At 39.0% G+C, this 72089-nt stretch overlaps 3 protein-coding genes across 3 annotated transcripts; all 3 read left to right on the plus strand.

Moving 5' to 3' along the window:
- Nucleotides 1–39928: 39928 nt before the first annotated feature.
- Nucleotides 39929–40876, plus strand: LOC125125424 (olfactory receptor 2V2). Its single transcript, XM_047776417.1, has one exon. The coding sequence runs from the start codon at nucleotides 39929–39931 to the stop codon at nucleotides 40874–40876; it is 948 nt and encodes a 315-aa protein (XP_047632373.1).
- A 17404-nt stretch (nucleotides 40877–58280) lies between these two features.
- On the plus strand, nucleotides 58281–59228 carry LOC125125425 (olfactory receptor 56-like). The gene has a single exon (XM_047776418.1). The coding sequence runs from the start codon at nucleotides 58281–58283 to the stop codon at nucleotides 59226–59228; it is 948 nt and encodes a 315-aa protein (XP_047632374.1).
- An 11289-nt stretch (nucleotides 59229–70517) lies between these two features.
- Nucleotides 70518–71465, plus strand: LOC125125423 (olfactory receptor 56). The gene has a single exon (XM_047776416.1). It carries the CDS (start codon nucleotides 70518–70520, stop codon nucleotides 71463–71465), a length of 948 nt encoding a protein of 315 aa, XP_047632372.1.
- The last annotated feature ends 624 nt before the right edge of the window (nucleotides 71466–72089 follow it).

Here is a 72089-nt window from a genome sequence, read left to right on the forward strand (position 1 = left end):
CAAAGAAGTAGATTTCAAAGGAACAAGACAAAAACACACAAAAACCACTAAATGATGAGGAGATAGGCAATCAACTGAAAAAGAATTCAGAATGATAATATTAAAGATGATTCGAGCTCTTGGAAAAATAATGGAGATACAGATTGAGAACTTATAAGAAGTATTTAATAAAGAGCTAGAGGATTTAAAGAGCAAGATAAATACCACAACATCTGAAATTAAATGAGGGGGAAGACATAGTGGAAATCAGTGCCACAGAAAATAATTTTTAAAAAGTGAAAATAACTGAGCAAAGTCCAAGAGACTTCTGGGACAAAGTTAAACATACCAACATTTGCATCATAGGGGTTTCAGAGGGAGAAGAGAGAGGGAAAAGGCCAGAAAAGGTATCTGAAGAGATTATAGCTAAAAATTTCCCTAATATGTTAAAGGAAACACTCACTCAAGTGGAGGAAGCACAGAGAATTCCATACAAGATAAACCCAAGGAGAAACACAGCAAGACACATACTAATCAAAGTGACAAAAATTAAATACAAAGAAAAAATTGTAAAAGTGAAAAGGGAAAAGCAACAAATCACATACAAAGGAACCCCCACAAGGATATCAGCTAATTTTTCAGCAGAAACTACAAGCCAGAAAGGAGTGGAAAGATATATTTGAGGTGATGAAGAGGAGGAATCAAGAACCAAGTATATTCTACCCAGTGAGACTCTCATTCAAATTTGATGGAGAGATCAAAAGATTTCAGACAAGTAAAAGTTAAGAGAATTCAGCACCTCCAAACCAGCTCTATAACAACTATTAAAGAAACTTCTCTAGGTAGAAAATAAAAAGCCATGATTAGAAACAAGAAAATTGCAAATGAGAAAGCTCACTTGAAAGGCAAAGATATATAAAATTAGGAAATCACCCATTGACAAATATATCAAAACCAGCAACATGAGGAGAGGATAAATGCAGAACATTGTAAATGCACTTGGAATTAAGGAACCAGCAACCAGAAACAATTCTTCACACATGTAGATGGTTATATCAAAATATAATGTGAACCTCAAATCAAATAATAATAATTGACACACACAGAAAAAAAGAAAAAGCAAGCCAAACATAACACTAAAGCTGGTCAGCAAGTCACCATAGAAGACAACAAAAGAAGAAGAAAAAATGCCCCAAATAACAATCTAAAAAAAAAAATTTAAGAAAGTGGCAATAAGTACATACTTAGCCATAATGACTTTGAATGTAAATGCATTAAATGCTCTAACTATAAGACAGAGACCTGCTGGCTGAATGGATACAAAAACAAGACCCATATATATGCTGTTTTAAATATACCCACTTCAGATCTAAGGACACATACAGACTTAAACTGAGGGAATGGAAGAAAATATTACATGCAAATGGAAATCACAGGAAAGCAGGAGTAGCAATACTCATATCAGACAAAATAGATTTTATTTTACTTTTTATGTTTTATTTTTTGTAATTTAAAATCAAATATAAACTTTTAATATTTTAAAATTACTTAATGAATTTTATTACATTTATAGGTGTACAACAACCACCACAACCAAATTTTTACAGCATTTCCATCCCAAACCCTCAGTGCACCCCCCAACCCCCCAACCTGTCTCCTTTGGAAAACATACATTTTTCGAAGTCTGGGAGTCAGTATCTGTTCTGCAAAGAAGTTCATTATGTCCCTTTTTCAGATTCCACATGTCAGTGAAAGTATTTGATGTTGGGGTCTCATTGTCTGACTGACTTCACTCAGCATGATAATTTCTAGGACCACCTATGTTGTTAAAAATGCTGGTATTTTGTTTCTTTTAATGGCTGAGTAATATTCCATTGTATGTATGTACCGCATCTTCTTGATCCACTCCTCTGTCGATGGACGTTTAGGTTGTTGCCATGTCTTGGCTATTGCAAATAGTGCTGCTATGAACATTGGAGTACATCTGGCTTTGCGAGTCATGGTTTTCTCTGGATAGATGCCCAGGAGTGGGATTGCTGGATCAAATGGTAGTTTTATTTTTAGTTTTCTGAGGCATCGCCATACTGCTTTCCACAGTGGTTGCACCAGTTTACAATCCCACTAACAGTGTGATAGGGTTCCTTTTTCTCCACACCCTCTCCAGCACTTGTTTGTAGATTTTGGATGATGGCCATTCTGGCTGGTATAAGATGGCACCTCATAGTGGTTTTGATTTGCCTTTCTCTAATAATGAGTGGTGTTGAACAACTTTTCATGTGTTTCTCGGCCATCTGTATGTCTTCTTTGGAGAACTATCTGTTTAGATCTTCTGCCCACTTTTCGATGATATTGTTTGGTGGTTTTTTTTTTTGGTATTGAGCTGTAGGAGGTATTCATAAATTTTGGCAGTTAATCCCTTGCCAGTGGATTCATTTGCAAAGATTTTCTCCCATTCTGTGGGTTGTCTTTTTGTGTTGTTTAGGGTTTCCTTTGTTGTGCATAAAATTTTAAGTTTAATTAAGTCTCATGTGTTTATTTTTGTTTTTACTGTCATTATTCTAAAAGGTGGATCTGAGAAGATGTTGCTGTGGTTTATGTAGGAGAGTGGCCTATGTCTTCCTCTAAGAGTTTTATAGTGTCTGGTCTTATATCTAGGTCTTTAATCCATTTGGAGTTTATTTTTGTGTATGGTGTTAGGAAGTTTTCTAATTTCATTCTTTTCCATGTGGCTGGCCAGTTTTCCCAGCACCACTTATTAAACAGGCTGTCTTTTCTCCATTGTATATTCTTACCTCTTTTGTCATAAATGAGATGGCTATAGGTGTGTGTGTTTAATTGTGGGCTTTCTATCCTGTTCCACGGATCTATATTTCTGTCTTTGTGCCAGTACCATATGGTTTTGATGACTGTTGCTTTGTAGTATAGTCTGAAGTCCGGGAGCCTGATTCTTCCAGCTCCATTTTTCTTTTTCAGAATGTCTTTGGGTATTCTGGGTCTTTCATGCTTCCAAACAAATTTTAAAATATTTTGTTCGAGTTCTGTGAAAAATGTCCTTGGTAATTTGATAGGGATTGCATTCAATCTGTAGATTGCCTTGGGTAGTATAGTCATTTTAATAATATTGACTCTTCCAATCCATGAGCATGGTATATCTTTCCATCTCTTTGTGTCATCTTTGATTTCTTTCATCAGTGTCTTATAATTTTCAGAGTACAGGTCTTTTGTCTCTTTAGGTAGGTTTACTCCTAGGTATTTTATTCTTTTGGATATAATGGTAAATGGGATTGCTTCCCTAATTTCTCTTTCTGAGCTTTCACTTTTTAATATATAGAAATGCTGTAGATTTCTGTGTATTAATTTTGTATCCTGCGACGTTGCCAAATTCCTGAATGAGCTCTAACAGTTTTCTGGTAGAGTCTTTAGGATTCTCTAGGTATAGTTTATCATGTCATCTGCAAATAGTAATAGTTTTATTTCTTCCTTTCCAGGTTGGATTCCTTTTATTTCTTTTACTTCTCTGATTGCTGGGGATAGGACTTCCAAAACTATGTGGAAGAGTAGTGGTGAGAGCAGCCATCCTTGTCTTATTTTTGATTTCAGTGGGAATTCTTTCAACTTTTCACCACTGAGAATGATGTTAGCTGTGGGTTTGTCACATATGGCCTTTATTATGTTGAGGTAAGTTTGCTCTATGCCTACTTTCTGAAGGGTTTTTATCAGAAATGGGTGTTGGATTTTGTGAAAGGCTGTTTCTGCATCTATTGAGAGGATAGTATGGTTTTTATTCTTCAGTTTGTTAATGTGGTGTATCACACTGATGGATTCGTGGATATCAAAGAACCCTCGCATCCCTGGGATAAATCCCACCTGATCATGATGTACAATCCTTTTAGTGTATCATTGGATTGGGGTTTGCTAGTATTTTGTTGAGGATTTTTGCATTGACGTTCATCAGTGAAATTGGCCTGTAGTTTTCTTTTTTGTGGTATCTTTGCCTGGTTTTGGTATCAGGGTGATGGTGGCCCCATGGAATGAGTTTTGGAGTATCCCTTCCTCTGCAATTTTTTGAAATAGTTTCAGAAGGATAGGTGTTAGCTCTTCTCTAAGTGTTTGATAGAATTCACCTGTGAAGCCATCTGGTCCTGGACTTTTGTTTGTTGGAAGTTTTTAAATCACAGTACTTGAGATTGGTCTGTTCAGTACTTGAGATTGGTCTGTTCATTTTTTCTATTTCATCTTGGTTTAGTCTTGGAAGATTGTACTTTTCTAAGAATTTGTCCATTTCTTCTAAGTTTCCCATTTTATTGGCATATAGTTGCTTGTAGTAGTCTCCTATGGTCCTCTGTATTTCTGTGATGGCTGTTGTTAGTTCTCCTTTTTCATTTCTAATTTTAATGATTTGTGTCCTTTCTCTTTTTTTGCTTGATAAGTCTGGCTAAGGGTTTATCAATTTTGTTGATCTTTTCAAAGAACCATCTTTTTGTTTCATTGATCTTTTCAATGGTTTTCTTTGTTTCTATTTCATTGATTTCTGCTCTGATGTTTATGATTTCTTTCCTTCTACTAACTTTAGGTCTTGTCTGTTCTCTCTTGAGCTGCTTTAGATGTAAAGTTAGCTTGTTTATTTGGGCTTTTTCTTGTTTCCTGAGGTGAGCTTGTATTGCTATAGACTTTCCTCTTAGAATGGCTTTTTCTGCATCCCGTAGGTTTTGGAGTGTTGTATCTTTGTTGTCATTTGCTTCTAGGTATTTTTTAATTTCTTCTTTGATTTCTTCAGTGGTCCATAGGTTGTTTAGTAGCATGTTGTTGAGTCTCCACATGTTTGTTTTTCGCAGTTTTTTCTTGTTGTTGATTTCCAGTTGTTTAGTGTTGTGGTCATAAAAAATGCTTGATATGATTTCAATTTTCTTAAAGTTACCAAGGTTGGATTTGTGGCCCAGGATGTGATCCATCTTAGAGAATGTTCCATGTGCACTTGAGAAGAATGTGTATTTTGCTGCTTTTGGATGGAATGTCCTATAAATATCTATTAAGTCCATCTGGTTTAATGTTTCATTCAGGGCTTGTGTTTCCTCATGGATTTTCCATCTAGTGTTAAAGTCCCCCACTATGATTGTGTTATTGTTGATTTCTCCTTTTAAGGTTGTTAGCAGTTGCCTTATATATTGTGGTGAACCTATGTTGAGTGCGTAGATATTTGCAATTGTTATATCTTCTTCTTGGATTGATCCTTTGATCATTATGTAGTTTCCTTCTTTGCCCCTTAAAATAGTCTTCATTTTAAAGTCTATTTTGTCTGATATGAGTATTGCTACACCAGCTTTCTTTTGATTCCCATTTGCATGGAATGTTTTCTTCCATCCTCTCACTTTCAATTTGTATGTGTCCCTAGAAGTGAAGTGGATGTCTTGACAACAGCATATATATGGGTCTTGTTTTTGTATCCATTCAGCCAGTCTATGTCTTTTGGTTGGGGAATTTAGTCCATTCACCTTTAAGGTAATTATTGATATGTATGTTCTTATTGCCATTTTATTAATTGCTTTGGATTTGTTTTTGCTGCTCTTTTTTCTTTCCTTCTTCTCCTGTTCTCCCCTCTTGTGGTTTGATGACTATCTTTAGTGTTGTATTTGAGTTGATTTTTCTTATTTTCTTGTGTGTCAATGTAGGCTTTTGGTTTGCAGTTGCCCTGAAGTTTTGATATAGGAGTCTATATATATATATATGATTGTTTTAAGTTGTTGGTCTCTTAATTTTAAGTTCATTTCTAGTGTCCTGCATTTGTACCTTCCTCTTCTCACAACTTCTGACTTTGGTAGCATAATTGTGCATGGATGATTTCATATCTACTGAATATATACCTTTACTGGTGAGCCTTGTCATTTGTGGTATTTTTGTTTCCTGTTGCTGTCTTTTCTTTTCTGCCTAAAGAAGTTCCTTTAGTATTTGTTGTAAAGTTGGTTTAGTGTTGCTGAATTCTCTTAGCAACTATTTGCTTATCTGTAAAACTTTTGATTTCTCCTTCAAATCTGAATAAGAGCCTTGCTGGGTAAAATAATCTTTGTTGCAGGTTTATTCCATTCTTCACATTAAGAATATCATGTCACTCCCTTTGCCTCCAATGCCCTTTGCCCACAACAAGCCATAGTCACCCCCTGTTTTCCCAGGAGGTCCTCCAAAAACTGCATTCATGTTTGACCCATATTCCTACAGAGATTTTGCTTTGCCCTGGGAACAAGTGCATGTGAAAGTATGTGTGTGCCTTTCAAGAATTGGGTCTCTGTTTTTCCCAGTCTCATGGAGCTCCTGCACACAAGCCCCACTGACCTTCAATGCCAGATGTTCCAGATCCGTAGGCATGGGGATTTGACATGGGGCTGAGAACTCTCACTCCTGTAGGTGAGTCTCTGTGATACCATTACTTTCCATTCTGTGGGGCTTCCACCCTGGAGGTATGGTGTTGCTTATATTGTGTAATCACCCCTCCTACCTCTTGATGTAGCCTCCTCTTTGTCTTTTGGAGTAGGATATCATTTTGAAAGTTTCCAGTCCATTTGGTTGAATGTTGCTCAGCATTTGGTTGTATTTTTGTTGTTCTTAGGAGAGAAGTTGAGCTCCTGAACTTCTATTCCTCCATCTTAATCCCTTCTCTAAAATAAAATTTGAATTGATGATGGAGGCTAAGTTCTTATACAACCTGGAGGGTCATGAAAGCCAGAGGTATAGTTACAGTCCAAGACCCAAGTCCAACCATCTGAGAACAGGTCTAATGGCAGGAAAGGATAGCTGTTCTAGTTCAAGCAGAGAGTAAATTTGCCTTTCTTCTACTATTTTGTTCTTGAAAAAATAGATTTTAAAATGAAGAAAGTCTTACTTATTAATACCAACTTGTTGAGCACTGGAAAGTCCACACAGGCGAAAGTCCTTATGATGAATGGAGTCATTGTGGGAAAATCTCCAGCTGTGAAGACAAATTTGTTCAGCACCAGAGAGCCCACAATGGAGAGAGACCTTATGAGTGTTGTCAATGTGGCAAATACTTTAGGCAAAGCTTCAGCCTATTAACCAACAGAAAATTGACACTGGAGCAAAGTCTTATGAATGTAGTGAATATTGGAAATCCTTTTGCTGGAAGTCCTCCCTCAATCAACACCAGATTTCATACTGGAACAAGGCCTTATAAATGCAGTAGAAGTGGAAAATTATTTTCTTCCCACACTCATTTAATTAAACACTTGTGAAACCACACTGGGATTAGTCATTATGAGTGTAGTGAAGGTGGGAAATCCCTTAATCGAAGTCCCACCCTCATTAGACATCAGTGAATTGACACTGGTGAAAGGTCATATGAATGTACTGAATGTGTAGAATTCTTTAGCCAGAGATCGCAGCTTAATCAACAATGAAAATTTCACATCGGAGAAAGGCCTCATAAGTGAAGCAAATGTGGAAATGTCTTCTTCAAAAGTTTTGCTCTGATTGAGCACCAGAAATGTCACTGCCTGAATAAACCTTATTAGTGTAGCAAAAGGAGGAAGGGTTTCAGCTGAAGGTCTAACCTCCTTGGTCACCATAAACTTTATATCGAAGAAAGGCCTTCAAAGGAGGTGAATAGAGCACTGAATGATAATAATAAATAGATAATACTAAGTAAGTTTTGTGCAGGAGTTATCAAATTGAGGTTGAACTCCATATACCTGAACATCCCTAGTGTGGAGATGGCTTCTGACATCTGGGTTCATAGGAAGCTTCTAGGAAGCTATGTTATACATTCTAACCTGCCCATGGTCCTTGCCAGACTTGTGTCACTGTGAGTGTCTCATTTCCACAAAGTGTCAGATTCCCATACTGGGCATCACCCCTCATTATGACCAGGCTATGTAGCCCTTTGTGCTCTGGTATACTGTGGAGGGAAGCATGTGTAGCCTGAGCACATGGGTATTGTCATTCTTTTGTGTCTAACTGACTAGGCCTTGGGCCTAACCATCTTTGATCAGGGGGATCTTATTTGGGTTCTGCTGATTGCTTACAGAGGTTTACCTTGTTCAGTGGCATTGTCTCATGTCATGCTCAGGTTGGATTTTTCTAGCTCAAAGGCACCATGCATGGGAATTATCTCCCTCAATTTTCCATGCTCTGTGCCATAACAAAGATTATTGTTTAAGCTATGTTTCATTTTGGGTATTGTTCACTGGTTTTGAGAACCATATTGAATTGTCAAGATGAAGAGAAACAGGTTTGTGGTCATTCCAAACTTAGTATACCTTAGTGAGAATAGCATCATGGCAGAGAGTAGTTTGTACTCCAGTTTTGGTTTAATTTGCATGGTTGTCCAAAGCCTCCTGGGAAAGACTTCATGGATTTATGTGACTAGTCTTGTTACCTACACAATGTCAGAATTTTTGGTGTGTCTAGAAGTCACCCAAACAACCACCAGTGTTTTTTGGAGCAGCATCATTGTTCTCTTTTTCACATGGGAAGTTTCACAATACCTCCAATACTGTTGAAAAGAAGATATATTCTAGATCCACATGGAAAAGAGCTTTGTTCTCTAATGTCCAAACTTGGTAATCTAGTGTTACTGAGTGTTAGGGTACAGACATTAGGTTGGAACCATACTGTGTATAGAAACATGCAGGGAATTAATATGAGGTTTAGCAAATAAAGGGGGATGAACCTATTCTTAAGTTGCATCCAGGAGTTCTAGTTGTGGTTCATTGGGTTAAGAACACTAGTGTCTGTGAGGTTGCAAGTTTGATTCCAGGCCTCACTCAGTGGTTTAAGGATCCTGTGTTGCTCACAAATACCTATCCCTCCCATATATACTTTCTGATATCTCTCCTGGGCAACTACTTTTTTCACATCTCAGTTATTGTTTTCTATAATTTATTCTTTTTTTCATAATGCCTAATTATGTTAAGAATCATCTATGTTGTAGATGTCAGTGTTCAATAATATCTGAAAAATATACTGTTGGGATATACTACCAGAAATTAATTAATTAATTAATTAATTAAAAGTCACCAGAGACAAAGAAGGACATTATATAATTATTAATAATGTACTAATTACATAAAGATTAATCCAAGAAGATATAACAATTGTAAATATATACGGACCCAACATAGGAGCACCACAATATACAACATTACTAACAGCTATAAAAAGAGAAAACTACAGTAACACAATAATAGTGGGGGATTTTAATACACTATTTACAGTAATGGACAGATCATCCAGACAGAATATCAACAAGGAAACACAGGCCTTAAATGGTACACTAGCCCAAAGAGGCTGAACTGATGCCTATAGATCTTTTCACTCCAAAGCAGCAAAATACACTGTCTTCTCAAGAGCATGTGGAATATTCTCTAGTATAGATCACATCTTGGGCCACAGATCAAGTCTTGGTAAGTTTTTTAAAAGTTGAAATTATTTCAAGTATTTTCTCTGACCACAATGCTATGAGACTAGAAATCAACTATAAGAACAAAACGGGAGTTCCAGTCATAGCTCAGTGGAAACAAATCTGACTAGCTTCTGTGAGGATACAGGTTTGATCCCTGGCCTCACTCAGTGGGTTGAGGATCCGGTGTTGCTATGAGCTGTGGTGTAGGTTGCAGATGTGGCTAAGATCTGGTATTGATGTGGCTGTGGTGTAGACCAGCAGCTACAGCTCCAACTGGACCCCTAGCTAGGGAACCTCCATATGCCACATGTAGCCCTAAAACAAAAGACAAAAAAAGAAAGAGCAAAAGAAAAAAACACAAACTCCTGGAAGATAAACAATATGCTGCTAAACAACCAATGGATCATTGAAGAAATCAAAGAGGAAATTAAAAGATACTTAGGAACAAATGACAATGAAGACAAAACAATCCAAAACCTATGGGACACAGCAAAAGCAGTTCTGAGAGGGAAGTTTATTGTAATACAATCTTATCTCAGTAAAGAAGAAAAACTCAAATAACAACCAACCATACACCTTAAACAGCAAGAGAAGAACAGACAAATCCCAAAATTAGTAGAAGAAAAGAAATCTTAAAGACTAAAACAGACATCAATAACATAGAGACAAAGAAAACAAAAGAGAACATCAAGGAAACCAAAAGTTAGTTATTTGAAAAGATCAATAAAAGTGAAAAGATCAATAAAAGTGATACTCTTAGTCAGACTTGGCAAGAAAAAAAGGGAGAAAGTTCAAATCAATAAAATTAGAAATGAAAAAGGACAAGTTACAACTGACACCAGCGAAATACAAAGGGTTATAAGTGAATACTATAAGCAACTATATGCCAATAAAATGGACAACCTAGAAGAAATAGACAGATTCTTACAAAGTACAACCTACCATGATCGAACCAAGAAGAAATCAAAAATATTAATAGACCAATCACGAGCACTGAAATTGAAAATGTGATTTAAAAACTTCCAAAAAACAAAAGCCCAGAATGTGATAGCTTCACAGCTGAATTCAATCAAAACACAGAGAAGAGTAACACCTGTTCTTCTGAAACACTTCCCAAAAAATTGCAGAGAAAGGAACACTTCCAAGCTCATATGCCCTGATACAAAAAGCAGACAAAGATATCACAAAAAATAGAAGATTATAGACCAATATCACTAATGAATATATATGCAAAAATCCTCAATGACTATTAGCAAATTGCATAAAAATATATATTAAAAAGATCATACATCATGATCAAGTAGGATTTATCCCAGGGATCCAAGGATTCTTGAGGATCCACAAATCTAGCAATGTGACACACCACATCAACAAACTGAAAAATAAAAACAATACGATCATCTCAGTAGATGCAGAAAGAGCTTTTGATAAAATTGAACACACATTCCTGATAAAAACTCTTCAGAGAGTGGGCATAGAAGGGAACTACCTCAATATGATAAAAGCCATTTATGACAAACATCATTAGCTAACAGCTAACATTCTCAAAGGTGAAAAACTGAAAGCATTTCCACTAAGATCAGGAACAAGACAAGGATGCCCACTTTCACCAATGTTATTCATCATAGTTTTGGAAGTCCTAGCCATGGCAATCAGAGAAGAAAAAGAAATAAAAGGAATCCAATTTGGAAAAGAAGAAATAAAACAATCACTGAAGATGACATGATACTATACCTAGAAAATCCTCAAGACACAACTAGAAAACTGTTAGAACTAATTGATGAATTTGGTAAAGTTGCAGGATAAAATTTAATACCCAGAAATCAATTGCATTTCTATATACTAACAATGAATAATCAGAAAGAGGAATTATGGAAATAATCCCATTTACCATTGCATCAAACAGAACAAAATACTTAGGAATAAACCTACCTAAAGAGAAAAGAGTCCTGTACTATGAAAACTATAAAATACTGATGAAAGAAATCAAAGATGGCACAAATAGATTGAAAGATATACCATGCTTTTGGATTGGAAGAATCAATACAGCCAAAATGAAAATACTACCTAAGGCAATCTACCAATTCAATGCAATCCCTATCAATACAAAGGATATCCTTCACATAACTAGAACAAAATATTTTAAAATTTGTATGGAAACACAAAAGACCTCAAATTGCGAAAGCAATGTTGAAAAGAAAAAACAGAACTGGAGGAATCATGCTCCCTGACTTCAGGCTACACTACAAAGCTACAGTCATCAAAACAGTATGGTACTGGCACAAAAACCGAAATATAGCTCAATAGAACAGGATAGAAATTCCAGAAATAAACCCAAATAAGCATCTATGGTCAACTAATCTATGAAAAAGGAGGGAAGAATATACTGTGGAGGAATGATAATTTCTTCAATAAGCAGTGCTAGGACAATTGGACAGCTGCATGTAAAAGAATGAAATTAGAACATTCTCTAACACCATAGACAAAAATAAACTCAAAATGGATTAAAGACCTAAATGTAAAGCCAGATAATATAAAGCTCCTAGAGGAAAACATATGTAAAACACACTTTGACATAAATCACAGCAACATCTTGTTTGATCCACCTCCTAGAATAATGATGATAAAGCCAAAAAATAAACAAATGGGACCTAATTAAACTCACAAGCTTTTAATTAGAAAAGGAAACCATTAAAAAAAATGAAGACAACCCACAGAATGTGAGAAAATCTTTGCAAATGATGCAACTGACAAAGGCCTAATCACCAAAATATAAAAAGAATTCACAAAACTCAACAACAAAAAACCCAAACAACCCAACCAAAAAATGGGCAGAAGACCTGAACAGACATTTCTTCAAAGAAGACACAGAAACGGCCAATAGGCACGTGAAAAAATGCTCAACATCACTAATTGTAAGAGAAATGCAAATCAAAATTACAATGAGGGAGTTCCTGTTGTGATTCAGCATTAATAAAACTGAGTGGTTTTCAGGAGGATATGGGTTGGATCCATGGCCCCACTCAGTGGGTTAAGGATCTGGCATTGTCATGAGGTATGGTGTAGGTCACAGATGTGGCTCTGATCAGGCTGCTGTGACTGTGGTGTAGGCTGGTAGCTGCAAATTCAACCCCTAGCTTGAGAAATTCCATATGCCATGGGTACAGACCTAAAAAAACAAAAAATAAAATAAAATAAAATAAAATAAAATAAAATAAAATAAAATAAATAAACCAATGGAACCTAATCAACAACAACAAAAAAATTCAATGAGGTACCACCTCACACTAGTTAGAGTGGCCATCGTTAACAAGTCAACAAACCACAAATGCTGGAGAGGATGTGAAGAAAGGGAACTCTCCTTCACTATTGGTGGAAATATAAATTGGTAAATCCACTATGGAAAACCATACTGAAATACCTCAGAAAGCTAAATATAGAACTACCATATGATCCAGAAAACCCACTCCTGGGCATATGTCTGGACAAAACTTTCATTGAAAAAGTTATATGCACACCTATATTCATTGCAGCACTATTCACAGTAACCAAGACATGGAAACAACCTAAATGACCATTGAAAGGTGAGTGGATTAAGATGTGGTACATATATATGATGTAATACTATTCAGCCATAAAAAAGACAAAAATATTGCCATTTGCAGCAACATGGATGGAACTAGAGATTCTCAAACTAAGTGACATAAATCAGAAAGAGAAAGACAAATACCATGTGATATCAATTATATGTGCAGTCTAAAATATGGCACAAATGATCTATCTACAAAACAGAAACAGATCATGGACATGGAGGGCAGACTTGTGTTTGCCAGGGAAGGGGGGAGAGAGAGGGGGGACTTATAGGAAGTTGGGGGTTGATAGATTTAGAATGGATTTTAAATTTAGAATGGATGGATGATGGGTTCTGCTGTATAGCACATGGAACTCTGTCCAGTCTCTTGGGTTAGAACATGATGGAAAATGAAAAAAAGAAAAAGAATGTGTGTGTATGAGTGGCTGGGTCACTTTGCTGTATAGCAGAAATTGAAGGAACGTTGTATGTTAACTATAATTTAAAAATTTTAAAGAAATTTTTAATAATAAGTAGAATAGATAATAATTATATGAAAATATAAATAGCAAGTTAAGATGGTTTTGAAGAAAATAAAAATTACCAGATAATAAGATTTTTTTTTGTCTTTTTGCTATTTCTTTGGGCCGCTTCCGCGGCATGTGGAGGTTCCCAGGCTAGGGGTCTAATCGGAGCTGCAGCCACTGGCCTACGCCAGAGCCACAGCAACGCGTATTTTTAAACATAGTAATTAAGACAGTTGGTATTGATACAAAGATAGGAAATAGGCCAATAGGAGGGAGGATTCAGAATTAAAGCTAGTATGAACACAAACAAGTTAGAAATAGTAATAACCATATCCAACAGTATTTTGAGTATGAGGCTATTTAGTCTTCAGGACAATCTTGACACTGCTATTATTATTCTCTTTTGACAGATGTAGAATAGATACACAGAAAGCTAAGCTAAAGTAACTTGCTTGGAGTCACACAGTTAGTAAGATGATTTTGTGGAGCCGTGCTTCAAATCCAGATAATCTGACTTTAGACAGTTAGTAATTAACCATATTATAAAGAGAATAAGATAGTTTCAGAGACTGACAGTCACAATGAAGAAAATAAAGCAAGGAAGTTAATGTGATAGGTACCACTGGAGAACTGTAAAGTAAGAACATTCCCAAGGGTAAAGCATCAGTTCAACATCCAGTGGGTCTGAGGACACCTGCATCAAGAATCATCTCAAAGAGATAGATCGACAGCAAGAGAATACCTGTGCGAGTTATATTTACATTTAAGAAAGGAGAGGATTGGTTGGTTAAGTATAAGGCTCACTTCTGCTGCTCATAACTTCTGTTTCAGGGCCCTTCAGGTTTGTACATAGCAGGAAGGAGAATAATTAGAGGGAAGTGGTGAAATCTTATGGGACTGGCACCCTGGAGGAGTCTTTTGAATCAGCCAATCTAATGCTGACCCTCTCCTGAGGGCTGTGTGTGTGATTTCCTGAGCCTTCATCCCCTCACCCACTGACACCTTCCCTTACCCCATCCCCAGGTGATGAATTTCCAGTTTTGTGATGGCCTTTGGACTTTTGGACCTCCACTCCCAAATTGTTTATCGGTTATACCTGTATCATCTACTAAGAAATTCTACCATTGCATATAAAATCTAAAAGCCAGTTTCACCACATGCCAAATTACTATCTGGATTCTAAATTCTGTGGCCTCAATAAATGTTAGGGCCAGGTTTCCTTTCATGACTCAAGTCCAGCCAACAATTAAGGTAGTCAATTAACTCTCAGGAAATATTGCCCACTTCCCTCCAGAGGCCCTTTCTTCTTTCCACCATCATAAGCAGCTCTAATCACTCTCTCACACTCAAACTTCCCTGGGCAAGAGTCATAGAAGTCACAGTTCCTGTGGCCCTCCAAATTCCAGAAGTCCCTGCACAGGCATGACAGTATGTGGGGTGCTCTGATCCAAGAAATCCCTGTCTCTCCATTTGATCAGTCAACCCCTATGGGATACAGGCTGAAGGAATTGTTGTTAATTTGTTAGCTGTGGTAGAGCCTGTTTGGAACTACATCCTGGGTAAGTCCTGCACCTAGAGTCTGGTTCTTTTTGTTTGAATGTTGGAAATTTATCACCCATTTTTCTCAGCTTTTTTGCTTCAACTAAAAGTCTGAGGCAGAAAGAACATCATTAACCACCCAGTTGCATCTGGATTTATTTTACTCTTTAACTTATTTTTCTTGAATAGATAGTAATGTGTTTCAAAATTCAAAAGTTAAAAAGTTGGTACAGTGAAATTCTCTCCCAAGTATCCCATGTATCTTTTTAGGAATATTTTGTGCATTTCAAAGCCAATGTGAGGAGTTCCTATTGTGTCTCAGTGGAAGTGAATCCAACTAGTATCCATGCAGATGTGGGATCAATCCCTGGCTTCACTCAGTGAGTCAAGGATCCGGTATTGCCATGAGCTGTGGTGTAGGTCACAGATGTAGCTCAGATCCCACATTGCTGAGGCTGTGGTGGATGCCAGAAGCTGTAGCTCTGATTTGACCCCTATCCTGGGAACTTACATATGCAATGGGTGCAGCCCTAAAAACAAACAAATAAAAAAAGCCAACATGTACATGTATTCCTCCCCCACGTTTACATAAAAGTTAGAACACTATAAACCCTGTTTTACACTTTTATTTTCTTTTAGTTTTTAATTTTAAAATGCAAACAAGTGATAGTTTTACTTCTTCTTTTCCAATTTGGATTCCTTTATTTCTTTTTCTCCTCTGATTTTCATGGCTATGATTTCCAAAACTATGTTAAAGTGGCAAGAATGTGCATCCTTGTTTTGTTCCTAATCTTAGAGTAAATGCTTTTAGCTTTTCATCATTGAGTATGACGTTAGCTATGGGTTTGTAATATATAGCCTTTATAATATTGAGGTAGGTTCCCTCTGTGCCCACTTTCTGAACAGCTTTTTTTTCTTTTTTACAAATGGATGTTAAACTTTATCAAAATATTTTCCTGTATCATTGAGATGGTCATTGTTTTTTCTTTCATTGATGTGTGGTATCACATTGATTGATTTTTGTATGTTGGACCATCCTTGTGACCCTGGGATAAATCAAACTTGATAATGTGCATGATCCTTTTTATATATTGTTGGATTTGGTTTGCCAATACTTCGTTAAGAATTTTCCCATCGATATTTGTCAAAGATATTGGCCTGTAGGAAGTTCTTGTTGTGGTGCAGCAGAAATGAATCCAACTAGGAAACATGAGGTTTCAGGTTGAATTCCTGGCCTCACTAAGTGGGTTAAGGTTCTGGCATTGCCATGAACTGTGGTATAGGATGCAGATGAGGCTCAGATCCTACATTGCTGTGGCTGTCACATAGGCCAGCAGCTGTAGCTCCAATTCGACCTCTAGCATGGGAATTTCCATATGCCTTGAGTGTGGGCTTATAAAGTAGAAAAAAAAGATATTGGCTTGTAATTTTCTTTTTTTGGAACTGTACTCTGAAAACCATAATATGCTAATGAAAGAAATTGAAGATGACACAAGTAGATGGAAAGAGATACCATATTTTTGGATTGGAAGAATCAATATTGCCAAAATGAATATACTACCCAAGGCAATCTACAGGTTCAATGCAATCCCTATCAAATGACCAGTGACATTCTTCACAGAACTAGAACAAAATATTTTAAAATTTCTATGGAAATATAAAAGACCCTGAATAGCCAAGGCAATATTGAAAAGAAAATCAGAACTTGAGGAATCATGCTCCCTAACTTCAGACTACACTAAAAAGATAGTCATCAAAATGGTATTATTATACTGGCACAAAAAACAGAAATATAGATCAATGGAACAAGGTAGAAATCCCAGATAAACCTATGCATTTATGGTCAATTAATCTATGACAAAGAGGCAAGAATATCCAATAGGGAAAGACTAAGTATCTCTGAGAAAACTGGACAGCTGTATGTAAAAGAATAAAATTAGAACATTCATTTCTACAAAACAATAAACTCAAAATGGATTAAAGACCTAAATATAAGACTGGAAACTATAAAAACTCCTAGAGGAAAACACAGGCCAAACACTCTCTGACATAAATCTCAGCGATATCTTTTTGGATGTATATTTTACAGTAATGAATGGAAATAACCAAAATAAACAAATGTGACCTAATTAAACTTAAAAGCTTTTGCACAGCTAAAAAAACCATAAACAAAATGAAAGGACAAGCTTTGGACTGGAAGAAAATATTTGCAAGTGATGTGACAGACAAGGAGTTTACCTCCAAAATATACAAACAACTCATGCAGCTCAATTTCAAAAAATAAATAAGTAAACCCAGTCAAAAATTAAGCAGAGGATCTAGTTGAAATTTCTCCAAAGAAGACATACATACGGATGGCCAAATAGGACAAGAGAAGATGCTCAATACTGCTAATTATTAGAGAATGTAGCTGTGGCTGTGGCTGTGGCATAGGCCAGCATCTGAAGCTCCAATTCAGCCCTAGCCTGAGAATTTCCACATGCTACTGGTGTGGCCCTAAAAAACTAAAAAAAAGCTTAAAAGGTCTATAAATAATAAATGGTGCATAAAATGCGGAGAAAAAAGAACCCTCCTACACTCTTGGTGGGAATAGAAATTGGTACAGCCGCTTTGGAGACCAGTATGGAGGTTCCTTAAAATACTAATTTAGAGCTACCATTTGATCCATTGATCCCACTCTTGGGCATATATCCACAGAAAACCATAAATCAAAAATATACATGCACCCCGATTTTCATTGCAGCACTATTTACAGTAGCCAAGACATGGAAGCAACCTAAATGTCCACTGACAGATGAATGAATAAAGATATGCTGTGTACACACACACACACACACACACACACACACACACAAATATACACTATGGAATATTACTCAGCCATAAGGAAGAATAAAATAATGCCATTTGTAGCAACATGGATTGACCTAGAGAATATCATAATAGGTGAAGTAAGTCATCCAGGAAAAGACAAATATCATATGATACCACTTACATGTAGAATATAAAAGAAATGATATAAATGAACTTATGTATGAAATAGAAATAAAGCCACAATCATAGAAAACACACTTATGGTTACCAAAGAGGAAAGAGGGAGTGAGGGATGAGTTAGGAGTTTGGGATTAACATACACACACTACTACGTATGAAATAGATAACCAACAAAGACCTACTGTATAGCAGAGGAAACTATACTCAATATTTTGTAACAACCTGTTAGGGATTGTTACAAAATATTGAGTATATTAAATATATATATATATATATACACATTTATATATATGTTTATATGTGTTTAATATAACTGAATCATATTGCTGTATACCTGAAACTAGCACGACATTGTAAATCAACTATACTTCATTTAAAAATTAAATTTTTGGAGTTCCTGTTGTGGCTCAGTGGGTTAAGAGCCTTAATATCCATGAGGATGCAGGTTCGATCCCTGGCCTTGCTCAATGGGTTAAGGATCTGATGTTGTGGCAAGCTGCAGTGTAGGTCACATATGTGTCTCAGATCCACTGTTGCTGAAAAGTTTTAAAAATTAAAAATAAAAAATATATAAATGCATACAAGAGGTTTATATATGTAGTGTTTCTTTGCTAAATCCCTAAGATGGAAATTAAACAATTGATTTTCCACCTTTTCCTTTTTTTAAATATATCCTTTTATAGTTATTAATTTCCCTCCAAGTATGGTTTTACCTATATTCCAGAAGTTTTAAATATTTCAAAATATTTAAAAATATCCTAATTTAACTCATGGGTTATTTAGGAACTTAACTCTTAATTTCCATATATACATATATACTGTTGACCTGAAACAAATAGACTCCAGATATTTTTCCAGAAAAGAAAGATTTATTCAAGATTAGCAGAAAATTGCAATTCAAGGCCTGCAATCATGGAGAGCCATGTGCAAGTGCCCTAACAGCAAGGGAAGGAAAACACATTTACAGAGAAGAAGAGGAGTTTGGGAGGAGTAGAGCAAACAGAATCCATAGATTCTTAATGGCTGAGTCTTGTTCAGGAAAGAAGAGAAGTCTTTTTCCTCTTTCTGTTGGGCTCTGCTATCCTGGCAGGACATGAGACCTCCCTCTTCTGGTCTCCCAACTCTATTTAATTGAGGTTTCTGTTTATTGATTTTTTATAATATATATAAATGAATTTTATAGTTTTGTTGTTTTTTTAAATTAACTTCTAGCTTAATACTAGAAAAATATGAAACTCTGATTTCAATGCTCTGAAATATGTCAAGACTTGCTTTATGGACCAGCATGTGATTAATTTTGACAACTGTTGGGTGTACACTTGAAAAGAATGTGTATTTTGTGGTAGCTGGGTGCAATTTTCTACATATGTCCACTAATTCAAGTTGCTTCTCTTGTTCAAATCATCTAAATCTTTACTGATATTTTTGTTACTGTATTCTAAAGTTATGAATAGATGTGTGCAAAAATCTCACATTATGTTGTCTATTTCTACTTTTAGTGCTTTCAAGTTTCCCTTTATATATTTCAGGCCATATATATGTTAGGTACCTATAAATTTTAAATTGTTATATCTTCCTGCTGGATTGAATCTTTTATAAAATATCCCTCTTTTTCTCTAAGTTTGCTTATTACTTTAATGTCTTTTTTGCCTGGTATTAACACAGTCTCAACAATATTTTTTATATTGCTGGCATGGCATGTATTTGTCCATTCTTTTGCTTTAGTTTTAAACTGTAATGTTAATATCTTTAGTTTTAAGGGCATTTTTTTTGATGCAGCCTATACTTAAAAAAATTAAGCCTGACAATCTTCATCATTTTTCTTATTTAGTCCACTTATTTTTAATATAATATTTATAATAGTTTGCTGGGGTGGCCATAACAAAGTAACACAGACTGGATAAATGGATTTAGAAGTAGTTTAGACACAAATGAAGAGAAGATTTATCTATTGACCTATTGCTCAGTTCACTAATCTTCTCTTCATTTGTGTCTAAACTGTTCATAAATCTATCCATTTAACCTTTTTTTTTGTCTTTTGTCTTTACAGTGCCACACCCACGGCATATGGAGGTTCCCAGGCTAGGGGTCTAATCAGAGCTGTTGCTGCAAGCCTAGGCCACATCCACAGCAACACATATCCAAGCTGCATCTGTGACCTACACCACAGCTGATGGCAAAGCTGGATCATTAACCCACTGAGTAAGGCCAGGGATCGAACCTGCAACCTCATGGTTCCTAGTCAGATTTGTTTCTGCTGCACCACGACAGGAACTCCAAATTCTTAATTAATTTTAAAATTTTTTTTCTGTTCTAGAGTTTCATTTGATTTATTTCATAGATTACAGCTATCTAGTAAAATTATCGACCTTCTATTCTTTTATCTTGAAGATAGTAATAATTGTTATTTTAAAGTCTACAAATAATAATATCAATATCTGGATCTCCTTTGAGTTTCTTTTTCTTATCTCTTGAATTTTGGTCACTTTATCCTGTTCCTAGAATCCCTGGTTATTTTTTCTTGATTGGATAAAATGGTGAATCAAAAATTATAGAGATAATTTGAAGCTCTGAATGATAATCTTTTTCTTCTGTCATGCAGCAGATTACATTAATCTAACCTATGACTGATCTATAGGAAACTGGGTTCAGTCTTTATGAAAATTTATTTCTGATTAATAATTACTCCTCTGGTGTAGTCTTTCTGTGGTCTTAGTTGGAAGTGTGGGGTGTTTTCGAGGGTTATGAACTCAATTTTTGTCTCACAGATCTATGAGGTTACCAAAAGTTCTGTTCAGCTTTCCAGCTATTAGGCCCTTTGTCATTTAAATCAACAAATTCCTTTAAAGGAAAAGCACCATGAAACATCCAGCTCATCTAAAATTACATCCCTTCTCTCTGGAATCTTAGCTCCTCAAGTCATGGCTATTTTAGTATTGTTATTTTTCCTCAGTTTTTTTTTGTTTTCTACTATTTTATCCAGCTTCTATAACTGCTCTCATTGTGAATGTTGTTCTTTTACAAATTAGTCCACATTGGCTAGCATTTTTTAATTTTTTAATTTTAATTTTTGATTGTGTGAAAACTTTGACAAAGCCCAAAAGATAAACAAAAATACATCCATAGATATCCAGTTTCTATCTCTGTCTTCTCTCAAAAAAAAAAAACCTTCTTCCTATATGAAACATTTTATTAGTTTTTGGTTATCAATTCATAGTTTGATTTTGAAAATATAAACAAACGTGTGTAGATAGATAGATATATATATAATTATCCTCCTTTCTTACATGAGATAGCACACTACATACACTGTTTTGTATTCAACATTATATCTAGAAGATCACTTCAGTGTAGCAGATAGAAATACTCTGTGTTCCTTTTTACAGTGGTATAGTACTCCATCATGTATATTATATAATATATAGATATATATAGATGATATATAGATATCACTTAGACCAACTTTAGTAAGCTTTAGATTTTTGTTATTATGAAAAATCTCAGACATATTTTGAAGTTAGAGATAATAGTTTAATAAACTTCCATTTACCCATCACCTAGCTTTGACAGTAATCAACTATGGCCAATATTGTTTCATCTACTCGCCTACCCAATTCTCCCTTTCCCCTCCTCATCTGTGTATTATTTGGAAAAAGCAAGAATCATATAACTTCATCAGTAAATATATTAGTGTTTTTTTCTCTAAAAGATGAGGAAATTAATAATAGAATGAATTAATAATAGAATGAATAATAGAATGAATTTCTAACAGAAAAGTACTAATATTGACATCTCATGGACATTTATGTGACAGTTACTGCATTCATTATAGTGATTAAAGTTTTGGGAAGTAATTTGAATGCACTCAGCCACTTGAAAAATTATTTCTAGAAAATTAGACTTATGCATTAAAGTAAAACAGAACTCCTCTATTCAAAGTAGTTTTCAAAATAAAAAAAAAGACAGTATCAGTTCAGACTTCCTAGTAATTTAAGAAAACTAGGTGTACTTTCATTTTAATAAATTTGTAAAATATAAAAAATGAAAAATAGGCATTTCAAAGACCACCTCTTCAGCCTTTAGAGTTTAAAAGATAGGCAATAATTGCTACTAACAGATTCTTCTTCCTTCCTGACCATGGGTCTCCAAGTCGCAAATTGTCTTGAGTCGAGAAGAAAAACAGAATCTGAATGTGAGATTCAAGTTTTAATTTTCAGTGGACTTGACTTTATTTTTTAATTCTTCTTTTTAATTGTTATGTCCCAATATAATTTTTTTTCTACTTTACAGCATGGTGATCCAGTTACATATACATGTACACATTATATTTTCTCACATTATCATGCTCCATCATAAGTGACTAGACAGAGTTCCCAGCACTACACAGAAGGATCTCATTGCTAATCCATTCAAAAGGCAATAGTTTGTATCTATTAACCCCAAGCTCCACAACCACCCCCCCCTTGGAAACCACAAGTCTGTTCTCTGAGTCCATGATTTTCTTTTCTGTGGAAAGGTTCATTTGTGCTGTATTGGATTCCAGATGTAAGTGGTATCATGTGGTATGTGTCTTTCTCTTTCTGACTTACTTCATTCAGGATGAGAGTCTCCAGTGCAGGGAGCCAAGAAGATACTAGAAGCCGAGGAAGGGAGCTTGCCTGAATGGTGCAATTCCGAGGGCAGTCTCCTAGTCAGAAAAAGAGGCCTGCCTGAACGGTGCAGTTCTGAGGACAAGCTCCTAATCAGGAAAAGGGGCCTGTCTGAACAGTACAATTCTGAGGACAGGCCCCAGAAGACAATAAGTCTCGCCTGCTGACATAGGTGGAAAACTAAATTTCCCAGGAAATAATTTCCATTTTGTGTTGCTGAGTGGAGATTGTTCCATGGATGATTTAGTCTTTTCTGTTATTCACTTACTATTCAGCTTTTCTCAGTCTTTCCTGATTATTTACTTATTATTCTTATTCCCCATTCTTATTTTCCTGTGGTGATTTTTGACTTAACAAAATTACAACAATAGTATAATAATAATTTCATCCTGAAGGACTTTCCCCTATTTAAATCCAACTTAGTTAAAACATAGTGTTTATCTATTAACTAATATAGTAAACTTTAGAGTTAGGATTTTAATGAGGTCCATAAAAAGACATATATTATCCAAAAAACCTAGCTGTGAGTTTTGTCCTTGATTTTAGAGCTTTTAAGTGATAGCTAGTTTAGTTAAATTGGTTTATATTTACTTACACTATCTCCCTGCCATAAAGCTTTGAAGATAAGCACCAGTCTACCAACAAGGTTTGTGAATGCCAAATTCTTGTGTCTGTAAACTCTTCAAACTGTAAAGCCTGGCTGGCCATGGGATGATTTGTACTGTCTCCTCCTTTCCACACAATGTATTGGACCTAATTTCCCTTAAATTGTACTCACTAAGTTTAGTTAAGATAGAGATCTTAAAACATGATGTATTGTACCTAATTGCCCCAAATTGTACCCAAGTTTAGTTAAAACAAAGATCTTAAAACATGATGTATAGCTGCTATATCATGTAATAGTTGACCAATGTACTTTTAACACTGTGATATAATCTGTAGCAAAAAGCTGTCTATATAATCAACCACTTATGCCAATAAAATTTGAGCAGTCCAACGCCCTGAAAGAAGGGACAAAGGGGCTGTCTCCGTGTTGTACATTCGCTGACGCCGTGTCCCTCCTGATCGGGATGTATACTCCCTGGCTGCCGGAGCTGGCCTTTGGCAACACTCCAGTTCCATCCATGTTTCTGCAAATGACATTATTTTATTCTTTTTTATGATAGAGTAGTATTCCATTGTGTATATATACCACATCTCCCTAATCCAATCATCTGTCAATGGACATTTGGGTTGTTTCCATGTCTTGGCTACAATGAACATGGGGGTGCATGTGTGTTTTCCAAGGAATGTTTTGTCCAGATATATGCCTAAGAGTGGGGTTGCTGGGTCATATGGTAGTTCTATGTATAGTTTTCTAAGGTACCTCCATACTGTTCTCCATAGTGGTTGTACCAGCTTACATTCCCAGCAATGGTGCGGGGGGGTTCCCTTTTCTGCACACCCCCTCCAGCATTTGTTATTTGTGGACTTATTCACGATGGTCATTCTGACTGGTGTGAGGTGGTATCTTGTGGTAGTTTTGATTTGCATTTCTCTAGTAATCAGTGATGTTGAGCCTTTTTTCCATGTGCCTGTTGGACATCTGTATATCTTCCTTGGAGAAATATCTATTCAGGTCTTTTGCCCATTTTTCAATTGGGTCATTGGCTTTTTTGCTGTTGAGTTGCATAAGCTGTTGGTATATTTTAGAGATTAAGCCCTTGTCAGTTGCATCATTTGAAATTATTTTCTCCCATTCTGTAAGTTGTCTTTTTGTTTTAATAATGGTTTCCTTTGCTGTGCACAAGTTTGTCAGTTTGATGAGGTCCCATTGGTTTATTTTTGCTTTTCTTTCTGTTGTTTTGGGAGACTGACCTGAGAAAACATTTATCAGGTTGATGTCAGAGACTGTTTTGCCTATGTTCTCTTCCAGGAGTTTGATGGTGTCTTGTCTTAACGTTTAAGTCTTTCAGCCATTTTGAGTTTATTTTTGTGCATGATGTGAGGGTGTGTTCTAGTTTCATTGATTTGCACATAGCTGTCCAGGTTCCCCATCAATACTTGCTGCAAAGACTGTCTTTTTCTGATTTTATGTTCTTGCCTCCTTTGTTACAGATCAATTGACCATAGGTGTCTGAGTTTATTTCTGGGTTCTCTATTCTGTTCCATTGGTTTGTCTGTCTGTTTTGGTACCAGTGTCACACTGTCTTGGTACCAGTACCACACTGTCTTGATGACTGCAGCTTTGTAATTTTGCCTGTAGTCTGGGAGTGTTATGCCTCCTGCTTGGTTTTTGTTCCTCAGGATTGCTTTGGCAATTCTGGGTCTTTTGTGGTTCCATATAAATGTTTGGATGGTTTGTTGTAGTTCTGTGAAAAATGTCATGGGTCATTTGATAGGGATTGCATTGAATCTGTAGATTGCTTTGTGTAGCATGGCCATTTTTACAATATTGATTTTCCCAACCCAGGAACATGGAATATCTTTTCATTTCTTTGTATCTTCTTTGATTTCCTTGATTAATGTTTTATAGTTCTCAGCAGATAAGTCTTTCACCTCCTTGGTCAGGTGTATTCCCAGGTATTTGATTTTGTGAGGTGCAATTTTAAAAGGTATTGTATTTTTGTATTCCTTATCTAATATTTCATTGTTAGTATATAGAAAGGTGACTGATTTCTGAATCTTAGTCTTATATCTGCTACTTTGCTGAATTTGTTGATCAGTTCAAGTAGTTTTGGGGTTGGGTCCTCAGGGTTTTCCATATATAGTGAGTGTCATCTGCATAGAGTGACAGTTTTACCTCTTCTCTTCCTATTTGGATGCCTTTTATTTCTTTTGTTTGTCTGATTGTTGTGGCTAGGACTTCCAATACTATGTTGAATAACAGTGGTGAGAGTGGGCATCCTTTTCTTGTTCCAGATTTTAGTGGAAAGTCTTTCAGCTTTTCTCCAATGAGTATTATATTTGCTGTGGGTTTGTCATAAATGGCTTTGATTATGTTAAGGTATGTTTCCTCTATACCCACTTTGGTAAGATTATTGATCATGAATGGATGTTGGACTTTGTCAAATGCTTTTTCTGCATCTGTTGAGATGATCATGTGGTTTTTGACTTTTCTTTTATTAATGTGGCATATGACGTTGATTGATTTGTGTGTGTCCAACCTTCCTTGTGAACCTGGGATGAATCCCAACTGGTTGTGGTGTAGGATCCTTTTTATATGTTGTTGGATTTGGTTGGATAAAGTTTTGTTGAGAATTCTTGCACCTATATTCATCAGAGATATTGGCCCATAGTTTTCTTTTTTGGTGTTATCTTTGTCTGATATTGGAATTAGGGTGATGGTGGCATCATAGAATGTCTTTGAGAGTGTTCCTTCTTCTTCAACCCTTTAAAAAGTTTAAGGAGGAAGGGTATGAGTTCATCTTTGTATGTTTTGTAGAATTCACCTGTGAAGTGATCTGGTCCTGAAATTTTATTTGTAAGGAGTGTTTTTTATGACATATTCAATTTCATTTCTAGTGATTGGTCTGTTCAGTTGATCTATTTCTTCTTGATTCATTTTTGGCAGGCTGTAAGTCTCTAAAACTTTGTCCATTTCTTCCAGATTGTCAAATTTGTTGGCATAAAATTGTTCATAGTATTCTCTCATGGTTTTTTGTGTTTCTGGAGTATCTGTTTTGACTTCTCCTTTTTGGTTTCTTTTTTTTCAGTTCTTTTTTTTTCCTTTATCTATATAAATTTTTTTATTTTCCCACTGTACAGCAAGGGGGTCAGGTTATCCTTACATGTATACATTACAATTACATTTTTCCCCCAGCCTTTCTTCTGTTGCAACATGAGTATCTAGACAAAGTTCTCAATGCTATTCAGCAGGATCTCCTTGTAAATCTATTCTAAGTTGTGTCTGATAATCCCAAGCTCCCCATCCCTCCCACTCCCTCCCCCTCCCATCAGGCAGCCACAAGTCTCTTCTCCAAGTCCATGATTTTGTTTTCTGTGAAAAAACTTCATTTGTGCTGGATATTAGATTCCAGTTATAAGTGATATCATATGGTATTTGTCTTTGTCTTTCTGGCTCATTTCACTCAGGATGAGACTCTCTAGTTCCATCCATGTTGCTGCAAATGGCATTATGTCGTTCTTTTTTATGGCTGAGTAGTATTCCATTGTGTATATATACCACATCTTCCGAATCCAATCATCTGTCGATGGACATTTGGTTGGATAAAGAAAACTATGGGCCAATATCTCTGATGAATATAGATGCAAGAATTCTCAACAAAACTTTATCCAACCAAATCCAACATTCCACGTCCTGGCTATTGTAAACAGGGCTGCAATGAACATGCGGGTGCATGTGTCTCTTTTAAGGAGAGTTTTGTCCGGATAGATGCCCAAGAGTGGGATTGCGGGGTCATATGGAAGTTCTTTGTATGGATTTCTAAGGTATGTCCAAACTGTTCTCCATAGTGGCTGTACCAGTTTACATTCCCACCATCAGTGCAGGAGGGTTCCCTTTTCTCCACAGCCCCTCCAGCACTTGTTATTTGTGGATTTATGAATGATGGCCATTCTGACTGGTGTGAGGTGGTATCTCATGGTAGTTTTGATTTGCATTTCTCTTATAATCAGCGATGTTGAGCATTTTTTCATTTCATTCATTTTATGTTCTTGCCTCCCTTGTCAAAGATTAATTGACCATAGGTGTCAGGGTTTATTTCCGGATTCTCTATTCTGTTCCATTGGTCTGTCTGTCTGTTTTGATACCAGTACCACACTGTTTTGATGACTGTGGCTTTGTAGTATTTCTTGAAGTCTGGGAGAGTGATGCCTCCTGCTTGGTTTTTGTTTCTCAGGATTGCTTTGGCAATTCTGGGTCTTTTGTGGTTCCATATAAATGTTTGGATGGTTTGTTGTAGTTCTGTGAAAAATGTCCTGGGTCATTTGATAGGGATTGCATTGGATCTGTAGATTGCTTTGGGTAGCATGGCCATTTTTACAATATTGATTTTCCCAATCTAGGAACATGGAATCTCTTTCCATTTCTTTACATCTTCTTTGATTTCTTTGATTAATGTTTTATAGTTCTCGTCATATAGGTCCTTTACCTCCTTGGTCAGGTGTATTCCCAGCTATTTGATTTTGTGAGGTTCAATTTTAAAAGGTATTATATCTTTGTATTCCTTTTCTAATATTTCATTGCTGGTATACGGAAATGCAACTGACTTCTGAATGTTAATCTTATATCCTGCTACTTTGCTGAATTTATGAATCAGTTCAAGTAGTTTTTGGGTTGAGTCCTTAGGGTTTTCTATGTATAGTATCATGTCGTCTGCATACAGTGACAGTTTTATCTCTTCTCTTCCTACATGGATGCCTTTTATTTCTTTTGTTTGCCTAATTGCTGTGGCTAGGACTTCCAAAACTATGTTGAAGAGCAGTGGTGAGAGTGGGCATCCCTGTCTTATTCCAGATTTGAGTGAGAAGGCTTTCAGTTTTTCCCCATTGAGGATTATATTTGCTGTGGGTTTCTCATAAATGGCTTTGATTGTATTCAGGAATGTTCCCTCTATACCCTCTTTGGTGAGGGTCTTGATCATGAATGGATGTTGGACTTTGTCAAATGCTTTTTCTGGGTCTATTGAGATGATCATATGATTTTTGACTTTTTTTTGTTAATACGGCGTATGATGCTGATTGATTTGCGTATGTTGAACCATCCTTGTGAACCTGGGATGAACCCTACCTGGTCATGGTGTATGATCTTTTTGATGTCTTTTTTTTTCTTAACGTCTTCATAATTAGATCTGTACACTGGCTTATTTGAGTGACTGCTTTCCAGTTGTGTTTTCCTCCATTCTAGCTCTTCTTTTTATCTTTCTCTCTCTTTTTTTTTTTTTTAGTTTAGAGAAGCCCTTTCAGTATTTCATTTAGAATGGGTTTATTATTGCTGTATTCTTTCAACTTTTGTTTGTTGGAAAAATTCTTTATTTCCCCTTCTATTTTAAATGATATTCCTGCTGGATAGAGTATTCTATGTTGCAAATCTTTTCTTTTCATCCCTTTAAATATATCTTGCTACTCCCTTCTGGCCCGTAGTGTTTCTGTACAGAAATCAGCTGATAGCCTTATGGGGGTTCCCTTATAATCAATACTTTTCTTTTCTCTTGCTGCCTTTAGAATCTTCTCTTTATCTTTAACTTTTGCCATTTTTATTATAATATGTCTTGGTGTGGGCCTGATTGGGTTCAACTTGTTTCTATTCTTCTTCATCTTGCTTGAGTTTTTCTTTTTCTGTGAGTTTAGGGAAGCCAAACTGTAGTCTTATAAGATTACTTCTATGCAAGAATAACCCTTTGTATTTTTTTGGGGGGGTTACTATTTATTTGTGGTGTGGGAGATGGAATATTTGTTGTCTCTTTCTTTGGTGTGAGCAGGCTGTTATTGCCAGGATGCTCAGTGTTTTTTCAGGCAGAAGGAGGCAATGGGTAGGGCCAGCAGTCAGTGCCTGGTTGTTGGGCTCTCAACAGAAGCAAGTATCTACAGGAAGGTGGCATATGCTACTCATAGTTGCAGGGCCCTGGGAAGTGGTAATAAGCTCTAGGCATGTCTTCAAGGTGGCAAGAGCCTTTGGCAGTAGCAACAGCAAGGTGTGTGAATTCCAAGGGGAGTGAGAGCAACAACAGCTTGTGTTTGATTGCAATACCTTCCCCTGAGGTGATTGGAACCACAGGTGGTGCCTGTTCAGGGACCCCTTTTGGGAGCAGACCATGACCCTCTCTAAAGTCAGTGATGACTGTGGTGGTTTGCCCCTGCCACCTTTAGACCATGCATGAAGCAATCCATCTCACTTAGTCCACATATGAAGTGCTGTACAGGGTGCCCCTGGTGGCAGGGTCCTGGGATGTGACAGAGATCAGGCATGTGGGTACTGCCGGGAAATTTTGGCAGTGGCAGCAGCAGGGTGGGTGTGTTCTCGGGGGTGCAAGAGCACCACAGGTGGTATTTGGTCATAATTCCCTCCTCTGTGGTGCCCTTTAGGTGAAGGGGGCTGCAAGTGAATTTTGTTCAGGTACTTCCAATGGCAGTGGGCTGCACCCACCTCTGAAATCATGTATAACTGCAGTCTTTTGTCCCTGCCCCTGCAGACTACGCAAGAAGCACTTTGTCCCACTTAGCCCACACAGGGGGTGCTGTACCAGTTGCTCCTAGTTGTAGAATCTTGGGACAGTGACCAAGGGTCTGGCCGCCAACCAGAGGCTTTGGCAGTGGCAGCTGCAGGGTGGGTGTGTTCCCAGGAGAGTGAGAGCAACAGCATATGGTTCTTGGTTGCAGTGCCCTCTTTTTTTCTTTTTTGCCAACACTTGAGGTGACTGGAGTCACAGGTGGAGCCCATTCACAGGCCCCAGTGGTGGTGAGCCACGCCTCCCTCTGGCCTCAGAGATGACTGCCACAGTCTGTCCCTGCCACCTGTAGATAGTGCAAGAGGGACCACATCACACTTAGCCCCCTTAAGCCCTTAGTCCACACAATAAGTGCCTGGTCACTGGTAGCCTGCACAAGAAGCACCTAGTCTCCTCTAAATGAGCAAGAGGGTTCTTGCTCCCTGTAGCCTCCACAGAGCTGCCCCGCCCTCTAAGACCATGGATGTGTGCATGCTCCAGAGCAGGGAGTTTCCTATGGCGGCCCTCTCCTCCTCCTCTCCCCTCCCCAACAATGGCAACTTGTCTCCCCTGCAGGTCTGGACCTTCTCCAGGGTTCCTTCTGCTGTGGCATTCCCCTCCTTAGCCTGTGGTGCACTGCTCCTTAGCCCCTCATGCCAGCCCCCGTCCCCTCCCCAGGACTGACCTCTGGAGCCTGAGTCTCAGTGCCTAGCCCCTGCCTGAGCTTCTCAGTCTGTGGTGTCCAGGCCAGTGGTTCATACTGGCCAGTGGTTCATACTGTGTGGCTCCCACTCTGCTTTGCTGTTCTCAGTCCAGCTGCTGTGTTTTTTGACTTTGAGGTCCCACAGCTCTCACTCTGCTTTGCTGTCCTCAGTCCAGCTGCTGCGCTTTTCTCAGTGACTTTGAGGTCCCACAAACTCAGCTGTTCTTTCATCAGTTAGGTGGCTTCCAAGGAGGTGGGTTCCTTTTCTCCTCTCTCTCTCTTTCTCTTTTGAAAGCTAGTCTCATCCTGATTCCTTCTCTCTCTCTCTCTCTTTTTCTTTTGTTCTACCCAATTATGTCAGGAGTCTATTGTCCTTTTTTGGAGGTTTAAGTTCTTCTGCCAGCATTCAGTTGATGTTCTATGTGAGTAGTTTTACAAGTAGATGTGTTTTTTTTTGATGTCTTTGTGGGAGAAGTTGTGCGTGACCTCTTACTCCTTCACCATCTTGATTCTGACTTGACTTTAGGATACCTAAGTGAATGAAATTTAGTCTAACCCCTCAGTTCTTGAATATGCATGAGATATCAAGAAAATATAGGGAAGAATCAAGACGCCATGTTCAAAAAAGAGGTTGTACAAAGAGAAATGTGTTCCCTTGTTTGTACCAGATCAACTTGAGCCTGTTCAGTATAACGAATGGTTATAAAGAAGATGTCACATGGCAATACAGTATATTTTGTCCAAGATATAGACAGCAGGCTTGTAGTCATTTATGGAAGGCTGAGTCATGGTAGATTGAGTTTGGGGGTAGTTCGAAAGGAGAAGATGGGCCCAAGCTTGATCTTGGAGAATTAGTAATGACTGAAGGTGATTAAAGGAAACAGATATAGTATAGTCATCCCTAGTTATCCATGATACCTAGGACTCTCCCCTAGTGGATACCAAAATCCATGCATGCTCAAGTCCTTTTTTTTTTTTTTTTGTCTTTTTGCTATTTCTTTGGGCTGCTCCCGTGGCATATGGAGGTTCCCAGGCTAGGGGTCGAATCGGAGCTGTAGTCACTGGCCTACACCAGAGCCACAGCAACGCGGGATCCAAGCCGCATCTGCAACCTACACCACAGCTCACAGCAATGCCAGATCCTTAACCCACTGAGCAAGGGCAGGGACCGAACCCACAACCTCATGGTTCCTAGTCGGATTCGTTAACCACTGCGCCACGATGGGAACTCCTCAAGTCCTTTTTTAAAAAATGGTTAAATTGTACATAACCTGTACACATCTTCCCATGTAGTATAAATCATCATCATAATATTACTTATAATACATAATACAATGTAGACTGGTACGAAATAGTTGCCAGTGCATGGCAAATTCAAGTTTTGCTTTTTGGAACTTTCTGGAGTTTTTCTGTCTGAATATTTGACTCTACAGATGCAAAACCCAGAGATATAGAGGGTCAACTAAAATTTCCAATGGGGCAAAATGGCTTGAGCAAAAGTATGGACATGAAAAAACATCAGGTGTCTAAGGAAGATAAGAGGAGAAGGTTTAAAAGTGAGAAGAGTGGTAAATGCTCTAAGTCTTCAACAGCCAATGTGCCAAAAACCAATTTGCTATAAACCAATTCCCTTCTTTGCTTCCTGGTCTTCCTACCTCTTCCTCTAAGTATCCCCCTGAGTGTGTTTCCTTGCCTCCAGCTGCAGGATCTGAAAGCAAGAGCAAGTAAAGGGGTATATAATCAAAAAAAGCTATAACAATGATACTGCTTTGTGATGGTCTCATCCTATCAATAACCAGTGCTGTGGCTGGACCAGCCCTTGTGTTTCTTATTATGATTGCAACATACCCTTCATCAATAGCCATCAGGAAACTGAAAAATGGAGGTTTATTAGTTACACAAATTACACAACACACCTGGGGCCACACAGCAAGATAGCAAGAAGAGAGAAAAAGGGAGTGAGTGCATGAGCGTGGGGTCCTGCATTTATTAGGGTCAAGTGTGGGGGCCTACGGCTTCAGGGACTCACTCCTTATTAGTGAACTTAAAATGTAACAGTGTGGATTTATAGCACCAGAGGAGGAAAAAAAAATAAGCCACCCAGATAGCCAATTATTCAAATTAACCAAGGTCTGAAAAACAAAGGAGCCTCAGAGTTCCTGTTGTAACCCAGAAGTAACAAACCCCACTATGAAGTAACCATGAGGATGTGGGTCCCATCCCTGGCCTTGCTCAGTGGGTTAAGTGTCCAGTGCCACCATGAGCTGTGGTATAGGTGACAGACAGGGCTTGGATCCTGCATTGCTGTGGTTATGGTGTAGGTTAGCAGCTGCAGCTCTGATTCAACCCCTAGCCTGGGAACTTCCATATACCACACATGCAGCCCTAAAAGGCAAAACAGTAAAACAAACAAACAAACAAAAAAAAACAAAGGGGCCTCAGTGGGAAGAGGCTGATTGGCTCTATCTAATTGTGTGGCTGGCAATGTGTATATTGTAGATAGCCCTCTTTGAGTGGATACCTTGGCAATCAAAGCTTAATTGAGGTTTTTGCATTTCTGAAAACAACAAACACACACACACACACAAACAAATAAACAAAAACACTGTCAGACCTTATACTACAGACACCTAAAAATATAAAGATTTAGAAAAAACAAATAAGTTTGGTGACTTAGATGTTTGGCAGGTAAGTTTCCACCATCTTGGCCATTGGTAAAATTAACTACATTCTCTGGGACATAAAGCCGAAAATAGAGTAAATGTAAAGCTCATCATCCAACCTGGAACACTCTTGAGAGTGAAGGGGAATGCTTCCATGATTATACTTGGATGAGAGGCATAATAAATAACTGTTCACAGAAACAGTGAAGCCTAGATAAATATCTGGCAGAGTTTGGGATGATACCCAGGTCCCATGCCATGATCCGACTCTTGAAAGTTAGTGCTTTTCTTTCCCTCTCACTCGGAGGGGCAGGATTTTGATCAGTTCCCACCTTTGCTTCAAGCACAACATCTGACCCAATGCTCTGCCTATCATAGGGCCCCAGTAGAAGTAGGCTGACTTCACAGGACAGGTAAAGGTCAAGTGTGAATGGCATAGTGCAGGGAGAGCCATTTGGGGCAGTCACAGGTAGAGACTCCATGTGGACCATGGAGGTCATTAGGGAATGATTGAAATGTGTCTGTGGTGGTGGGATAGAGCACTAAGAAACTTACCCTCCCCCCCCCCGCCCGCCTCCTGTGCTCTGATTTCCCTGTGCCCCTCCTATGACCAGGGATTCTCACACTGTCCCTACTGGCCCTTCTTCACATCCTGTTCCCAGGCTCCCTGTTTGTTTTTCTTTAATTGTAAACTTGGGAGTGGCTTCTCCTGGGCTGGAGTTTATGGGCTCCCCTAGGAGTTCACAGCTTTGCCTTCATCTCTCAGTTTCAATGTTAAGTACCTGCATGGGCAGCAAGAGACAGTTCTGCAACTTGGGTTGAGAGGCAGCCCATGGAAGGAAGACGGGCATCAGAGGATGGGCTCAGATACACAGATCCTGGCTGTGTCCCCATCTGCCTACCACCATCTCTTTGACTAAGTCCACTGTCTCCCTCTCTCCTTTTGCTAAGAGGAAGCTGTTGTCTTTCTGAGCCCCCTGTCTGAGCTAGGGTGGCTGAAGGCGACGTAGACATCCACAGCCTGATTGAGAGGTTGGCGGGGGCAGGGGGGGGGGGGCGCTGAGGAATGAGGTCAGAGCTGGAAGGCTTCTCACTGTTCTTTTGAACCCAGTAAGTGCAAACAAAGGAAAGAGGATGAAATGATTTTGACCTTGGAATCTCCACAGGGTATCTGTGAATATTTTTTCTCCCAGGGAACCCACTTAAATGTTAGAAAGGGCCTTTTTTCTGTCACCTCCTTCTCTCCTCCTTGCTGCATCTTTTACTAATTGCTAGCCATTTCTCCACTTCTATTTATCAGCATTTCTCTTCTTGCCATTTTATGTCTCTGTTTGTTTGGCCTCACCTATGGCATGCAGAAGTTCCCAGGCCAAGGACTGAACCTATGCCACAGCAATGAAAATGCTGAATCCTTTAACAACTAGGCTGCCAGGGACTCCCTAGTTTTAATTTTCTTTTTGTGGGTGAGAGGGTGGGCATATACTTTCTAGTGTTATGTATCTCTTCACTCTTTCTTCTACTCCTATTCCTTTGATCCACATTTCTCTTTGTTACCTTAATATCTCACTGACCTTTTTCTTTCCTCTTTCCCTCTGTCTGGATTGGAGCACAGTGATGAGTTGAAAGTTTTCTATAGAAGGAAGACAAAAAGATGAGTGGAGAGAGATGCAAGTAAAGAGGCAAGGCAGACAGGGAATATAGAGTTGCTTTGTGCCCAAAAGGTGATTTGTTTTATGGAGTCATTTCTAGGAAGGAAAATAAAGTCATTAACTAAACACCCAGAGAAAGATATGATGTTACAGAGCAATAAATGAGCATGGGAGATGCCAGAATAATTTCCTGAGATGTTTTACATAAGACAAATAATCATTCAACAAATATTTTCTTAGAACAAAATATATGCCAGGCACTGTCCTAAGATTCTGGGATACCACTATAAGCAAAAGTGGCCTCAGAAAACAGGTTCTAGTTGGGAAATTAGGAATAAAGCATATCTATATGAATCAGATGTGGCAAATTATTTTTAGTTGAAAATAATTTCAACTCTGGATTTATGTTGAGGAAGGCCTGGATGAGAAGGTGAGAAGCAGGTGAGGCAACAAAGGGGAACATATCTTGGAAGAGTCCTCTGTGAGGAGGTAAGAGAAAGGCTTGTGTCTGCCTGCTCTGTGGAAGAAACAGTGAGACTTGTGTGGAGGGAATTACAGGGAGAGCAAAATGAAAGGTCTAGGAAGTGGTGGGGAGGGGAGCAGCCAGATGAAAATGTTTCTTTATTCTTTAAGTATTTTGTCTTTTATTCTTATGGAGATGGGTTCACTCCAGTGTTATGTGACAAATAGACTGTGGTGGAAGCAAGAAAGGAAGAAGGAGGCAAGTCTAGTTAGGTGCCAACGCCATTTTGCAGAAAAGCAATAATGATGATGTGGCCAGGAGGAATAGGCAGGAGTGAGAAGTGGTCAGGGGATATATTTTGGAGGAAGAGCCAGAAGGAGTTTCTGATGTTGGGATGTGTGGAAGAGAAGGAGAGGAGTCAAAGACACACTATGGTTGTTTCCTGGGCAAGTGGATGTAACTTATTAACTTTGTTAGGAAGAGAGAACATGCGTTTCTCCAGGGAAGAAGTTTGGCCACTTTAGGCAGGATAAACCCATTGGATATCCAAGAAAGATGTTGAGTGCACAGTGGATGTGAGTCAGAGTTCAAGGGAGACCTCCAGGATGGAGAGATAATTGTCATTAATCCACAACATTGTATTTTAGTATAGGGTGTAAAGAGGAAGAAGGGGTATTTAGTGCATCTTCCTAAAGGTACATACAGCAGAGAGCCTCTACATGCAGAGGGTATGGCTGAGTATCCTTAGAACAGGAGGATTTATGCCATAAAGTCTGGGGAACCTGATTTTTCAGATGGTCAGTTAAGTCTCAATATAGCCAAGGCAGATTAAAGGCTATAGGAACAGCAATTTCCTCCTGTAGAATCCACTGCCAAAAACATATCACCTGGGTGTTACTGGTGTCAAGAACAACCAGGCATATCTTTTGCAGCATGAGTCACATGTACTCCCTTCTCTATGGATGGAGCTTAGCAGCCTGCATCCATGGTCATGGATCTGGGCAGACCCATCTTAGTTTAGGAAATCATCCTGTGTCTTTGCACAAAGAGCATGTTCCATGGAGTCTCCTTATTTTGCCTTAAAAGTGGGGTAGATTGAATGACTGATACACCCCACATAAATATCTCCTAGATGTGACTATCAGGAATTTGCAGAGAACTTACTTATCATTTGTAAACACTTGAAAATATTTATTATTTTCATTCACTATCCCTCATAGAAAGGAATCTAGCAGTGAATTACTAATATATTCAGGTCATTCATTGCATGAATGCTGGCAAACAGTGATGTTCTGAATACAGTGGTAATACAAGGGACAAAAATAGAGAACCAGTTAAAAACAGGAGGAGTTCCTTGGTGGCTCAGTGGGTTAAGGATCTGGTGTCACTGCGGTGGTTCAGTTATTGCTGTGGCTCAGGTTATTGCCATGGCATTGGATCAGTCCTTGGTCTGGGAACTTCTGCATGGTTGTCCTTAGGTTTTGCTTTCTTTTTTTTAGGGCCACACCCATGACATATGGAGGTCCCAAGGCTAGGGGTCTAATCAGAGCTGTAGCTGCTGGCCTATACCACAGTCACAGCAACACCAGATCCAAGCCGTGTTTGCGACCCTCACTACAGCTCATGTCAAAGCTGATCCTTACCCACTGAGAAAGGCCAGGGAAGGAACCTGCCTCCTCATGTATCCTAGTCAGATTCATTTCCGCTGACTGATCCATGATGGGAACTCTGGGTTTGCTTTCTTAACCTTGAGGCATTTACAGGCTTAGATTTTGGTTTGTTTCACAGGCTGCTAGGGCATTACAGCCACTCAACAAATAGCCTCCTTTCCTGATTAATGTAATAATAATGAGAGCTGCATTTGACAGGAAGCCAGTACTGTTCTTGAACAAAACAATCTCTGATTTTTAAGAGTCCATATTATGGGTCAAAAAGCTGCAGAATGAGCCAAGAATTAGAGAAAAGAGATTTGGAAACTTCCAACTGAGAACTTCTCCAAGATAACATAACTTGCCCTTCAAGAATATTTTTGTACAAGAACAGCCTGATATAAAGTACCTGATACTTAGATTATTAGGGTCCTTTCTTGAGTCTTGGTTATACATTTACTAGCCATGCAACCTTGGGCAATACAGTCAACTCCTCAGAGCCTTGACATTCTCATCTGTAAAAGAGGGTCTCTTTTAATAGAACCACTGTCCTTTTCATTGCAGATGTCATAGTTGATGTCAAATGAAAAACGAATGTGAGTACTCTGGAATGCAACAAATAGTCTATTTTTACTGATATGTATTGCCTATCACTAGAATAGGAAAGAGCACTCTGTCTTTTCTCACCAGATGAGAAATAGACTGACAAACACAACATCTTTGATTATTTATTTTCTAGGCAAAGTGCAAATCACCATCTTTCTTTATGACAAGAGCACTTGTTAAAATTAATAAGGGTCCAGTTTATTTATACCAGGAGTCAAGATTTGAGAGAGAACTTGAAAGGCCAAGGTAGTCAGCCTCTAGGATGGTCTCATTGGTCCTTACTTCATGGTATTCATGCCTTTGTGTGTTCCTCTCCCAGTAAATGTTGACTGGGTTTAGTGACTCATTTACAATGAATAGAATTCAGCAAAGATGATGGGATGCTACTTCCAATGTTATAAGACTCTGGCTTCTATGCAGGGTGCTTGTGCTCTCAATCCCTCTTGCATCACTCACACTGGAAGATGTCAACTGCCACCTGTGAAGCAGCCCTGTGAAAAGGGAGCAAGCCCTAACACAGCCACATGAGTGGTCTTGGAGTGAAGTCTCCTGCATACAAGCTTTGAGAAGACTGCAGCCTGGCCAACAGCTTCATGGTAACATCATGTGAGTGAGCTATAATATCAGAGGCAACTAAGCTTCCCCATATTCCTGAACCCACAGAAACTGTGAAGTAATAAATATTTCCTATTTTGTTTCAATGTATAGAGTATGGACTATTTGCTATGCCACAATAGATAGCTAATACCAATTTAAGGAAAAAATTCTGCATGCTATGCTACTTCCAAAATCATGAAAATACTTGCCCTGGATAGTACAGCCCTGGATGAACAAAGGGACAAGTGAATTAGAAGGAGGCTGATGAGAGAGAGAGAGAAGAAGAAGAAGGAGAAAACTAAAAAGTGGAAACATCTTTGAAAATAAAGACAATGTTCATCTGGTGAGTGTCTGAGGCCAAAAGAGTTGTGTTCAATATGTGGTAATGCTTTTCACTCAGTTGCTTATAATTATTTATCCTTCTATTTTCTTTGGGCTCAGATATTGCTATCCAGGGAGTTTTGTCTTTTTCAGTATGCATTATTTTTATTCCTTGATTGGAAATTTGTCAGTGTAAAATCAAGCCATGTCTCTGGTTCCCTTCCACATAACATTTTTTTTTTGGCTTTTTGCCATTTCTTGGGCCGCTCCTGTGGCACATAGAATTTCCCAGGCTAGTGGTCCGATCAGAGCTGTAGCCGCCGGCCTACACCACAGCCACAGCAACGCAGGATCTGAGCTGCTTCTGAAACCCACACCACAGCTCATGGCAACGCCAGATCCTTAACCCACTGAGCAAGGTCAGGGATCGAACCTGAAACCTCATGGTTCCTAGTCAGATTGGTTAACTACTGAGCCACGATAGGAACTCCCATATAATATTTTTATAAAAAATTTTTGCTGACTTACAGACATTGAAAAATTTATGGTCTCCAGAGGAGACAGTCTGGGGGGTGGGGGGATGTGCTTGGGCTGTGGGATGGGAATCCTGTGAAATCAGATTGTTGTGATCACTATACAACTACAGATGTGATAAATTCATTTGTGTAATAAAAAAATTAAAAATAAAAAACAAAAGAAAAAGTTAAAAAAATTTTTTGATCAAAATCAAGAGAAACCCCTTTTCATTGACATGCTCCAAATAAATTAATTGGAAATTCTATCATGCAGTGAGTAAATGGTTCAGAAAGCCATGTAGAAGATATTATTAGAAAGATTTTGAATCTCCCTGGTGACCTAATGGTTAAAGATCTGGTGTAGTCATTGCTGTGGCACAGGCTCAATCCCTGGCCTAGGAACTGGCCACAGGGACAGCCAAAAAAAAAAGACAGCTCTTCAATTTCTACTAAGATAATTTAGTAAGCAGTAACATGCTTATCAGTCAACTTCTGCTGAGCCTCTGATCCTGGGGTTACTTTAAAAGTCTTACCAAAACTAAAGACTTCATTGTTCTTTTTTTAAAAATTGAAGTATATTTACTATATATAAATTATTGTAAAATATAGTAATTCACAATGTGTAATGGTATGTCTATTTAAAGTTATTATAAAACATTGGCTATATTCCACTGTTATACAATATACCCTTGTAGCTTATCTCATACCTTATATTTTGTACCTCTTACTCCCCTACTTCTGTATTGCTCCTTTCTTCTTCCTTCTCCCCAGTGGTAATGACTAGTTTGTTCTCTATATCTAAGACTTCACTGTTCCTAAAAAAAATTGGGTACAAATCATTTCTTTTCTCTATTTGCCTTATGATTTTTCCTATCAATAAAGACATTCCAGACAATCCAATACTTTTTGTTCATGTTTTCAGGTGACCAGGAACACTGGCTGAGGCATGGAGATATGGTTGAACCAATCATCCACAGATGACTTTGTCCTCCTGGGCATCTTTTCCCACGGTCCTGCTGACCTAGTTCTTTTCTCTGCAGTCATGATAGTCTTCATGGTGGCCCTCTGTGGGAATATCCTCCTCATGTTTCTCATCTACGTAGATCCTCGACTCCATACACCCATGTACTTCTTCCTCAGTCAGCTCTCCCTCATGGACCTCATGTTGGTCTGTACCAATGTGCCCCAGATGGCAGTCAATTTCCTCTCGGGCAGGAAGTACATCTCATTTGTAGGCTGTGGCATTCAAATTGGTCTTTTTGTCTGTCTTGTGGGATCTGAAGGGCTCTTGCTGGGACTCATGGCTTATGACCGCTATGTGGCCATTACCCACCCACTTCACTATCCCATCCTCATGAGTCAGCGAGTCTGTCTCCAGATTGTTGGGAGCTCCTGGGCCTTTGGGATCATAGATGGTTTCACGCAGATGGTGGTAGTAATGACCTTTCCTTACTGTGGCTTGAGGGAGGTGGACCACTTCTTTTGTGAGATGTTATCTTTGTTGAAGCTGGCCTGTATAGACACATCCATTTTTGAGAACATGATATTTGTTTGCTGTGTCATCATGTTGTTTCTTCCCTTCTCCATCATCGTGGCCTCCTATGCTCGCATCCTGAAGGCTGTGCTCCACATGCGCTCTGCTCAGGCTGGTAAAAAGGCTCTGGCCACCTGCTCCTCCCACCTGACAGCTGTATCCCTCTTCTATGGGGCAGCCATGTTCATCTACCTGAGACCTAGGCGCTACCGAGCCCCAAGTCATGACAAGGTGGTCTCTATCTTCTACACGGTCCTTACTCCAATGCTCAACCCTCTCATTTATAGCTTGAGGAACCGGGAGGTAATGGGAGCCCTGAGGAAGGGGCTGGACCGTTGTAGGATTGCCAACCAGCCCTGAAGGGCCAGGGTATCCTTCACCACCTCCTGGCTATGTGGTATCAGGTATATAATCTATTTGATCTGGCTTTGTGGTGTCGGGTATATAATCTATTTGATCTGAGTTTAGGTTCTTCTCATTAATTATGAGTCTTAGGACACCCAAAGAGTTGGGGAGGACTTTTTAAAATCAGTAATTTCTACCTCTGGTGAAATACCAGCTCCCCCCACCCCCCAATTTTTTTAGACTGATTCTTTTGTGTAATACATTAAAATAGGAAGTAGGACTTTGTAAATTCAAGCACTACATAGAAGAAAGCTCTGGGATTGATAACACTTATTATTTAAAAGTGGATTTTCTTCTACTGTTAGAGAATGCTCTGAGCTGAACTCCTTAACAATAAATGCTAATTTCTATGATTGATTCAAAGACTACTTTATGCCATACACCCTGCTATGTTCCTTATGAGTATACATAGATATCACAACTTTCTTTTTAATATACTATTTCAGACTAGCATCTTAGATGAAATCCTTCCAGATGACAAAAAAATAACCTAATAAAATTCTCTTATATAGTGCTCACCCTTAACCCTATTTAACTGAAAACTTAATAAAGGTTTATTAAAGTATATATTCTTCAAAGAATAAAGGGAGACTGGCCTAAGAAAGTGTTAAAGACTTGTTTATTGGTGTTTTCACAGTGCCTAATGCATCGAAAATACACATGAAAGTGTATTTATACAATCTTCTAGCAAAAAATAGCCATATTTTGTCATTTTCATTGCTAAAACAGGAAAATTATCGATATTGTTTCTCCTTTTGGGGATTAAGACTGAAGCATAGATGGAAGAATTTGATGTATTATTTGATAACTTATTTTTAAACATTTTTATTTGAACTATTGGTATTATTTGTATCCACAAATAAGCACAAGCTCTTAGACACATTTGCAAAGAAATCATTTTTTCTTGGGAGAAAATACACTTGGTTGCATGCAGGGAGAAGAGAGAGGACAGAACTGGGCTCTGAGAGTTGGAATAAGCCACAGGAAAGCATTTCCTGCTTTTGGTTTTCAGGCTGCCGATAATGGAGGGCTGTGGCACTAATAGTAACTATGGTTCTTAGGGTCTACCAGGGGGAAATGACTTGTTTGTCTAATCAGCATAATGTTGTTATAAATCTGTGCTGAATATCATTATGTCCATTTTGCATATGAGTAAACTGGGGCTCAGACAAGTTAAGTCACGTAACCTCACTCCCCAGATTTCCTCTCCATGTGCTCCTGGGAGAATGTGTTTGTTGGAGCAGCTGAGGTGAGCAGAAAACTTTGCAGGAGGCTCCCTTTCCTTGGAGTTTAATTGCTAAACAGGGGACAAAGGTGTGGCAGAGATGGGGTCTCTGGGGACTTGTAAAAGCAGGATCAAATCTCCCTAGCCACAACAGAGGGGTAAACAGTGAGTGGCAGGGAGTGGTGGCAGAGATAAAACCTCTCAGCCAAGAGCTATACCTGGCCCAGCCAAAGTCCTCTTCCAAGGTGAGACCTCTCCACTAACTCCCAGTGAGAAGCTCCTCCCATCCTAGTCCAGCCCTCTCCCACACTGCTCCCCTTGTGGATGAGGATGAATGTTCTCTCTGTGCTATAACTTTTGTTTCTGGAAGGCTTTTTCTTAATTCCTAAAGATTCTGCCATGGTTTTAGCACGAAGCTCTCTCTTCCATGTTTTTCTGGATTCCTTCTTTCAGGCCTATTTTCTTCCCATTTTAGTCCATCTTAATTCATTTCTTCAAAACCTTTCCAGAGGTCAGTGGAAGGCATCGGGTATTTCCTGCCTGTGGATGTTGAGTCCCACAAGCAACTCAGTCAACTCCTATTTTCAGAGGATATGAGGAGATGCTAGACTGGGAAATCCTATTCTAGATTTAGACTCTAGAGGAGTTCTGAACACACAAGTGTTTCTTTCTCCCAAATTTCTCTTTTCTACCTTCTTAGGACCCTTCCTGCTTCTCTTTCATGCCATTTTCCTTCAAGGAGATGGAACATTTGCAGGTTCCTGCACTGAGAGAAACCAGATTGCAAACCCAACTGATTGACTAGAGCAGCCCTCCCTGGGTGGTGGTGACAGTTCACAAAGGACACAGGGTTCCAGATTGGAAAACTACCTACCCGACTCTCCAGACCTTCTTGGTGTCATTGTTTATGATGTTGCTGTTTCTTTTAATTTTTGTTTATTTTAGTTGATTTACAATGTTCTGTCAATTTGTGCTCTGCAACAAAGTGACCCACCCATATATATATATACTTTCTCTTTCTTACAACATCCTTCATCATATTCCATTGAAAGTGGCTATGTATAATTCTCTGTGCTATACAGCAGGATCCCATTGCTCATCCACTCCAAATGCAATAGTTTGTATCTACCAACCCCAAATGCCCAGTCCATCCCACTCCCTCCCCTTCCCCTCAGGCAAAGATAAGTCTGTTCTCCAAGTCCATGAGTCTGTTTCTTTTCTGTAGACAAGTTCATATGTGCTGTATATAGATTCCAGATAGAAATGATATCATATGGTATTTGTCTTTCTGTTTCTGACTTACTTCATTTAGTATGAGAGTCTCTAGTTCCATCCATGTTGCTGAAAATGGCATTATTTGGTTCTTTTTATGGCTTAGTATTCCATTGTGTATATATACAACATCTTTTCGATCCATTCATCTGGGGATAGACATTTAAGTTGTTTCCATGTCTTGGCTATTGTGAATAGTGCTGCTCTGAACACTGGGGTGCATGCATCTTTTTCAATGAAAGTTTTATCCAGATATATGCCCAGGAGTGGGGTCATATGGTAGTTCTATATTTAGCTTCCTGAGGTACCTCCATATTTTTTCCATTGTGGTTGTACCAATCTACATTCCCAAAAACTGTGAAGAAGAGTACACTTTTCTCCACACCTTCTCCATCACTTTTTATTTGTTGACTTGTTAAAAATGACCATTCTGATGCATGAGAGGTGGTACTTCATAGTAGTTTTGTTTTGAATTTCTCTAAAAATTAGTGATGTTGAGCATTTTTTCTTGTGCCCATTGGCCATCTGTATGTCTTTTTTTGGAGAAATGCATATCCAGTTCTTCTGCCCATTTTTCAATTGTGTTTTTTTTTTTTTTGCTGTTGAGTTGTATAAGTTGTTTGTATATGTTTTAGAGATTAAGCCCTTGTCAGTTGCATCATTTGAAACTATTTTCTCCTACTCCATAGGTTTTTTTTTTATGGTTTCCTTTGCTGTACAAAAGCTTGTCAATTTGATTAGGTCCATTGGTTTATTTTTGTTTTTAATTTCTGTTGTCTTGGGATACTGGCCTAAGAAAACATTGGTACAGTTGATGTCAGAGAATGCATTGCCTATGTTCTCTTCTAGGAGTTTTATGGTGTTTTGTCCTAGCATTTATGTCTTTAAGCCATTTTGAGTTTATTTTTGTGCATGGTGTGAGAGGGTGTTCCAGTTTCCTTGATTTAAATGAAGCTGTCCAGTTTTCCCAGAAACACTTGCTGAAGAGACTTTTCTCCCATTTTATATTCTTGCCCCCTTTGTCAAAAGTTAATTCACCATAGGTGTCTGGGTTTATTTCTGGGCTCTCTATTCTATTCTACTGGTCTGTATATCTGTTTTTGTACCAGTACCACATTGTCTTGATTACTGTAGCTTTGCAATATTGTCTGAAGCCTGGGAGAGTTATGCCTCCGTTTTTTCCCTCAGGATTCCTTTGGAAATTCTGGGTCTTTTATGGTTACATATTAATTTTGGGATTGTTTTTTTCCATTTCTGTGAAAAATTTCATGGGTAATTTGATAGGGATTTCATTTAATGTGTAGTTTGCTTTGGGTGGTATGACCATTTTAATGATACTAATTCTGCCAATCCAGGAGCATGAAATATCTTTCCATTTCTCTGTATCTTCTTTGATCTCCTTGATTAATGTTTCATAGTTCTCATCATATGTCTTTCAAGTCATGTTTATTCCTAGGTATTTAATTTTTTGGGGTGCATTTATAAAAATTTATTTATTTATTTATTTTTTAGACATAAATTCTATTTTCACATTTTACAGACATATCATAAAAGTGATCACAATACTGTAATTGAGGGGTAAGAATCACAGATGAAAGCTTCATGTAAATTAAAAACAAACTGCACCACTATCACCGTGGCTGTCTCCATGAGCAAGGAAGGACAGCCAGCTTTACATTTTCTGACTTGACCATTTTCACAGCAAGTGACCACACCATGTGGTAAGGAGGAGGCCACCTCATTGGCAGAAGAGGGTTTTTTCAAGTTAGAAATAGTTGAACTAATGAGGAATAAAAACTGGTGAACAGGCATTTCCCTCTTTGGCATGGGTGGGCTGCCAAGATAGGGTTTATGGTCTGCACTGCTGCAGCTCATCAGTTTGGTGCCCTTAGGGGTGCAAGGATGTCAGTGCAGCACTTGGGAATCCAGCTGCTCCCCCTGCCACCCCCAACAAAGCACAAGGTAACATCTTTTAAGACATTTGTGTGCATGTGTTTCCTAAGGTGGTGGCCACTGACAAAATGACATCTCCTCACCTGCTGGAAAACTTCTTTTGGGGAAGTAAAAGAAAATGAGGAGTCAAATGATCCCTCAGATCAAACCAATGTCTGAACATCGCCTCAACATGACGTTATCTTAGGGGTTCTCCCACCATTACTCTTGCATCTAATCAGGTGAGCCTGGCGAAGAAATACACCAGCTCCACAACAATCAGATAAATCCAAGTGCAGTATAACCAAGCCACTGATGGTGGAGCAGCTTTTCATGGGCTTACTTGCTATGCATATATCCTCTTTGGTCAAGTGTCTACTTAAGTCTTTTGCCCATGTTTTAATCAGGCTGTTTGTTTCTACTAAGTTGGAGAGTTCTTTATGCATTCTGGGTAGAGACTGTCACATACCTGATTTGTAAATACTTTCTCCTAGTCTGTGACTTGTCCAGTGGAATATAACAGCACGACCTTTTTTTTTTTTTTTTTTGAGGAAGAGATTCTGTACAATTTTGCAGTGACAACCAGGAAAAAGGGTACAGAATCTCTAAATTCTGTGGCAAAAAAAGATAGGGTTTAGGAGTTGTGTAGTCCACGGAGACCTCTGAAAAACCAGAGCATCGGTTTTTACAGTAAATGGAATGTGAACCTTACAGCAAGGTAACAGGTAACAAATCAAGAGAGGCAAAAAGAGACATGTTGGCAATTATAATTAGTGAATATGCAAACAAAATAAATGTTCTGTGGCCAAAGTAAGAACTATCTCATTGGTCTTATGAAACAAATATCTATCAAGCACAATACTACCAGACACATTTTAACCAAGTAATTTCACTTCGTGGGAAAGGATCATTTGAACTGTGATGTCAGATGAGAAGTACTAAAGCTACTGGTTTGCTCTGTGCATGTTTTAAAGCATGCACACTATTGGCTAAAGTGGTGACTTCAGAATGAGTGAACCTGTTTTCAAACACTTGGAAAACGATTCCCCTTTCAGAATATTAGTAGGTCATCATCATGATCATCGTGGTTTTTGCTGGGTCCAAGATCATCATCATATGACAGAAACAGTGAATGCTTAACACTTGTGGATGAGCATGAAAACCTGGCAGCCCATGCCCCCAGTTCACCACAGGAGAGCTGGGGCACCACACTTTCCCCTCTCATGCACCTTCTTTGAGATTTACTTGGCTGCCTCCCGAGCAGTGGGGCTCAGTGGGTGAAGATGGAACGGCAGGCCTCATGCCAGAAAAGACCATGTGCACCAAGGATGGAGCCCAGTCTGTGCCTTGGCACTCTCTGCTCAGCAGGGCCTGGCACCTGTGGGGCTTCTTAAAAGGAAATGGCTAACAGGGGCCACTCTGCTCTGCATAGAAGAAGGAAAGTGAAAAATTAAGTAAATCACCCCAAACACACACATGGAAGTTTTTTTTTATATTCTTTTTCTAATATTTCACTGTTAGTATACAGAAATGGAATCAATTTCTGAATGTTAATCTTATAAACTGTTATTTTACCGAATTCACTGGTTTGAGTAGTTTTGTATGGCGTCCTTAGGGTTTTCTATATATAGTATCATGTCATCTGCATAGAGTGACAATTTTACCACTTCTCTTCCAATTTGGATACATTTTACTTCTTTTGTTTATATGACTGCTATGGCTAGGACCTCCAATGCTATGTTGAATGAAAGTGGTGAGAGTGGGCATCCTTGTCTTCTTTTTTGTCTTTTTTTTTTTACTCAATGAATTTATCACATCTGTAGTTGTATAATGATCATAACAATCTGATTTCACAGGATTTCCATCCCACAGCCCAGGCACATCCCCCCACCCCCCAAACTGTCTCCTTTGGAGACCATAAGTTTTTCAATGTCTGTGAGTCAGCATCTGTTCTGCAAAGAAATTCAGTCTGTCCTTATTTCAGATTCCACTTGTCAGTGAAAGCATTTCATGTTGACTCTCATTGTATGGCTTACTGCACTTAGCATGAGTAGTTTCTAGGTCCATCCATGTTGAATAAATGCTGGTATTTTGTTCTTTTTAATGGCTGAGTAATATTCCATTGTGTGTATGTACCAATTCTTCTTGATCCACTCCTCTGTCGTTGGACATTTAGGTTGTTTCCATGTTTTGGCTGTTTTAAATGGTGCTGCAATGAACATTGGAGTACAGGTGTCTTTTTGAGTCATGGTTTTCTCTGGATAGATGACCAGGAGTGGGATTGCTGGATCAAATGGTAGTTCTATGTTTAGTTTTCTGAGGAATCTCCATACTGCTTTCCACCGTGGTTGCACCAATTTACAATCCCACCAACAGTGTACTAGGGTTCCTTTTCCACCCTGTATAGCACTTATTGTTTGTAGAGTTTTGGATGATGGCCATTCTGGCTGGTGTAAGGTGGTACCTCAGAGTGGTTTTGATTTGCCTTTCTCTAATAATGAGTGATGTTGAACATCTCTTCATGTGTTTTTTGGCCATCTGTATGTCTTCTTTGGTGAACTGTCTGTTTAATCTGCCCATTTTTTGATGGGGTTGTTTGGTTTTTTTTGGTATTGAGTGGTGGGAGGTGTTTATAAATTTTGGAGATGAATCCCTTGTCAGTTGATTCATTTGCAAATATTTTCTCCCATTCTGTGGGTTGTCTTTTCATCTTGTTTAGGGTTTCCTTTGCTGTGCAGAAACTTTCAAGTTTAATTAAGTCCCATTTGTTTATATTTGTTTTTACTGTCATTACTCAAAGAGGTGGTTCTGAGATGATGTCACTGTCATTTATGTCAGAGAGTGTTTGGCCTATGTTTTCCTCTAAGAGTTTTATAGTGTCTGGTATTATATCTAGGTCTTTAATCCATTTTGAGTTTATTTTTGTGTATGGTGTTAGGGAGTGTTCTAATTTCATTCTTTTCCATGTGGCTGGCCAGTATTCCCAGCACCAATTTTGAACAGGGAATCTTTTCTCCATTGTATATTCTTGCCTCCTTTGTCATAGATTAGTTGGCTGTAGGTGCGTGGGTTGAATTCTGGGCTTTCTATCCTGTTCCACTGATCTATATGTCTGTCTTTGTGCTTTGTGCATATGGTGTTGATGATTGTTGTTTTGTAGTATATTCTGAAGTCAGGGAGGCTGATTCTTCCAGCTCCATTTTTCTTTCTCAGGATGGCTTTGGATATTCTAGGTCTTTTATGCCTCCAAACAAACTCTAAAATGTATTGTTCAAGTTCTGTGAAAAATATCCTTAGTAATTTGATAGGGATTGCATTGAGTCTGTAGATTGCCTTAGGTAGTATAGTCATTTTGAAAATATTGATTCTTCTAATAAAAGAGCATGGTATATCTTTCCAAATGTTCATGTCATCTTTGATTTCATTCATCAGCATCTTGTAGTTTTCAGAGTACAGGTCTTTTGTCTCATTAGGTAGGTTTACTCCTAGGTATTTTATTCTTTTGGATGCAATGGTAAATGGGATTGCTTCCTTAATTTCTATTTCTGATCTTTCATTGAGAGATATGCTGCCTATTATGTGTATTAACTTTGTACCCTGCTACTTTGCCAAATTCCTGGATGAGCTCTAACAGTTTTCTGGTAAGTTTTTAGGATGGCATCTGCAAATAGTGACAGTTTTACTTCTTCCTTTCAAATTTGGATTTCTTTTATTTCTTTTACTTCTCTGATTGTCGTGGCTAGGACTTCCAGAACTATGTTGAAGGGTAGTGGTGAGAGCAGACATCTTTGTCTTGTTCCTGATCTCAGTGGGAATTCTTTCAGCTTTTCATCACTAAGAATGATGTTTGCTGTGAGTTTGTCATATATGGCCGTCATTATGTTGAGGTAGGTTCCCTCGATGCCCATTTTCTGAAGGGTTTTTTTAATCAGAAATGGGTGTTGGATTTTGTCAAAGGCTGTTTCTGCATCTATTGAGAAGATTGTATGGTTTTTATTCTTCAGTTTGTTAATGTGGTGTATCACACTGATTGGTTTGCAGATATTGAAGAACTCTTGCATCCCTGGGATAAATCCCACTTGATCATGATGTACAATCCTTTAAATGGATTGTTGGATGTGGTTTGCTAGTATTTTGTTGAGGATTTTTGCATCGATGTTCATCAGTGAAATTGGCCTGTAGTTTTTTTTGTGTGTGTGTGGTATCTTTGTCTGGTTTTGGTATCAGGGTGATGGTAGGCTCATAGAATGAGTTTGGGAGTATCCCTCACTCTGTAATTTTTTGAAATAGTTTCAGAAGGATAGGTGTTAGCTCTTCTCTAAGTGTTTGATAGAATTCACCTGTGAAGCCATCTGGTCCTGGACTTTTGTTTGTTGGAAAATTTTAAATCACAGTTTCAATTTCAGTTCTTGTGATTGGTCCGTTCATCTTTTCTCTTTCATCTTGGTTTAGTCTTGGAAGATTGTACTTTTCTAAGAATTTGTCCATTTCTTCTAGGTTTCCCATTTTATTGGTGTATAGTTGCATATAGCAGTCTTTTATGATCCTTTGTATTTCTGTGATGTCTGTTGTTACTTCTCATTCATTTCTCATTTTATTGATTTGAGTCCTCTCTTTTTTTTCTTGATAAGTCTGGCTAAGGGTTTATCAATTTTGTTGATCTTTTCAAAGAACCATCTTTTTGTTTCATTGATCTTTTCAATGGTTTTCTTCATTTCTATTTCGTTGATTTCTCCTCTGATCTTTATGATTTCTTTCTTCCAACTAAAGTTAGCTTGTGTATTTGAGCTTTTTCTTTCTTTTTTTTTGTCTTTTCTGCTATTTCTTGGGCCACTCCTGCGGCATATGGAGGTTCCCAGGCTAGGGGTCTAATCAGAGCTGTGGCCGCCAGCCTACGCCAGAGCCACAGCAATGCGAGATCCGAGCCACGTCTGCAACCTACACCACAGCTCATGGCAATGCTGGATCGTTAACCCACTGAGCAAGGGCAGGGACAGAACCCGAAACCTCATGGTTCCTAGTTGGATTCGTTAACCACTGCGCCACGACGGGAACTCCTGAGCTTTTTCTTGAGGTGGGCTGGTATTGCCATAGACTTTCCTCTTAGAACTGCTTTTGCTGCATCCCGTAGGTTTTGGAGTGTTGTATCTTTGTTGTCATTTGCTTCTAGGCTTTTTTAAATTCCCTCTTTGGTTTCTTCAGTGATCCATTGGCTGTTTAGTAGCATGTTGTTTAGTCTCCACGTGTTTGCGTTTTTTTTTTTTTTGCAGTATTTCTTTGTTGTTGTTGATTTCCAGTCGTATAGCATTGTGGTTGGAAAAGATGCTTGATATGACTTCAATTTTCTTAAAGTTACCGAGGTTGGATTTGTAGCCCAGGATGTGATCCATCTTAGAGAATGTTCCATGTGGCCTGGAGAAGAATGTGTATTCTGCTGCTTTTGGATGGAAAGTCCTATTAATATCTATTAAGTCCATCTGGTTTAATGTTTCATTCAGGGCTTGTGTTTCCTTATGGATTTTCCATCTGGATGGATGTTCGGTCCATTGCTGTAAGTGGGGTGTTAAAGTCCCCCACTGTGATTGTGTTATTGTTGATTTCTCCTTTTAAGGTTGTTAGCAGTTGCCTTATATATTGTGGTGAACCTATGTTGAGTGCGTAGATATTTGCAATTGTTATATCTTCTTCTTGGATTGATCCTTTGATCAGTATGTAGTGTCCTTCTTTGTCCCTTAAAATAGTCTTCATTTTAAAGTCTATTTTGTCTGATATGAGTATTGCTACTCCAGCTTTCGTTTGATTCCCGTTTGCGTGGAATGTTTTCTTCCATCCTCTCACTTTCAATTTGTATGTGTCCCTAGAAGTGAAGTGGGTCTCTTGAAGAGAGCATGTATATGGATCCTGTTTTTGTATCCATTCAGCCAGTCTATGTCTTTTGGTTGGGGCGTTTAGTCCATTCACCTTTAAGGTAATTATTGATATGTATGTCCTTATTGCCATTTTATTAATTGCTTTGGATTTGTTTTTGTTGCTCTTTTTTCTTTCCTTCTTCTCCTGTTCTCTCCTCTTGTGGTTTGATGACTATCTTTAGTGTTGGATTTGAGTTGATTTTTCTTATTTGTGTATCAATTGTAGATTTTCGGTTTGCATTATTCAGAAGTTTTGATACAAGAGTTTCTATATATATGAGATTTTTTTAAGTTGTTGTTCTCTTAATTGCAAGTGCATCTCCAGTGTCCTGCATTTGTACCCTCCTCTTCTCATGATTTCTGACTTTGGTGGCATAGTTGTGCATGATGATTTCATATCTTTACTGTATATATGCCTTTACCAGTGAGCCTTGTCATTTTGGTGTTTTTGTTTCTGGTTGCAGCCTTTTCTTTTCTGTCTAGAGAAGTTCCTTTAGTATTTGGTGTTAAGCTGGTTTAGTGTTGTGGAATTCTCTTAGCTTTTGCTTTTATGTGAAGCTTTTGATTTCTCCTTCAAATATGAATGAGAGCCTTGCTGGGTAAAGTAATCTTGGTTGGAGGTTTTTTCCTTCCATCACGTTAACTATATCATGCCACTCCCTTCTGGCCCACAGAGTTCCTGTTGAAAACTCTGCCAATAACCTTATTGGGGTTCCCTTGTATGTTATTTGTTTCTTTTCCCTAGCTGCTTTCAAGATTTTCTCTTTGTCTTTAATTTTGGTCAGTTTGATTAATATGCGTCTTGGTGTATTCCTCCTTGGGTTGATTTTATATGGTACTCATTGTGCTGCCTGGATTTGAGTGCATGGTTCCTTTCCCATGTTAGGGAAGTTTTCACCTATTATCTCTTGGAATACTTTTTCTGTCCCCTTCTCTCTCTCTTCTCCTTCTGGCACCCCTATAACATGGATGTTGGTGCATTTAATGTTGTCCCAGAGTTCTCTGAGGCTCTCTTCATTTGTTTTCAATCTTTTTTCTCCTTTCTGTTTTGCGTCTGTAATTCCCACTAATCTGTTTTCCACCTTGCTTATTCATTCTTCTGCCTCCTGTATTCTGCTGTTAGCTGCTCCTAGCGATTTTTTTATTTCTGTTATTGTATTTTGCGTCTCTTCTTGTTTAAGTTTTATATCTTGTATCTCTTTGCTCAGTGTTTCCTGTAAATTATCCATGTCTGCCTCCAGTTTATTTCCAATGTCTTGCATCATCTTCAGCATCCACAGTCTAAAGTCTTTTTCCTGGAGGCTGAGAATCTCCTGATCACTTAGCTGATTTTCTGGGCGTTTTTCTTTCTCCCTCATCTGAGTTATAGTTCTCTGTCTTTTCACTTTTATAGGTTTTTGGTGTGGCAATCTTTTTACAGATAATACAGTTGTAGCCTCTCTTACTTCTGCTGTCTGCCCCCCTTGTGGCTGAAGTTGGTCTGGGGGCTTGCTGTAGGCTTCCTGATGGGAGGGGCTGATGCCTGCCCACTGGTAGGTGGAGTTGATTCTAATCCCTCTGGTGGGTGGGGCTTTGTCTCTGGATGGGATGAGAGGTGGCCGTGTGCTTGAGGAGTCGTTAAGCAGCCTGTTTACTGAGGGGCAGGGCTGTGATCCCACCTGGATTGTTGTTTGGCCTGGGGCTTCTCAGTGCTGATGTGTGGGGCCAGATTTTCCCAAAATGGCCACCTCCAGAGAAAGGCACGCTACTGAATATTCCCGAGAGCTTTGCTTTCAATGCCCTTCCCTCACAACAAGCCATGCTCACCCCTCTTTTCCCAGGATGTCCTCCAAGGACTGCAGTCAGGTTTGACCCGGATTCCCATGGAGACTTTGCTTTGCCCTGGGAGCCAGTGAACATGAAATTCTGTGTGCACCTTTTAAGTATGGGGTCTCTGTTTCCCCCAGTCCCATGGAGCTCCTGCACACCAGCCCCACTGGCCTTCAATGCCAGATGCTCCAGGGTCTCCTTCTCCCAGTGCCAGATCCCCACACTTGGGAGTTTGATGTGGGTCTTAGAACTCTCACTCCTGTAGGTGAGTCTCTGTGATACCATTACTTTCCAGTCTGTGGGGCTTCCCACCCAGGAGGTATGGGGTTGTTTATATCATGAAATCCCCCTTCCTACCTCTTTCTGTGGCCTCCTCTTTGTCTTCTGGAGTAGGATATCTTTTTGAAAGTTTCTGGTTCATTTGGTTGAAGATTGCTCAGCCTTTAGTTGTGAATTTTGTTGTTTTTAGGAGAGAAGTTGAGCTCCGGTCCTTCTATTCTTCCATCTTTGTCCCATCTCCTCTGTAAGTGTTTTGATCCCTATTTCAAATTTGAATGAAGTTTTTCTGAGTACAGTATTACTTGTTGTAGATTTTAACCTTTCATCACTTTGAATATATTATGCCACTCTCTTCTTGCCTGAAGAATTTTTGCTAAATATCAGCTGATATCCTTATGTGAATGCCTTTGTAGGTAATGTGTTGCTTTTACCTAGCTGTTTTTAATTTTCTTTCTTTATCTTTATTTTTTGCCCTTTTAGTTACAAAATGTCATCGTGTGCTCTTCTTTCAATTGGTCCCAAAAGAGATCTGTTCTTCCTGGACCTGGATGTCTGTCTCCCTTCTCAGGTTAGGGAAGTTTTCTGATGTTATGTCTTCATATATTCTCTCTTCCCCTTTAGGGATCCCTGTCATGGAAATGTTAGTATTCTTGATTTGGTCCCTAAAACAGTCCTCATTTCTTTTTATTTTTTTCCTTTCAGCATCAATGATTTCCATTATTCTGTCTTCTATCTCATCCATTCTTCTGTATTCCTATCTACTGTTGATTCCTTCTAGTCTATTTTTTTATTTCAGTGATAATATTCTTCAGCTCTGCTTGGTTTTCCTGTATATCTTCTAATTCTTTGTTAAATTTCACTGTGTTCATCCATTCTTTCCATGAGTTATTTGATCACCTTTACAATCATTACCTTGAACTCTTCAATGGGTAGACTGCCTATCTCCACTTCTCTTAATTCTTCTTCTGGGGTTTTACCTTGTTACTTAATTTGGAACATTTTTCTCTGTCACCACATTTTGCCTCATTTGATGTCTTTATTTTGATGTATGTGGTATATTGGGTCTTTTTCCCAACCCTGGAGAAGTGGTCTTTTCAGGAGATAGCCTATGCATTCAGAAGCACACTCCTGTATGGTCACCAGAGCTGTATGCTCTACAGGTTGCCACTATGTTGGCTGCATGGGACCTTCTACTAACATATGGAGGCAGGTTCATTACTGTGCACAATCTACCAGGTGTGAATAGGCCCCAGTATAGTTGATTGTCAAGCCCTGCATTGTACAGAGGCTGCCAGCCACTGGTTGGTAGGGCAAAGTCTTGACACATCTGGCTGTGGAAAGCCAAGAATCCTGTGGCTAGTGCTGGCTTGCTGATGGCAGAGCCAGATTCTAGGGTGGGTGGTTGTGGGGCCAGGGTTCCTAGATCCAATGTTACCTTTTTTTGAGTGTGGAGCCAGTTCTTGACATGGCTGGCTATTGGCTCTAATGTGCCCCAGAGCTGCTGCTGGCCCACTGTTGAGTGGGACTGGATCCCAGGGCAGCTGACTGTGGAGTCCAAAGTATGTCAAAGCTGATGTTGGCATGCTGGTGTGCATGGCCAGAGACTGGGGGCGGGAGTGGGTCCTGAGAATGATGTCAAACTACTGGTGCATGGGGCCATGGCCTAGGGTATTCTGGGGCTATTGCTGGCTCATTTGTGTGTGTAGCCTGGCTCTAGGATCTCTGGCTACACAACCCTGGGGATCCTGGAAGTGGTGTCAGTCTCTGGTGGGTGAGATGGGATCCTAGGGCTGGTGGCTGGCTGCAGGGTCTGTGGTGTCTCAGAATTAATTTTAACCAGCTAGTGAGCAAGGCCAAGGCCCAAAGGGTCCCAGGGCTGGTGATGGCCTGCTGGTGAGTGGGCTGTGTCCTGCTATATCCACAGCAGGCTGTGAACCTACAATGGTCATGGGGCTGTTGTCTGCCCACTGGTATGCACATCTGTGCCCCAATTTCTCTGGCTACAGAGCCCCAAGTATCCCATAGTTGATGTTTTGGCTTGTTGGTGTATAAGACTAGGAATTAGAGGATCCAGGGACTGGTGCCTACACATTGGTGGGTAAGCTATTCATGGAATTAATGCCATCCCACTTGTGGGCAGAGTTTGGTCCCAAGATCTCTGTATGCAGCATCTTAGGGGTTCTTGGGCTAACATTGGCATTCTCCTGTGTGGAATCAAGTTCTGGGCCATTGGTGGACAGGACCATTTTCCCAGGCTACTGTGGGTTCAAGAGGTCTTAACCTGCCATTGGTAAGCGGGGCTGTGTCCTTTCCTGTTTAGTTTCTTGGCCTTAGGTGTCCTAGTACCATGTAGACAGGCTGTTAGATGGGACTGGCTTCCAGTGTTAATAAGCTAGAGGGAGGATTCCAGAATGGCACAGGTGTCCACATGGTAAAATGAGATTCTGAAAATGGCTGCCACCACAATGCCTTGTGTGTCTATGTCCACAAGTTGAGTTCCAGTTGCCTCCTGCTTTTCTAGGAGACTCTCCAAGATCGTCTGTGTTCTGACTCATGCTCCTTTAAAATCCCTTCATCCACTCTGGGTGAGGGAGTGTATGATGATGTGTGCACCATTTAAGAGTGAAGTATTTATTTCCCACAACCCTCAGGGTCTTCTGAAAGTAAGCCCTGTTGGCCTTCAAAGTAAAATATTCTGGGGGCTCATCTTCCTAGTTCAGAAACCCCAAGCTGGGGACCACAAGGTGAGGCTTGAAGAGTACCTCTATAATTGTAATTTGCTCACTAAATAATTGTAATCTTGGTATGTTCATAGGAGAAGGTTAACTCAGGGTCTTCTTATTCTTCCATCTTGTCCTGAACTCCCCCACTAGTTGTTTATAATTATGTATTCTTTTATTTGCCTTGGGTTAAGATACTATCATCAAGGGGGCTTTATAAGGTGCATGACTTTTATTTCTTGGTTTGGAATTTGTTCATGTAAAATCAGACCATGTCTGTTCTGTTGTATAAGAAGATATTGTGGTATAGCCACTATGGAAAACAGTGTGGGGTTTCCATACTGTTTTAACTATATTTTAACTAAAATAGAGCTACTATACAATCCAGCGATCTCATTTATGGGCATAAATCTGGAGAAAACTATAATTTGAAAAGATACATGCACCCCAATTTTCATAGTAGCAAAATTTATATTAGCCAAGACTTGCAAGCAACATAAGCATCCATCAACAGATGAACTGATAAATAATATGTGATATACATGCACAATGGAATATTAATCAGCCATAAAAAAGAATGAAATGATGTTGTTTGTAGCAATACGAATGGACCTAGAGATTATTATGCTAATTGAAGTAAATAAGACAGTGAAAGGCAAATATATATCACTTATATGTGGAATCTAAAAGAATGATGCAAATTAACTTATTTGCAAAACAAAAATAGACTCACAGTCATAAAAAACAAATTTATGGTTACCAAAGGGGAAGTGAGTTGAGGGAGAAATTAAAGGTGTGGGATTAAAACACACCATTATATATAAAATAGAAAACCTACTGTTGTGGCACTGGTTTGATCCCTGGCCCAGGAACTTCTGCATGCTACAGACCCAGCCCCCAAAATAAAACACACAATAGATAACCAACAAGGAATTACTCAATATTATAATAACCTATAATAAAAAAATCTAAAAAATAATTATATATATATATATATATATGTATGCCTGAAGCACTCTGCTGTACACCTGAAACTAACATATTGTAAATCAGCTATATTTTTAAAAATATATTATGTAAATAAATGTTTTAAGTTACTGAAAACACAAAAAATTATTTTAGGAGTTCCCTTGTGGTGTAGGGGGTTAAGAATCCATTCTTGTCACTGCAGCAGCTCAGGTCAATACTGTGGTGTGGGTTTGATCCCTGGCCCAGGAAATTCCACAAGTTACTGGCATAGCCAAAAATAAATATACAAAAATAAAAATAGGGTATTCCCATTGTGGCACAGCAGAAATGATTCTGACTATAAACTCGCTCAGTGAGTTAAGGTTCCGGTGTTGCTGTGAGCTGTGCTGTAGGTCGCAGATGCAGCTTGGATCTGGCATTGCTGTGGCTCTGGCAAGGCCAGTAGCAACAGCTCTGATTATATCTCTAGGCTGGGAACCTCCATATGCCACGAATGTGGCCCTAAAAACACAAAAGACAAAAAAAAATAATAATAAAAAAATAATTTTATAAAGAAGTCTCAGTACTACTGAAGCCCTTACTCTTCTTGAGAGGTTTGGGCACCATTTCATTGCTGCGTCCCTTCACTTTGTGACTTTCCTGTCATCCCCAATATAATTACCAACAATGGCGTACAACCACAACTTTTCCTTGTCATGTGGGACCTTAGGGAGCACTTCCTTTCTGCCTAAATTTAATGTACAACAGAATGGATATCATAAAGAAACTCTCAGAACATAGAGAAAGTATCTATTCAAGCTTCATTTTCCTCCTTTTTATAACACATTAAAATTATTTCCTGGGAAAGAAATGGTCCAAGCCCTGTGAGAGATAGTCCCAAGTCCACAGGGTCACAGATAAAAGGCTCAGTGTCTTTTAGTAAAGTTAAGACTTTATCTATTAAAGGGGATTATCCAAAGGCCTATAACTGATAAAATTACTTGGTCTCCACTCTTCTGGGCACAAATACATACCAATACAGATATATGGTCAAATTCTGTGAACTAAGAGGAATATCCTATTGCTGTGCTAGAGATATAAAGGATTACCCTCTTCTATGTCCCAAAGTTTATGTTGTTAAGACCTCATGAATTACAAACATAACAGCTCGTGAAGATGTGGAATACAGAAGTCAATAAATAAATGTCAGTTAATCCAATGTTTTTGGTCTGTATTCTCAGGTGACCAGGAACATCAGCTGAGGCATGGAGATATGGTTGAACCAATCATCCACAGATGACTTTGTCCTCCTGGGCATCTTTTCCCACGGTCCCACTGACCTTGTTCTTTTCTCTGCAGTCATGATAGTCTTCACGGTGGCCCTCTGTGGGAATATCCTCCTCATGTTCCTCATCTACGTAGATCCTCGACTCCACATACCCATGTACTTCTTCCTCAGTCAGCTCTCCCTCATGGACCTCATATTGATCTGTGACATTGTGCCAAAGATGGCAGTCAACTTCCTCTCTGGAAAGAAGTCTATCTCTTTTGTGGGTTGTGGTATACAAACTGGCTTTTTCATCTCTCTCGTGGGATCTGAAGGGCTCTTGCTGGGACTCATGGCTTATGACCGCTATGTGGCCATTACCCACCCACTTCACTATCCCATCCTCATGAGTCAGCAGATCTGTCTCCAGATTGTTGGGAGCTCCTGGGCCTTTGGGATCATAGATGGTTTCACGCAGATGGTGGTAGTAATGACCTTTCCTTACTGTGGGTTGAGGGAGGTGGACCACTTCTTTTGTGAGATGTTATCTTTGTTGAAGCTGGCCTGTATAGACACATCCATTTTTGAGAACATGATATTTGTTTGCTGTGTCATCATGTTGTTTCTTCCCTTCTCCATCATCGTGGCCTCCTATGCTCGCATCCTGAAGGCTGTGCTCCACATGCGCTCTGCTCAGGCTGGTAAAAAGGCTCTGGCCACCTGCTCCTCCCACCTTACAGCTGTGTCCCTCTTCTATGGGGCAGCCATGTTCATCTACCTGAGACCTAGGCGCTACCGAGCCCCAAGCCATGACAAGGTGGTCTCTATCTTCTACACGGTCCTTACTCCAATGCTCAACCCTCTCATTTATAGCTTGAGGAACCGGGAGGTAATGGGAGCCCTGAGGAAGGGGCTGTATCATTGCAGTACTGTCAACCAGTACTGAACAGCCTGGTTATTCTTTAACTGGCTCAAATACCTCCTGGCTTTGTGGTTTCAGGTATATAATCTATTCTATCTAGTCTAGGTTTTCTCATTAATAATGAGGCTTGTTATACCTGAAGGGTTGACGAGGTTTTTTTAAACTATAAAACAGTAGCCTCTAACTCTGGTGAAACAGCTACCCCACTTGCCACCCAAACATTTTGGACTTATTCTTCTATACAATGCATTAAAATAGAAAGTAGGGCTTTGTAAACTCAACCACTATGCAGAAGTATGGTCTGAGATTGTTATCACTTATTATCTAAAACTGGAAATGGAATATTACTCAGACATAAAAAAGAATGAAATAATGCCATTTCTGGCAACATAGAAGCAACTAGAGATTCTCATGCTAAGTGAGGTAATCAGAAAGAAAAAGAAAAAATAACATATGGTACCACTTATATGTGGAACCTGGACGATGGCACAAATGAACATATCTATAAAACACAAACATAGAGAATAACCCCTTGTGGTTGCCAAGGGGGCTGTGGGAGGAAGTAGGATGGACAAGGAGTTTGGTGTTGGCAAATGCAAGCTACTACATTTAGAATGTATAAACAGTGAGGTCCTACTGTATAGCAAGGGAACTATATACAGTCTCTTGGGATAAGACATGATTGAAGATTGTATGAGAAAAAGACTGGGTCACTATGCTATAAATCAGAAATTGGCACAACATTGTAAATCAACTATAATAAATACATAAATAAACAAATGGTTTACTTTTACTACCAGAGAATGCTCTGAGCTGAATTCTATCACTAATTCTACCATTTATTCAGAGCCTTCTATGTGACAGGCACCCTGCTATGTTCCTTATTAGTATACATACATAACACATTTTTCCTATTAATTTATACTGTCTCAAACTAATGTCTTAAACGAAAGGATTCCAGATGACAAAAACAAGCTAGTAAAATTCTCTTACAGAGTGCTCATCCTTCACCCTATGTAAGTGAGAACTTAATAAGGATTTCTTAATATCTTTATATTCTTCAAAGAATAAAGTAAGATTCATGAGGAAAGTGATCAAGACTTATTGGTATATTCACAATGCCTGATACATTGAAAATGTACATGAAAGTGCTGTATATGTACAATGCTCTAGAAAAGTTAGCCATATTTTATCATTTCAGTTTCTTTTTTTTTCTTTTTATGGCCAGACCCATGGTATATGGAAGTTTCTGAGTTAGGAGTTGTATCAGAGCTGCGGCTGCAGGTCTATGCCACAGCCAAGGTAACACTAGATCCAAGCCACATCTTTCATCTATGCTATAGCTTATGGCACCACTGGATCCTTAACCCACTGAGCAAAGCCAGGGATTAAACTCCCATCCTCACAGGCAACGATGGGTCCTTCACCCAATGACCACAATGGAAACTCCTCATTTCAGTTTCTAAAACAGGAAAATTAACTATATTATTTCTCCTTTGGGGGATTAAGAGTGAAACATAAATAAAATAATTTGATCTATTATTTGATAACTTATTTTCAAACATTTTTATTTGAGCTATTGGTATTTGTATCCATCTAGCCAACCTCTGTACCAGCCCTTGAACACATTTACAATGAAGTCATTTTTTACTGGGAGAAAATACTCTTTGCTGCAGGCAGGGAGAAGAGAGAGGACAGAACTGGGTTCTGGGAGTTGGAAAAAGCCACAGGAAAGCATTCCTGTCCTTGGTTTTCAGGCTTGGAGATGATGGAGGGCCATGGCACTAATAGTGACAATGTTTCTTACGAGCTACCAGGGAGAATGACTTGATTGTCTACTGTGTAATGTCCCTATAAACTTGTGGTGAACATCATTATGTCCCTTTTGCAGATAAGAAAACTGGGGCTCAGATGAGTTAAGTCTCTTGACCTCACTCCCCAGGTTTCCTTTCCATGTGCCCCTAGGGTAATGTGTTTGTTGGTGCAGCTGAGGTGAACAGAGAACTTTGCAGGAGGCTTCCTTTCCTTGGAGTTTAATTGACAGACTGAGGACAAAGGTGTGGCAGAGATGGGGTCTCTGTGGACTTCTTAAAACAGAAGCAAATTTCCTTCATTACAGCAAAGGGGAGAACAATGAGTGGCAGTGAGTGATGGCAGAGAGAAAACCTCAGAGTCAAGAGCTATACCTGGCCCAGCAAAAGCTCTCTTCCAAGCAGAGACCTCTCCACTAACACTCAGTGAGAAGCTCCCCCCAGTCCTAGTCCCACACTGCTCACCATTATGGATGAGGATGAATGTTCTCTCTGTGCTATAATTTTTGTTTCCAGAAGACTTTTTCTTTATCCCTAAAAATTCTGCCAGTGTTTTAGCATGACGCTCTCTCTTCCATGTTTTTCTGGTTCCTTCTTTCCAGCCTATTTCTTCCCATTTTAATACATCTTAGTGCATTTCTTTAAGGCCTTTCCAGAGCCTGGTGGGGGGCATCAGGTATTTCCTGCCTGGGGATGGGAAGTTCCCTAAGCCACTCAGTCAACTCCTATTTTCCAAGGAAAGGAGATTCTAGACTGGGAGATCCTAGTCTGGATTCTAGACTCTAGAGGAGTTCTGACCACACAAGTCTTTCTCCTGAATTTCTCTTCTCTACATTTCCTAGGCTCTTCCTGCCTCTCTTTCAGGCCAGTTTCCTTCAAGGAGATGGACATGTGTGGGTTTCCCTGCACTGAGAGAGATTGATTGATCAGAGAAGCCATCCATGGGTGGTAGCAACAGTTCACCAAGGACACATGGCTCCAGGTTGTAATGCTGGCCTCCTGACTCTTCCGCCCTTCTTGGTGTCGTTGATTAGGATGTTGCTGTTAATTAATACACTGAATATGTTTATTTACCATCTCTGTCATCAGATGTTTTAAAATGATTGTTCTAAATTCTTAATTCATTATCTTAAAAACTGTTAAGTAAAGGGGAGGATTGAATCATATATCCATTTCTGGATGAGCTCGTCTGGATGAGTTTTGGTTTTACACAGTTAAAAATGCTAACTCTCAGAGTTCCCACTGTGACACAGTGTGTTAAGAATCTGACTGTAATGGCTTGGATCACTTCAGAAGCACATGTTTGATCCCAGGGACAGCAAAGTGGATTAAAGGATCAGGAGTTGCTGCAGTTTCTGTGGCTAAGATTCAGTCCCTGGCCCACAAACTTCCATAATCCAGGGAAGCAGCCATTAAAAACAAAAAACAAAAAACGACTCCCATTCAATATCAAATGAATACATTTCAGATAATTTATTTAACTCATTAGTTAATGAGTAAATCAGACAGTAAATCTAGCTCAGAGAGAAATAAGGTAATTTATTTTGAAAAATAAAAAATATTTGAATTCTAAAATACAAAAGTGATTGGTATTCTAATATACACACTACTGTTATATAAAATAGACACTCAACAAAGAACTTCTTTATACACAGGGAATTATACTCAATATTTTGAAATAACCTATAAGAGAAAATTATAAGGGAATATATATATTCACTTAGCATGATAATCTCTAGGTTCATCCATGTTGCAGCAAATGGCATTATTTCATTCTTTTTTTACGATTGATAATATTCCATTATATATATGTATCACGTCTTCTTTACCCATTCCTCTGTCAATGGACAGTGAGGTCGATTTCAGGTCTTGACTATTGCAAATAATGCTACAATGAACACGGGTGCATGCATCTTTTTGAATTATGGTTTTCTACAGATATATGCCCAGGAATGGGATTGCTGGATTATCTAGCAGTACTTCTTTTTGTTTGTAAGAAACCTCCATAATGTTCTCCATAGTGGGTGTACCAAAGTATATTGCCATAAGTAGTGTAGGAGGGTTCTTTTTTCTCTACCCCCTTTTCAACATTTATTGTAGACTTTTTTTGATGATGCCAATCCAACTGGTATGAGGTAATAACTCACTGAAGTTTTGATTTGCATTTCTCTAATAATCAGTGATGTTGAGCATACTTTCATGTGCCTTTTGTCCATCCATATGTCTTCTTTGGAGGGGTGTCTATTTAAATCTTTTCCCCATTTTTCAATTGGTTTGTTTTGTTTGTTTGTTTGTTTTTGCTTTTTAGGGCTACACCAATGGCATATGGAAGTTCTCAGACTAGGGGTCAAATTGGAGCTGCAGCTGCCAGCCTATGCCACAGCCACAACAAAGTGGGAACCCAGCAATGTCTTCAAACTACACCACAGCTCATGGCAATGCCAGATCCTTAACCCACTGACTGAGGCCAGGGATCAAACCTGCATCCTTATGGATATTAGTTGGATTCATTTCCAGTGTGCCACAATGGGTACTCCTGATTTTTTTTGGTCTTTTTTTCCTTTTAGGGCCACACCTATGGCATATGGAGGTTCCCAGGCTAGGGGTCCAATCAGAACTGTAGACTCGGGCCTACACCAGAGCCACAGCAATGCAGGATCAGAGCTGCATCTGTGACCTACACCACAGCTCATGGCAATGCCAGATCCTTAACCCACTGAGTGGGGCCAGGGATCAAACCCATGTCCTCATGGATGCTAGTTGGGCTCACTAACTGCTGAGCCACAATGGGAACTTTCTCCCTTGTTGTTGTTGTTGTTTTAATAGAGCTACATGAGAGGAACAGAATAAATTGCCAGTTGTACAGATGATATTCTGTAGGAGTTCATGGAATGTCGGGATGTGGATTGAATTTTTGGAAGGTGAGAATAGTAATGATGAGCTTTAGATGGATCTCTATCAGATAAAGTTTCAATAGGAAAAGACAAATCAGAATGTAACTTGGTATAACCACTATAGAAAATAGTATGGCAGTTCCTCAGAAAACTAAAATTAGAACTACCATATGATCTAGCAATTATACTCCTGCGCATTTATCCAGACAAAACTATAATTTGAATATATTCACGTGGGGGTTCCCATTGTGGCTTAGCAGTAATGAATCTAACTAGTATCCATGAGGATGCAGATTTAATCCCTGGCCTTGCTCAGTGGGTTAAGGATTTGGGGTTGTCATGAGCTCTGGTGTAGGTCACAGAAGCAGCTCAGATCACAAGTTTCTGTGGCTGTGGTATAGGCTTAATCTGCAGCTCCAATTTGACCCCCAGCCTGGGAACTTCTATATGCCACCACTAAAAAGCAAAAAAAAAAAAAAAAAAAAAAAAATGGAGCTCCTGTTATGGCTCAGTAGAAATGAATCTGACTAGTATCCATGAGGACATAAGTTCAATCCCTAGCCTTGCTCAGTGGGTTAAAGATCTGGCATTGCTGTGAGCTGTAGTGTAGGTCACAGATGCAGCTTAGATCTGGGCTTGCTATGTGACTGTGGCGTAGACCAGCAACTACAGATCTGACTTGGGAACCTCCATATGTCATGGGTATAGCCCTAAAAAGACAAAAAAATAAGGAACATGCATTCTTATGTTCATTGCAACATCATATACAATAGCAACCTAAATGTCCATCAACCGATGAGTGAATGAATGGTATGTGGTACATAGATACAATGGAATACTACTCAGCCCTAAAAAATAAATGCATTTTGCAGCAACATAGATACAACTGAGATTATTATACTAAGTGAAGTTAGTCAGACAGTGAGAGACCAACATCATATGATATGATTTATATGTGGAATCTAAAATATGGCACAAATAAACCTATCTGCAAAGCAGAAAACAAAACAGAAACAAACTCACAGTCATAGAGAACAGATTTGTGGGGAGAGGCAGGAAGTGGAATGGAGTGGGAGTTTGCATGTAATAGATGGAAAATATAGGGAAATTAATATGTATTATATTATATATATATAATATATGTATATAAAACTGGGCCACTTTGCTATATAGCTGAAATTGGCACAAAACACTCAGTCAAACATATATTTACATTCTTTTTTCTCATACTGTCTTCCATCATGTTCTACCATAAGAGACTGGATATAGTTCCCTCTACTATACAGTAGGACCCCATTGCTTATACATTTTAAATGTAATATTTTGCATATACTAACCCCAATTTTAAAGACAGGTATTGCTGTCTTACTACTGTTGTGAAAATAAAATAAAAATCAGTCATTTGCCAAAGAGTTAAAAGAAAGACAAATTGATGATCTTGCCAATTGGTTTCCAAGGAATTGGTCATTTTGAAAATCAACCTTGCTTTCCTGGGACTTAAGGCCAAAATTGAAATGTCTATTAAATTATCATCCAATCTTGGGCATTCTTTTTTTAAATAAAAGTATAGTTGATTTGCAGTGTTGTGCCAATTTTGGCCGTATAGTAAAATGACCCAGTCATGCCTATACATACATTCTTTCTCTCATGTTATCTTCCAACATATTCTATCACAAGAGATTGGATATAGTTCCCTGTGGTACAGAGTAGGACCTCATTGTTTACCCATTCTAAATGTAATTGTTTGTATCTACTATCCCCAAACTCCCAGTCCATTCCACTGCCCCCACACTCCCCATTTGCAACCACAATTCTGTTCTCTATGTCAATGTTTCTGTTGTGTAGATAGGTTCATTTGTGCCATATTTTAGATTCCACATATTAGTGATACCACTAATGGTATTTGCCTTTTTCTTTCTGACTTACTTCACTTAGTATAAGAATTTCTAGTTATAGTCATGTTGCTATAAATGGTTTAATTTAATTATTTCTATGGCTGAGTATTATTCCATTGTATATATGTACCACATCTTCTTAATCCACTCATCTATAGATGGATATTTACTGCTTGGGACTCTCTTGAGAGTGAAGACAATGCTTATCCATGATAACATTGGGAAGATAGACATAATAACTAGGCTACAGGACAGTTCACAGAAAACCATGTGTAGCACTGAGCTTACAGAAATGTCTGAAAGGGTTAAGTATGACACCCAGTTTCGATGCCACCACCTGATTTTTGTGAAGGTGGATGCTCTTTTTTCCCTCCCACTGGGTTATAAACTTCAGGACCAGGATGGTGTTCAGTTGCCACATTTTATTCAGCACAATTCATCCAGTGCTCTGTACATCTTGGGGCCTCAGTCAATGTGGGTTGAATTTGTGGGACAAGTAAAGGACAGGTGTGGACTGCAGAGTGCAGGAAAATATGACTAAGAAATATTCAGGTAGAGACCCATTGTAAACCCTGGAGTTCACTTAGATACCTTTGAAATGTGTCTGTGATGGGGGTAGCACACCAAAAAATTTGCCCCCCATTCCTGGGCCCTGGCTGCCCTGGGCCCCTCCCATGGTGGGTTTTCTCATACTGTCCCACTGGTCCCTTTTCTGGGTCTGTTCCAAGATCCCTCTTGAGATCTCTAATTATAATCTTGGGAGCTCCTAGTCTTGGGCTGGAGTTTGTGGGCTCCCCTGGGATTGGACAGTTTTATCTTCTTCACTCAGTTCTGCATTACGTACTTAATGAGAAGTGGGCCATAGTATTGCAACCTGAGCTTAGAGGCAGCCCACGGAAGGTGGAAGATCCTGTAACTGTCCTCATCTGCCCACCCCCATATATTTGAGTAAGTCCACTTATTCTCGTTGCCTTTTTGCTAAGGTGAAGCTTCTATCTGCCTACGCCCCATCATGTGAACTACAGAGTCATGAGGAGGCTGAGAGTGACCTGGATATCCATAGCCTGGCTAAGAGGTTGGTGGGGGCTGAGGAAGGAGTTTAGAGCTGGGGGGCTCCTTCCTTTCCATTCCAACCCAGTAAGTACAAACATAGAGAAGAAAGAAGAAATGATTTTGATGCCAGAATCTCCTCCACAAGTAATATGCCAAATATTTTTTTTTTCTCCCAAGGAACCCACCTGAAGTTTACTAAGGGTCTTTTTCTTCTCACTTAACTCTCTGTTCCTTGCAGTTTCTGTTGCTGATGCCTGGGGCTTTTCCCTTTATTCTATTTTCTGATTAGCATTTCTTCTTCCTATTGTGCCCTCAATCAAGATTTTTTTTCTTTTTTTGAAGGAAGTTGGGCATTAACTATCTAATGCTATGTCTCTCCTCATTCTTTTTTCTAGTCTTCTTTTTTTGATCTACTTTCCTTTTTATTTCCTTGATATTTCATTGAACTTTTCCTTTCCTCTATCCCTCTGTCTAGATTGAATGGTTCAGCAAATGGCTCATAGGTTGAAGAGTGGTATAAAGCAGGAAGACAAAGGATGAGTGGGGAAAAGTGCAGGTGAAGGGGGAGGAAGGAAAGGGCTGATATAGGATGTAGAGTCACCCCATTCCTGAAGGAATATTGTCAATACAAGGTGACTCCTCATATGGTGTCATTTCTTGGAAGAAAGATGAAGACATTAACCCAGAGAAATGAAGGAATTTTGAGAACAGGAGAAATAAACCTATGAGATGCTAGAATAATTCTTGAGTTTTTTGCATATTAAAATCAATCATTTGACAATATAGACTGAGAATATAATTTATGCCAGCCATTGTTCTAGGAACCAGGAATTTCCCAGTGAGAAAAAGTAGGATCAGAGGACATAGGTTCTGGTTTGAGAAACAGGTGAACAAAGAAATCCATATGAATAATTTGTGTCATACCCAATGGGACATGGGCAAGTGTGGCATGGGAACCCAATCCAGTTAGGAGCGATTACTACCATTCAGGGGAACAGTGAAAACATTGTGCCAGAAGGGAGTCTGAAGAAGTGAGAAGTGGTCAGGGGTGGATATATTTTGGATGAAGTGCCAGCTATGGTAACTGATGGTTGGGATGTGTATTTGCATGGAGTCAAGGATATAACATGCGTCACCATGTGTCATTTTTCTGGGTAAATGGACAGCCTTCCATTAACTAAGATAGGAAGGACATGAGGGTAGATGTCTCTCTAGGGGACACCAAAAGCTCTGTTTGGCCACTTTGTGCAGGACAGGCAATTACACATCTACATGGAGATATTGAATTCACAGTGGGTATAAGAGTCAGTGTTCAAGGGAGCTATCCAGGGTAGGGAGAGGAATTTCATTAGTGACCCACATAGTATCTTAGTACAATTTACATTTGCACAACCATTACCTGAAAAGCTACACATAAAATGTCTTGTGAAGAGTCATGGGTGTGCTAATAGAAGCAGCATGATTTTCTTCCTTTGACAGAGGGTCTGAGTGCTGAAAAAAGAGGTCCACGATTAGTGGTAACAGAGCTGGATCTTAGATCCAGAGCTCTGGATGCCCTTGCAGTTTTTCTGTTGTTATATCTGCTGTGTATGCAAAGAAAAGTCTTCCCAGGAACAAGCACTTGTAGTGTAAGTGTGGTATAAGCATTTCTGATAAAATAGAGAAAGGTTAAAATTGGGAAAGGGGATGAGAGTGAGAGAAAAGTGTATCCCCTTAAAGATGTATTTGGCCAGCTGAGTGCCTCTGCACATGGTGGGTAGGGATGGGTATTCTGAGCATAGCAGGAAGAATTTCTGTGAAGTCTGGGACTTGGTTTGTTCTACATGTCGGGGGATCCTGGGGCCTATATGGCCAAAATTGTACCTGAAGACTGGAGGTACCAGTGATTTACTCCTGTAGATTCATTCCCACCCCAACATCATATCTGGTGTTGTTGGTGGCAAGGATACCTTATTTGGTCTTATAGGGCCCAAGTCAGGAAGGGCTCCTTCCTTAGGGATACAGCTCACACAGCCCACCTGCCTGGTGGTGGATCTAAGCAGGCCCATCAGAGTTTAGGAAATTATCCTGTGTCTGGACACAGGGAGCATGTTCTGGAGAGTGTTCTCATCTCACCTTTACAGTGAGATGAAGTAGTCTCAATATACCCCACACAAAAATCTCATAATTGTAACTCTCTTCCATTTGCAGAGAACATCCTTGTCTTTTATACATACCTGAAGATATGTCTTAGATTGTTACTCACTGTCCCACATAGAAAGGAATCCAGCTGGGATCAGTCAAGACATTCAGGTCAAGAACAAAGGGCCCCTAAAATGAAAGGTTCAGCGACTCTCTGCTCTCAGTAATTAGACATTGAAGTTGCATTTCAACACACATAAATAGAGAGGAACATGTAGTGATTTTCAGAGAATGACAATAACATTCTCAATGTCATTAATCAAAATAGTATTGTAGTATAAGTAGTATAAGTTGTTCGGGGGGCAAAGAGGAGATGTGAAATGTGTGTATTTGAAGGTGCGTGTAAATGAATGGTTCTGCACATCTGGTATGAGGTTTATGAGACCTCATTTTTTCATTTAGTTGATTTAGTCTGAGGTTAATATGGGCAAGATGGTATATGAAAACTGTAGGAACAATGATTTGTTCCTGATGGATTTCCCTCCCAGCCCCATCACCACACATTTGCATTGTTGTTGGAAAGGACACCTGGCCATGTCTTTTTTTTTAATGAGTCAAGACATGCTCCATTTTGCAGGAACTCAGCTCACAAAGCTTACCTCCCTGGTGGTGGTAGATGCGAACTATTGCATTTGGAATGGATAAGCAATGACATCCTGCTATATAGCACAGGGAACTATATCTAATCACTTGTGATGGAACATAATGGAGGATAATATTTTTAAAAGAATGCATAGAAATGTAAATATAACTGGCTCACTTTGCTGTATAGCAGAAATTGACAGAACATTGTAAATCAACTATAATAAAATTTTGTTTAAATAAACAATAATGTGAACCGAGCACAAAAATTTAAAAAAGAAAAAGAACAAAATTTCCAAACTGACTAATAAACCTACAGTAAGCAAAACAGTATGGTACTAGCACATGAATAGACATATAGACCAGGAGAATGGAATTGATCTACAAATAAATTCACATCTACGCAACATGATTTTTGACAAGTGTGCCAAGATCATTCAATGGGGAAAGTACAGTCTTTCCAACATATGGTGCTGGAACAACAGGATATCCATATACAAAAAAAAGTGAAGTTGAACCCCTACTTCACATTGTATACACTAATGAGTTAGCATAGACCAATGACCTAAATAAGAGTTAAAGCCATAAAACACTTAGAAGAAAAATATGGGTCAATCTTCATGACCTTTCAATTGGCAATGGACTCTTAGTTATGACACCAAAGCACAAGAAACAAAAGAAAACAAAAATGTACACATAGCTAGCAAAATCCTTTGATTTGTGTCATGTGAAAATGAGAGTGTATCCTCTTGGATGTCCCTAAGCATATATTGTTGAGCTCTAATGAATTACGAAAGATACAGCTGACTGAAGAGTAATAATCCAGAGATAAATAATGACATGTCACTCAGTCTCAGAATTTCTTTATGTTCTCAGGTAATCGTGAGCAATTGAACCATGGGAATATGGCTGAACCAATCATCTATAGATGGCTTCATCCTCCTGGGCATCTTTTCTCATAGCCAGACTGATCTTGTCCTCTTTTCTATGGTTATGATTGTGTTCATAGTTGCTCTCTGTGGAAATATCCTCCTCATTTTCCTCATCTACAAAGATCCTCGACTCCATACACCCATGTACTTCTTCCTCAGTCAGCTCTCCCTCATGGACCTCATGTTGATCTCTGACATCGTGCCAAAGATGGCAGTCAACTTTCTGTTGGGCAGAAAGTCCATCTCCTTTGTGGGTTGTGGAATACAAATTGGCTTTTTTGTCTCTCTCGTGGGATCCGAAGGGCTCTTGCTTGGACTCATGGCTTATGACCGCTATGTGGCCATTACCCACCCACTTCACTATTCCATCCTCATGAGTCAGCGGGTGTGTCTCCAGATTGCTGGGAGTTCGTGGACTTTTGGGATAATAGATGGAATGATACAGATGGTGGCAGCCATGAGCTTACCCTACTGTGGTTCAAAAAGTGTGGATCACTTCTTCTGTGAGGTGCCAGCTTTACTGAAACTGAGCTGTACAGATACATCCATTTTTGATACCTTGCTTTTTGCTTGCTGTGTCTTCATGCTGCTCCTGCCCTTCTCCATCATCTTGGCCTCCTATGCATGCATCCTGGGGGCTGTGCTCCACATGCACTCTGCTCAGGCCCGTAAAAAGGCTCTGGCCACCTGTTCTTCCCACCTGACAACTGTATCCCTCTTCTATGGGGCAGCCATGTTCATCTACCTGAGACCTAGGCGCTACCGAGCCCCAAGCCATGACAAGGTGGTCTCTATCTTCTACACGGTCCTTACACCTATGCTCAACCCCCTCATTTATAGCTTGAGGAACAGGGAAGTGATGGGGGCCCTGAGAAAAGGGCTGGGTCTTTGCAAGATATGCAGCCAGCACTGAACACCTGGTGCCTGGTGCTGCCACCTCTTGGTTGCATAATATTGGTAGGTCACTCACTCTTTGTGTCTGTTTCTTCATCAATAAATGGGAATCATGACACCTGCCCTACCTCACAGGGATTTTATAGGGATCAGTACATGTAAATCTAAAGCTCCATGAAGAAGCAATGCATTGTTACTATTGTAATTATTGATCATTTATGGTGTCTTTGAAGTAAATACACTGTTTCTTAATTCTTCTTGGCTGTAACTGCATCTTATTGAGAGCTTACTATGTGCTGGGCACTGTCTTTTTTTCCTCTATGTATCATCTATATTATTTAATTGATGATTCAGCCTAATAAATATGGATTTTTAGATAAAACTTATGGCAGAAATTGAGTTCTATAATTCTTCTTGTATGGTCCCTAGTCTTCACCCATTAGAAGCTTTATAAAACTTCCTTCAAGAATTATGACTGTATACCTGATTGCTTAGAAATTATTCATGTATTTGTAGTACCTGGCTCTGTGCCTTATACATAGTAACTGTTCAATAAAATCTCATTTAATGAATGCAAGAATAATACAGTAATGAGATAATATACATAAAAACATTTTTAAAAGCTCTATTCACATGCCAAATT

Source organism: Phacochoerus africanus, chromosome 4 (genome assembly GCF_016906955.1).
Source record: "Phacochoerus africanus isolate WHEZ1 chromosome 4, ROS_Pafr_v1, whole genome shotgun sequence".
In the NCBI taxonomy this organism is placed as follows: domain Eukaryota; kingdom Metazoa; phylum Chordata; class Mammalia; order Artiodactyla; family Suidae; genus Phacochoerus; species Phacochoerus africanus.

Bases quoted from the DNA above. Each gene is read 5' to 3' on its own strand.
- LOC125125424 (XM_047776417.1), top strand. From the start codon at position 39,929: ATGGAGATATGGTTGAACCAATCATCCACAGATGACTTTGTCCTCCTG.
- LOC125125425 (XM_047776418.1), top strand. From the start codon at position 58,281: ATGGAGATATGGTTGAACCAATCATCCACAGATGACTTTGTCCTCCTG.
- LOC125125423 (XM_047776416.1), top strand. From the start codon at position 70,518: ATGGGAATATGGCTGAACCAATCATCTATAGATGGCTTCATCCTCCTG.